Below are 72,089 nucleotides of genomic sequence, written 5' to 3'. Positions count from 1 at the left end.
CAAGATGCAGTATTCCAAAAGCAGCTTCACCAGTGTCCTGTACAGCTACAATGTGACATCTCAACTCCAGTTATGACAATGAAGGCAAGCGTGCCAAACACCTTCTTCACCACCATGTCTCCTTGCAACTCTAGTTACAAGCAACTGTGCACCTGCACCAGTAGGACTCTTTGTTTGGCAACACTCCCTGCAGTCTATCTGGTGTAGGAACATCCACAACTCTTTGGGAGGGAATTTCAACTTTTTGAAGATAATGAAGGATTGATGATTTGGTTCTAAGTCATGGCCTGAGAAATGGGCTGCTATACCCATTAGGGAGGCCTACACTCATTGGCTGAGCAGCCTGTCAATCTGGATGGTCTGTACCCAAAGCAACCAATCTGCTTATTGACAAGATCATCAGCCAATGATTGTTATTAATGTTGTTAACTATCCAGCTAAGGGCATGTTGTATGTGCCACCAGTGCTGACTTCAGTGACTTTCATCGTGAGCATTCGTTATGTGTGGCAAGGCTGTGATGGGGAGTCATCATGATAGCGTTTGGGAAGTCATCTTGCTTCAACATGATGACTGAGACACTTGCAGCAAAGGAATGGCAGGGGAAGAAAGCATCATGACTGGTGCTAGGTAGTGGGCATCCAGCCAACATGATTTGGGTGTGGTCACACACCAATACATGCTGAATGAGTGATAGCCAATTTGATTTCATTACACCTCCCCAGTGATATGTGGGCTTGCAATGTTCTTATCAAGGCTCTCAACACCATGGTGAAGCAACTGCCCTGGCAAAGCCAAAGTTACATGGCTGCCTTATCCTCCCATGTCTGTTTATTTAGACAGAGGACAGTAAATCCCATTTCCTGGTGTACTGGGCCTCTGTGTCCTCTTAAATGGAAGGCAATGAAAGGCAAATTAAAAGATCTTAGCAGCAAAAACAGAAATTGCTGGTGAAACTCAGCAGGACTAGCAGCATCTGTGGGAAAAAGGCAGTGTTCACGTTTTGAGTCCAGCTCGGAAGAAATTGCATTTATGCTGAAGATGAATTTGGGTGGAGGAGCATGGGTGTAGGTGCAATGAGGGGTGAGCCCAGAGACAGAGAATGAGAGGGAGAAATATGAAGGGGATTATCGACAGCAGGCCAGGCTGGACGAGGAGCTGAATAAGTAATAATGAGAGCTGAGAGTGGGAAAGATTAGGGGAGTTGTGCTGAGTGCAATCCATATCATGACAGGACCAAGCAGTGGGGGTGGGTAATGCAAAATGGAAGGATGGAATCAGGCTCTAAAGTTATCGAACTCAAATTTGTGTCTGAGAGGGTGCAGGATCCACAAAGTGGAAAGTGAGATGATGTTCTTCAAGCTTACACTTGCTACAACATTACAGCAAGCCTGAGGCAGAAAGCCTGATGTGACAACATGGTGGTGTGTTGAAGTTGCAGGCAACTGGAAACTCTGGGTCACTTTTGTGGGCAGAGTGCAGGTGTTCTGCAAAATAGTCACCCAGTCTGCATTTTATCTTTCCAATGATGAGGAGACCACATTGTGAGCAGCAAATGCAGTAGACTAGGTTGAGGGAAGAACAGTAAGTCGCTGCTTCACCTCCAAGGTATGTCTGAGGCCTTGGATACAGAGGAGGGAGGAAACAAACGAGTGGGTGTTACACCTTCTGCAATAGCATGGAAAGATGCTGTGGGGATCTGACGGTGGGGAGGTGTTAGGAATGGTGGTGGAGTGGAACAACATTTTCCAGATTGGTAAAGGAGGGAGGAGAATATATGTATGGTCATGGAGTTGGCAGAAATGGTGGCTAATGATTGTTTGGATTTGGAGGCTAGTGGGGTTGTAAGTGAGGACCAGAGCGACCTATTGTATGGGAAGAAAGGGAAGAGGTAAGTGATGAAGTGCAGGGGATGGTTGAGGGCCCAGTAAACAATGGTGCTGGGAATCCTTGGTTGAGGAAAAAGATGGACATTTCTGAGGAGCTCCTTTGGAAGTTGGCATTGTCAAAAAAGGTCAGCCTAGAAAGATCAAATCTGTAGAAATTGAGGGAGATGGTTTCCTTGATGGCTGTTCTCTCACTGCTCTGAAATTGTAAACTGAGGACCTGGTATTGTTCAACCACCAGCTCTGTGGTAAAATGCAGTCACTGCAGACACTGCAGTTGGTTGAGGGGGAGGTAGAAGTTTTTTAGTGAAAATCCTAAGTGGGTAAAATCTCTTGCAGAAAGCTGATCTCCTACTCCTTTCTCTGTGAGCTGTTTGTGTTCCATACCCCTCTTGTCTGTGAGTTAGCGGCAAGAGAAAAAGAAATGAAACTGTTTGAATTACGATTAAAAGCAGGAGAAGAGAAAAAGAACAAAAGGCTCTCGCAGAACAAAAAAGAAAAGGGCAGAATCACTTTGGCAGAACAAAAAGCAAGAAAGAGAGAGAGAGAGAGAAAAGAAAGACAGAAGGAGAAAGAGGAAAGGAAGAAAGTGAGGGAATTTGAACTTCAGAAATTGGCACTTAGACAGGAAGGTCAGTATAAAAGGATGGAGATGAAGGCTGAAGGTAAGCTTAGTGAGGAAGAGAGTGAGGGTAACCAAAGCCATGGCAGCCAAAGGCCTGGTGGGAATCTGTCTAAATATATTCAAGCATTGCCTAAATTTGATGAAAAGGATGTAGAAACATTTTTCATCTCATTTGAAAAAGTGGCCAAACCAATGCAGTGGCCAGTGACCATGTGGTTAGAGCAGAGAGTTAAAACAGCAAAATTGGCAGCTGAAATAGCTGATGATTATGAGTTGGTTCATAAATCAAGGTTTGGCTTTCAAAATCAATTTCAATCCATGAGGAAAAGAAACTGGGGAAAAGAGAAATCCTCATATGGAAAGGGAAAGGTAGGTCTCAGTGAAGATCATAAGGATAACTTACCACAGGGTAAAAAGGAAACCTTTGAAGGGGAAAGAGAAGTTAAAAAAAACTCTAGCGTTTCACTGCAATAAAGTAGGCCACATGACATCACAATGTTGGTGGGTGAGGAAAAGCACTAGGAAGCCAAATATAGGAAAACAGGATAAGTCAGTGAGTTTTGTTGGACTGATAATGGAAAGCACAGTGGGCTAAGAAGCTGCACCAGAATGTACAACCTGGTCAGAGGTTGGTTAAGGAGGAAGTGCCAGATATTCTTAAAGCACATAGAACACAGAACATAGAATGTTACAGCTCAGAACAGGCCCTTCAGCCCTCAATGTTATTCTGACCTGTGAATCCATTCTGAAGCCCATCTAACCTGCATCGTTCCATTATTATCCATATGTATGTTCAATGCCCATTTAAGTGCCCTTAACGTCAGTGAGTCTACCAATGTTGCAGGCAGGCCATTCCATGCCCCTATTACTCTCTGAATAAAGAAACTACCCCGATATCTGTGCTAAATCTATCACTCCTCAATTTAAAATTATGTCCCCTCGTGTAGACTTTACTATCCGAGGAAAAAGGCTCTCACTGTCCACCCTATCTAACTGTCTGATGATCTATTACATCTCGATTAAGTCACCTCTAAATTTGCTTCTCTCCAATGAAAACAGCCTCAGTTCCCTCAGCCTTTCTTCATAAGACCTTCCTTCCATACCAGGCAACATCCTAGTAAATCTCCTCTGAATCCTTTCCAAAGCTTCCACATCCTTCCTATAATGCTGTGACTAGAACTGCACCCAATACTTCAGGTGTGGCCTTACTAGTGCCTTGTCCAGCTGAAGCATGATCTCGTGGCTCTGAAACTCAATCCCCCCACCAATAAATACCAACACACCATATGCCTTCTTAACAACCCTATCAACCTGGGTGGCAACTTTCAGGGATTTATGCACCTGAACACTGACATATCTCTGTTCATCCACACTGCCCAGAATTTTACCATTAGCCCAGTACTCTGCATTCCTGTTATTTCTTCCAAAGTGAACTACCGCCCACGTTTCTACATTAAACTCCATTTGCCACTTCTCAGCCCAGTTCTACATCTTATCTATGTCCCTCTGTAACCCACAACATCCTTTGGCACTGTCTACAACTCTGCCTACCTTAGTGTCTTCTGCAAAGTTACTAACCCATCCTTCTACACTCAGATCTAGATCATCGATAAAAATGACAAACAACAGTGCCCCAAAACAGATCCTTGTGACACACCACTGGTAACTGAGCTCCAGGATGAACATTTCCCACCAACCATAACCCTTGTCTTCTTTCAGCTAGCCAATTTCTGATCCAATTCACTAAATCACCTTCAATCCTGAAACTCCATATTTTGTGCAATAATTTTGTCCACCGTGTGGAACCTTATAAAACACCTTACTGAAGTCCATATACACCACATCAACTGCTTTACCTTCATCCACCTGTTTTGTCACCTTCTCGAAGAACTCAATGAGGTTAGTTAGAAATGGCCTACCCTTCACAAAACCATGTTGACTATCCCTAATCAAATTATTCCTTTCCAGATGAGTATAAATCCTATCGCTTATAACCCTTTCCAACACCTTACCCACAACCAAAGTAAGGCTCACTTACCAGGGTTGTCTCATCTCCCCTTCTTAAACAACATTTGCTATCCTCCGGTCTTCTGGCACTCCTACCTTTTTTTAAAAAGATCAAATCCAAAGGCTGTACAATCTCCTTCCTGGCTTTCCAGTGAATCAGAGGATAAATCCCATCCGGCTCAGGGGTCTTATCTATTTTCAGATCTTTCAAAATTGCTAAAACATCCTCTTTGTCAAACTCAATCCCATCTAATCTAGTAACCTGTATCTCCGTGTTCTCACTAACATTGCCCTTTTCCAATGTGAATGCTGAAATAAGTATTCATTAAGAGCATCCCCTATATTCTCAGATTCCACACACAACTTCCCACTACTATCTTTGATTGGCCCTAATCTTACTCTAGTGATTCTATTATTCCTGATATACCTATAGAAGGCCTTAGGGTTTTCCTTGATCCTATCCACCACCAACTTCTCTTGTTCCCTCCCTGATCATCTTAGCTCATTCTTTAGATCTTTTCCGGCTAACCTATAACTCTCAAGCCCCCTAACTGAGCCTTCATGCCTCATCCTCACATAAACCTTCTTCTTCCTCTTGGCAAGAGCTTCAACATCTTTAGTAAACCATGGCTCCCTCTCTCGACAATTACCTTCCTGTCTAATAGGTATATACACTTATCAAGGACCTGCAGTAACTCTTCCTTCAATAAGCTCCACATAAGCTCCCGCCTCAGGCGACTGACTGTGTGGAGTTTGCACGTTCTCCCCGTGTCTGCGTGGGTTTCCTCCGGGTGCTCTGGTTTCCTCCCACAGTCCAAAGATGTGCAGGTCAGGTGAATTGGCCATGCTAAATTGCCTGTAGTGTTAGGTAAGGGGTAAATGTAGGCGTATGGGTGGGTTGCACTTCGGCGGGTCGGTGTGGACTTGTTGGGCCGAAGGGCCTGTTTCCACACTATAATGTAATCTAATCTAAAATCTAATCTAATTTCAAGAGTGTCCATCCCCTGCAGTTTCCTTCCCTATCCTATGCATCCTAAATCTTGCCTAATCACATCATAATTGCCTTTGCCTCAGTTATACCTCTTTCCCTGTGATATATACCTAACCCTCCCCATTGCTATTGTAAACATAATCGAATTATGGTCACTATCACCAAAGTGCTCACCTACCTCCAAAGCCCTGGCCATGATCATTCCCCAGTACCAAATCCAATATGACATCACCCCTTGTTGGCCTGTCTAGATACTGTGTCAGAAAACCCTCCTGCACACATTGAACAAAAATTGTCTCATCTAAACTACTTGAACTATAGTAGTCCAAGTCAATACTGGGGAAGTTAAAGTCCCTTAGAACAACTACCTTGTTATTTTTGCTCCTATCGAGAATCATCTTTGCTATTCTTTCCCCTACATCCCTGGAACAATTCAGAAGCCTATAGAAAACTCCCAACAGGGTAACCTCTCCTTTCCAGTTTCTAACCTCAGCCCAAGCTACCTCAGTTGTTGAGTCCTCAAATGTTATCTCAGCTATGTAATACTACCCTTGATTCACAAGGCTACACCCCCCTCTTTTACCATCTTCTCTGTTCTTGTTGAACCATCTAAATCCCAGAATCTGCAACAGCCATTCCTGTCCATCCTCTAGCCATGTCTCTGAAATGGCCACATCGAAATCCCAGGTGCAAGTTCACCCACCTTCTTCTGGATGCTCCTGGCATTGAAGCACACACATTTCAAACCAACATCCTGACTGTTGGTGCACTCTTGTGACCTTGCAAATCCATCCCTGACCTCACTACCCTCAACCTCCTGTACACTGGAACTAAAATTCAGGTTTCCATCCCCCTGCTGCATTAGTTTAAACCCCCCTGAAGAGCATTTGCAAATTTACCTCCCAGGATATTGGTACCCCTCTGGTTCAGGTGAAGACCATCCTGTTTGTAGAGGTCCCACCTTCCTCAGAAAGAGCCCCAATTATCCAAGAAGCTAAAACCCTCTCTCCTGCACCATCCCTGTAGCCACGTGTTCTGCTCTGCTCTCTCCCTGTTCCTTGCTTCACTACCATGTGGCACAAACAACAAACCAGTGGTAACAACTTTGCTTGTTCTAGCTCTAAGCTTCCACCCTAGCTCCCTGAATTTCTGCCTTAGATCCCCACCTTTCTTCTGATCTATGTCATTGGTGCCTATGTGGACCCAACAACTTGGGGCTGCTCCCCCTCCCCCTCAAAGATCCCAAAAACACAATCAGAGACATCACGAACCCTGGCACCTGGGAGGCAACACACCAACCGTGAATCTCTCTCGTTTCTGTCCCCCTAACTATGTAGTCCCCAATGATGAAAGCTCTGCTCCTCTTCCCCCTTCCCCTCTGAGCAACAAGGACAGACTGCGCCAGAGACCTGCGACCCATTGCTTATCCCTGATAAATCATCATCTCCTCCCCCAACAGCTTCCAAAACGGCATGCTCGTTGTTGAGGGGAACAACCACAGGAGACCCCTGCACTGCCTGCCTGTTCCCTTTCCTACCCCTGAAGTAACCCATCTACCTTCTTCAAATGGCTGTGGAGTAACTACCTCCTTGTAACCTCTCAATAATTGTGTGGTAACAAGTTCACAAAGTCACCAGTTGAACAGGAGAGATCAAAGAGTACCGATAAGCAAGTTGAAGTGGAATTAGCAGAGACTCTGTTTGATCAAATGGTTGAGACAAAACAGGAGCAGATAGATGACAAAGCAGACATCTTTAGTTCAGAGAAATTAACTGAGTTACAGCTGAAAGATGAGAAACTAAACCAATTATTTCAAAAAGCACACATAGATAGACAATCTAGATGTATCCTGGTATGCTGTTATCTTAAAAATGATGTTTTAATGAGAAAATGGAGACCATCAAATTTTCAGGCAGATGAAAAATGGGCAGAGGTCGAAGAGGTAGAAAGTTGCAAAAGGCATTGCAAGATTTACAATTAAAAATCCAAGCTTCAAAGCCATAAATATTTTCTTCCAATCCATTGTCAAATTGGGGCTAAGCTCCAAAAGCTGGAAGTATCCGAAACTTTAAAAAGGAAAGAAAGAAGTTGGAAGAGGTGAATTAATAAGTGTTATTGAAAGTTTATAAGTACCAACAGGTAAGATCTTTGTTGAAATGCCAACTTGCAACACATAAAAACTATCAACATTGTTATTGGTGCAACATGTTTTAAAAATCTTCATTGAGCTTTTCATTGCCAAAATCGTATTTTACATCTTTGTTATGCAGCTGAATTGCTGGTTACCATAAACCAGCTTTGAACCCTTTGTGTTTGACACCAATAACCCCCACATAAAAAACTGCTGCCCACAAACCAGCAACTATTAGCAAATATATGATTTGCATTCATAAAATATTAACAATAACAAATTGTATTTATACAGGACCTTTAGCATATTAAAACATTTCAGGGCAGCTCATGGGTACATTATAAAGCAAGGATATAACACTGCATTACATAGGAGATATTAGGATAGATAACTAAAATTCTGGTCAGAGAAATACGTTATAGTTTATTATAGCAGGAAAGCATGGTGCAGAGGCAAAGAGGTTTATGGAACAAACTCAATACCCAGGTAACTGAAAACACAGCTGGCAAAACAACTAAAGTCAGCAATGTTAAAGAGATCAGACTGAAAGAATTTCAGATATATTAGATAATTGTGAGGCTGGAGAAGGTTACAGAAATAGGGTGGTGAGGGACCATGGAGGGATTTCAAAGCAAGAAATAGAATTTTACAATCAAAATGTTGTTTGACTGGGAGATCAATAATGTTGTTTAACTGGAAGATCAGTGAGCACAGGGATGATGAATAAAAGGGATTTGGCATCAGTTTGAAAACAAGTAGCAGAAGTTTGGAAATATACTTAAGTTTATGAAGCAGAGAATGAGCGAGGCTGGCCAAGCATGTGAGAATAGTCAAGTCTCGAAGTAAGAAAGACATGAATATGAATTTCAGGAGAAGTTGAGCTGAATCAGGGGTGGAGTCAAAAAGTGTGATGCTGGAAAAGCACAGGCACTCAGGCAGCATCCGAGGAGTAGGAGAGTCGATGTTTCGAGCATAAACTCTTCAACATCTTCACCCCCACATTCCTGATGGTGAGTTTGTGCTTGGAGCATCAACTCTCTTGCTCCTTGGGTGCTACTTGACTGGCTATGTTTTTCCAGGACCACACTTTGGAAGCATGTTGTGAAACCTGAAAGGGTTCAGAAAATATTTAAAAGGATGTTGCCAGGGTTGGAGGTTTTGAGCGATAGAGAAAGGCTGAATAGGCAGAGGCTGTTTTCCATGGAGCGCAGATGCTGAGGTTTACAAAATCATGAGTGGCATGGATAGGATAAATAGACAAGGTCTTTTCCCTGAGGTGGGGGATCCTGAACTAGAGGGCATAGGTTTAGGATGAGAGGGGAAAGATATAAAAGAGACCTAAGGGTCAACTTTTTCACAAAGAGTATCGTGCATGTATGGAATGAGCTGCCAGAGGAAGTGGTGGAGGCTGGTACAAATGCAGCATTTAAAAAGCATCTCGATGGGCAAATGAAGAGGAAGGGTTTAGAGGGATATGGGCCAAGTGCGAGCAAATGGGACTAGATTACATTAGGATATCTGGTCAGCATGGATGAGTTGGAGCGAATAGCCTGTTTCTGAGCTGTACATCTCTCTATGACAATTGTATTGCCAGTGAGTTTTAGAAAGACGGTTGTTGTGGGTAGCGCATGAACTATCAGTAGGAGGTCATTTTTCCTGGAATGTTTCCAGACTGTGTGGTAATGAGGTCACAAAGTCACCAATTAAAACAGGAGAGGTCAAAGCGTGGCAATGAGAAAGTTGAAAGTGGAATTAGCAGAGACCTTGTGTGATCAGATGGTTGACACAAACCAGGAGCAGATAGATGACAAAGCAGAAATCTCTAGCTAAAATGAATTAACTGAGTTATAGCAGAAAGATGAAAATTTAAAGCGATTGTATCAAAAGGCATACATGGAAAAAGTATCCAAATGAATCCCTGAATGCTACCATCTTGAAAATGATGCCCTAATGAGGAAATGAAGACCATCACGCATTCAGGCAGATGAGAAATGGGCAGAAGTTTATCGAGTTGTATTGCCAGTGGGTTATGGAAAGGAGGTGTTGCGGGTGGCAGGTGAGCTATCACTAGGGGGTCACTTAGTAATATGAAAATCTCAAGCTAAAATACATAATCATTTTTACTGACCCGAATAGCACAAGGATATAGTTGAATTTTGCCAGATATGTCAAGTAATTGGAAAACTAGAGTCTTAATTGATTGCGTAGGACCCCTACCTGAAACAAAAAGTGGGTATCAGTACTTGTTAACAATAATGAATATATCCACTGGATTTCCAGAGGCCATTACATTACATAATATCACAGCTAAAAGGATTTTCGAAGAGTTACTCAAATTTTTCACCAGATACGGACTGCCCAAAGACATACAATCAGATCAAAGGTCAAACTTTACATTAAAATTATTCAAGGAAATTATGGATGGCTTAGGAATAAACAATTCAAATCTACCGCAAAACTTACAGAATCGCAAGGAGCACTAGAAAGGTGGCATCAGACAGTAAAGACCATGTCGAGGCCTTATGGTCAAGACTATCCAGATGATTGGGATACCTTTTGCTTCAGAGATGCACCAAATGAATCAACTAAATTCAATTCATTTAAATTAATCTTTGCCTGGATTAGGAGGATTGCTAAGATTGATTAAGGAGAAATTGATAAGTCACAATTTAGAGACCGCATATTTGAACTATGTGTCAAATTTTAGGGAACAGTTAAATAGAGCAGGGCAGTTGGCTAGACTGCATTTAAAAGCCTCACAGCATACAATGAAACAGGAAGCGGACAAAGTGTTAGTGTTACTTCCAGTGATAGGTGAACATTTAAAAGCAAGATTTAGTGGACCTTATCAAGTCAATAGGAAATTGTGTGAGGTGAACTTTTTGATAAGAACTCCACACAGAAAAAAATCTCACAGAGTGTGTCATGTGAATATGCTCTAAAGGTATTTTGATAGGGAAGAAAAGCCAAAGGAGACTATTAGATTAGATTAGATTACTTACAGTGTGGAAACAGGCCCTTCGGCCCAACAAGTCCACAACGACCTGCCGAAGCGCACCCACCCAGACCTAACACCTAACATGGCCAATTCACCTAACCTGCACATTTTTTTGGACTGTGGGAGGAAACCGGAGCACCCGGAGGAAACCCACGCAGACATGGGAAGAATGTGCAAACTCCACACAGTCAGTCGCCTGAGGTGGGAATTGAACCCAGGTTTCTGGCGCTGTGAGGCAGCAGTGCTAACCACTGTGCCACCGTGCCGCCCATGTTATTGGTTGCAACCCAGAGGGAGGAGCCAAGTTCAGAGGATTCTGAATTGGACATTCCTCAAATTAAATTGGACAATGAGGAAGTTGTCAAACATTGCGAAAAGTTACTGAGTTACCTTCCAAAGGAAAATCGAAATGACCTGAAAAAGTTCTTACTATCACATGGGGAGATCATTGGAAATAAGCTGGGAATTACTAACCTAATTATGCATGATGTAGATAAAGGAAATGCTGTTCTGATTAAGTAACATCCTTATAGGCATAACCCTCTAAACTTGGCACAAGTTCAAAAGGAGATTGCATGCTCCAAGATGACATTATTGAAGTGAGTTACAGTGACTCGAACTTATTCATAGTAAAACCAGGCTATGGCAAAGTCAATGCAGTTATAAAGACTGATGCTTTTCCAATTCTGCACTTGGAAGATTTTGTTAAAAAGGTGGGACAAGCAACTTATATTTCTAAATTGGACTGGTTCAGAGGATACTGGCCCTTTGTCAGAAAGAGCAAAGTGAATTTCAGCTTTCATGAAGCCAAATGGACTATATCAGTTTAAAGTCATGCCTTTTGGTGTGAAAAATGCGCCAGGCAGATTACCCAATTGTGTCGGATATATTGATGAGGTGGTAATTTCTAGTCATACATGGAACACTTGCAACGTTTATCAGATTTGTTTAATTAACTTCGGGAGGCAGTTAACCTGGCTAAAAATGAATTTGCCAAAGCCCAAATCACCTTCCTGGGCCATGTTATCCGATATACACAAATGGCCCCACAGAATGCAAAACCAAAGGTAATTGGGGAGTTTCTCATACCATCGACAAAAGGAGCAGCACTATGATTCCTGGGGTTGAGTGTATTTTATCAGAAATTCATACCAATTTTTAGCAGTGTAGCTACTCCACTCACTGAATTGCTAAGGAAAGGCAAAAAGTTTCAATGGCCAACAAACTGTCAGAAAACATTTGACAGCCCGAAAGCTGCGTTAACCACTGCCCCAGTATCAGCCACATTAATTATGCAAAGCCATTCAAGATGGCTATCAATGCAAGTGATGTGGGTGTAGGTGCTGTGCTCTCACAAGAAAACAATAGCAAGATAGAAAGACTTACTGGATATTTCTCCAGGAAATTGAATATTCATCAGCAGAAATATTCAACAGTTGAGAAGGAGACTTTGAGCTTGGTGTTGGTATTGCAGCATTTCAATGTTGATGTTACCAGTAACATTCCTCAGACAATCATATACACTGACCATAACCTGCTGAAGTATGTAGAGAAATTGAAGGACAAAAATGCTAGTCTGTTTAAATAGACCTTGTTGTTACAGTCATTCAATTTGAAAATTGTGCATGTGGCAGGACAAAAATCGTGATTGCCGACAATTGTTGAGATTTGAATGAGAAACAAAGGCATTCGGTGGCAGGAGTAAATGGACTAAAACAAAATGAAGTGGTGCAGTTTGCATGTTATATGCAATGTAGTATATATGTGTGTTGTAGTATACTAACAATGTACAATTAAGGGGTTTGAAGAATGAAGCCATCTTTAGATATTGATGTTTTTTTAAGGGGGAGGTAGGATGATGCTACTTCTTTCCAAGGTTATGTTGTCCTTGTTTTTTTTCAGAGGCGTTATAAAGGGTTTATATACTTGAAGAAGCTTTTAAATGTGTTTTTTTAAAAACACATGTACAATGAAAGGGAGTGGCCCGTTCTCCCAGTTTAGGGTTTGGCTTAGTTTGGTTTGGTTTTAGTGCTGAAAATGTGTTGCTGGAAAAGCGCAGCAGGTCAGGCAGCATCCAAAGAGCAGGAGAATCGACGTTTCGGGCATGACCCTTCTTCAGGAATGAGGAAAGTGTGCCAAGCAGGCTAAGATAAAAGGTAGGGAGGAGGGACTTGGGGGAGGGGCGTTGCTGTGTCTGGCCAAGACACTGGGGTACCTCCTCTAATCTTCCTCAGATGAATGCCATAGAATATAACAGGGCAAAAAAGCACCTCCAACAGTGCAACATTCCCTCAGTAATGCACTAGAATGTCTGCCTGATATTATCTCAAGTTAAAGGTAAACTCTGTGTATCAGGGGATTAGGAGACTGGAACAGGCTCATGGTAATGCCACAGATCTATTTCCTACAAAGTGTAAGTTGCACAGCATGGGGCCGATTCAGGTTGACTGAAGATCAATCGATAGATAAGATGAAATTCAATTAAATTGATAACATGAGACACAGTAGAGATAGACTTTCAACAATCTATCAGTTATATTAAAGCAGATATATCTCAAATTGCCATGTATTTAATATTGATATGCAACAAAACAGAATTCCAAAGAAGCCTTAGCTTAAAAACAGTTCTTGATCCTGCCTTCTCATTGACCAATCTGCCTTCAAACCCAAACATTGAATGTAGCATGAAATTGCACAACAAAAGTGACTCCAAAATCTACGAAGTCCAGAGTATGATTGCTACTAATTGGACTGAAACCTTCACACAACATGCAATTAAGACTAATCCTTTCGCCACTTACATCCTGCTTTCCAGGAGTCAATGAATACTAAGACTAAGGACAATCTTTGGTGGGTTATGATATTGAATCTGTTGTCACAATTGAATCCCACTAGGTCTATTGAATCAAATTGCTTTTTAGTCTTCATGCCTTTGTACCATTTTGAAGATATTGGACCTTGAATGGCCAATTACACAACTGGCATGTGTTCTTGACTGTATTTGAATGAAAAATGAGTGAACAATGAAGACATTGTTCATGATTATCTATTAGATGAAATACAATTACCCATTTATTTAATGTTGTGCAGATCTTTCAACAATTTATTCAAGTGTTCCAATATTCCAGATGAAACATCCAGATGAGAGGTCAATTTTTCTGTGCAAGTCAAACATAACACTTGTACTAGTTAACAACTGAAACTGAAACTCTTGGTCTAACTTGAAGCTTTTGATCGAGTTTTCACTCTTACCACCTTAAGGGAGTAGTCGCCACCTTTGAAAGGGACCCATACCACCCCATTTTCTATTTCATATGGCATGTTGTTACGGGGATCATACAGTCCCCCATTGTAATAAATTCCATTTAGATTAGCCGATTGACAACTGTTGTACCACCAACCTCCTCCATAGAATTCTGCACAGTTCTCCTCCCATTTATCATTATCTCTGTCATAAGTACTAAATTTCATGCTTGCATGGGAGGTATGTTCACTATCCAGAGATATTCCTGATATTAATGCATCCCCAGCATTTCCTCCATAATCGGCAATGTTCAGCCTATAGCTTTCTGATTCAGATCCCACAGTTACAGTGTATTCAGCAAACACCTCATTCCCCGACCAGTCCTCTAGCTCTACACGAAAGATGCTTTCCTTCTGTGTCAGTAAATGGAGGATTTCATTTCCCAGCCAAATATCTCCATGGCCTTGATCATCAATGCTACCAAACCCTTGTTTGTACTCAGCCCAGGATCGGTTAAAGTGAACTGATCCATCCATTCGCTGCTGAACCAATACCCAACCACCCAGTCCAGTGCTCTGATCACAGTAAACTGTCACAACGCCAGCAGAGCCAGTAGGTTTTATCTTGAATAAACCATCTTCATCACCAAATGCATGCTTTTGTATGATGTCATTGCAATCTGAAAACAAATGTTAAAATGCATGTTAAACTGGACATATTGAGAGTAGTTGAACAGCAGTTTGAGTTGGACACAAATAAATAAGCCATTGTTAAACATATATTCCCTGCAATCTGGTTGTCAGCATCACAAAACACACTTTCCAGAAGGCTTTTTAGATATTTTTAAACAAATAAATTCTATACTCAACAGACATTTATATACCTTATACCTTATCAGCTTATGATTTTTTTTTACTGTGTTTGAAAAACAAGTTACAGTCATCAATCAGGAATGCCTATCCACGAACAATGTAGAACACAGTTCATTGATTTGATCTGCATAGTGATCTGTGGGAAAAAAAGCAACAAATTTTAACTTAAGTTATAATTAATCATACCTTTGCCAATGTAGTCTTCAATCTTCTGTACTTTAAAGCTAGGGGCATGCAAATTCAGAAATTCCTCTCCAATTTCATCATCAAAAGATGAGTTTGAGTCCAAAGTAACTTGGGTGGTATTGGAGACTTTTGAAAAATTCTTAGAATCCTTTGTATTGGTGGACTGATGGCCACAGCTACCGTTAACAGATTCAGTATGAGGTGCATTGTCTTTGGAACTTGTCACCTCTTCGGTTGAAGCGCAGGTATGTTTTCTGTTGTTAGTTGTTATAGAATTGTTAAAATGCCCTAAAGTTGAATAATTGTTGAAATCACTAGAACGGTTGGCCTTTTTTTGAGCTAAATTAACAAAAGAGCCCTTACTTCTTTGCTGCAATGATATCTTTTTAAAATTTATTTGTCCTGAATTGAGTAATGACAAATAAGAAAAAGCACCTTGATTGACTGTCTGTATGTCATTGTGTTTGGTGAAAGTTTGATTTATGACAATTTTAGAACCAGATACGGAGTGGTTTGTTTTTGTGGCAGAAGAACTATATGAAGGGGTTGATTTGGCTGAAACATTTGTGAAAAGTGGCTCTTCAATTCTGTTATCAAGGCTACCATGCTTTAAGGATGCATAGGTTTTCTCTGTGCTATTTAGTCCATGGGTTAAGGGCACAATGCTACCCTTCATGCTAGTTGTATGAGTGTCTACACCTTTGATAGTGGATATAATATTTGGAGTCATTGGCGTAGAAGTTAAGAATGAATCTTTGTAAAAGTCAGGATCTAGATGTGAAGTTGCATGTGGTACATCATTCTCTATGGTAATTAACCTAGTGTGGACATCCTCCCAGAACCTAGGATATTCATGATCAATATCAAATTTGAAACTAGTTCCTTTCTTAGATTTCTTCATCAAACTCATTTTCAGCTTATGTATTGGCTTGACATCCACAATCCTGTCCAGTTTTAAGCCTGTCATTGATTGAAGGGATTTCTCCATTTGGGCATTGCTCTCTTTGTTGACTTTGTAAACAACTGATGTTGCACAAGACCCTTTGCAAGATTGTATCTTGATGTCAATGTCAACCTAACAAGAAGAAAGAATATTCAAATCAAGCAACACTAATTATTAATGGGAAGAATGAGAGTTTCTATTTTACTCCTTGCATCCTCAAAGCTTTATAGCCATGGAATTCCCAAAGAGCAACTTGATAGTGAAAGGAATAGTGAAAGAGATAACCTGGGCAGCACGGTGGCTCAGTGGTTAGCACTACTGCCTCGCAGCACCAGAGACCCGGGTTTGATTCCTGCCTCAGGCAACTGTCTATGTGGAGTTTGCACATTCTCCCTGTATCTGTTTGGGCTTCCTCCCACAATCCAAAGAGTTGCAGGTCAGGTGAATTGGCCATGCTAAATTGCCCATAGTGCTAGGTGCATTAGTCAGGGGTAAATCTAGAGTAGGGGAATGGGTCTGGGTGTGTTACTCTTTGGAGGGTTGATGTGGACTTGTTGGGCTGAAAGTCCTGTTTCCATAATCTAATCAAGGATTCCCTTGGATGAATTACATTACTGAGTCATTATTGAAGGCCTACAAAATTCAGCAGCGTATCAATCAGCTGTTTAAAGGAAAACATGGACTGACTCTAAGATTATTGAGTGAAATTATTCTTTGGCAGTAGTACAAAAAAAGTTGGTAGTGAATTGGTCACCCATTTTACACAATGCCCACTGATTTTTCCCATTAACTGGCCTCAAGAATAAAGATACAGTGGATGCAAAATTAATTGTAAGCAGCACGAAACAGACAGCCAAAGGAAGGTCTTTACACGGAGACTTGTGAGACAATGGAATTCACTTCCAAGGTTCGTGATTGAAACGGAAGCATGTTTACATTGGGCGAATGGGGGATGAAGGGAATGTGGACCAAGAGATATTGAGAACAGGGTGGGGAAATGTGATTGACAATTAGATAATTATTATTATAAATTATTGGATCAAATGGCCCATTTTGTCATTTTAATCTTTGGCCCTGATTTTCATAGAACGAGAGTGATTCTGCATAGCAGATAGGACTCAATTCTGGGATTCATATTCCCTTTCCAGAACCCCCAATTTTCACTGGTGATGATTTTAACACCCATTCCGGCCAGCTCCATTGCAAATGATACACCTCTGAGCACTGTGCAGATTTAATGGAATTCGGCCAGATTTACAGGGTTAGATTAGATTAGATTCCCGACTGTATGGAAACAGGCCATTTGGCCCAACAAGTCCACACTGACCCTCCAAAGAGCAACCCACCCAGACCCATTCCCTCACCCTATTTTTACCCCTGACTAATGCTAAATTGTCCATTGTGTTAAGTGCATGACCAATTCACCTGACCTGCACATCTTTTGGACTGTGGGAGGGAATTGGAGCACCCAGAGGAAACCCACTCAGACACGTGGAGAACGTGTAAACTCCACACAGTCAGCCCAAGGCAGGAATCAAACCCGGGTCCTTGGTGCTGTGAGGCAGCAGTGCTAATCACTGAGTCACCATGCCATCCTTATGAGTCATGGTTCAATGTCCCTCAGAGCAGCTATGAACCAGAGTCTAGGTTTGGGAACCTTCTGAAAGTTTATGTCATGTTTCTTACCTTCCACCTTGTAGCTTATGTCAGTTCAATGGCAACTCCTTCCCACCACCCATACCCATGGAACCTTATAGTTCACATGCCAATACTGCAACACATGGCCCACCCACTCCCATGCCCGTAAACAGCATTATGACGCTTGATTGAAAACACAGACTCTTACAATAGGATAATGTGAATAAGTCTGTCGGTACAGGTCCAAAAGAACTGTTGACTTTGACATCTCTGAGGTAATCATTTGTTTTGTCTATAATCTATTTTATCATTGTCTCAATGTCAATTTGCATAAGATTAAGAGGTGTCAGGTGCTTAAAGTTTCTAGATAGATAGATAGATAGAACAGTACAGCACAGAACAGGCCCTTCAGCCCACAGTGTTGTGCCGACCACTGATCCTCATGTATGCACCCTCAAATTTCTGTGACCATATGTATGTCGAGGAGTCTCTTAAATGTCCCCAATGACCCTGCCTCCACAACTGCTGCTGGCAACGCATTCCATGCTCTGTTATTGATACTTCAAAGGTTGTTTTTTTTGACACATTTGTCAATCACTATTGTTGGAAAACCACTTTTTCTCGAGATCGTTACTTTTTTGAAAGTTACTTTCACTCATTCCAGTGTAACTATGATTGATTAATTGACTCTTCATATAATGCACATTGGGGAAGTTAGCAAGGGGAATATAAGGGTGTGTGATGGAAGCATGAATTGACATTGAGTTGGCATGAGTGCATAGAGTGCCTAGTGGATGTGATGGGGCAAGAACTGTAGTGCCTAAGATGTAACCAAACACCTGGCCAAAGTCTCAGAGAACCAAGGCATAATAAAAGGGATAATAACCATGCTACCCCAGTACTCAGCAGCTTTCATTGCTACTTCAGGTCTGTTTCTGGGTGTAGTGGGCCTGCCTCTATCCTGCACCCATGTGGTTGGACTGAAGCAGGGTGCAAAAGAGCCTATATACTAAGATGGCATTTCTACAGAGTCGGGAAATTTCCTTAATCGAGCTACCTGTATTGGCAGTCAACATCTAAACATTTATGCCTTTCTATGTCTTCCTTAACTAAAATGAAATCCTTGAAACCCAGTTCCAAAAACATCTTATGAAAATAAAGATGTATTTCATGGTCCTTGGTCCAAACATATTAATCAAATGATGGGGTATCATCTACGTTCATTGATAACATATATTACACACAGTGAATTATAATCTGTTATATTTTGTGCCATTTACATGTGGGAGAAGTGTAAGATTTGCAAGAAGACCATAGAGGTTTTGAATGTTTAATAATCAGAGCTGATGTTATTGTTTGACAAGTCAGATCTCATACTGAACTCTGACTTGATGGATTTTCTTTTTATTTTGATGAGGTGGTATCTCCTTGAAGGGAGTATACAATGCTGCAGAAAATTGCTATCTTTTATTGCTACCTTTGCTTCTGGAGCCATGACTCACCTTCTCTCAACCTAGTATAAATACCTCCCTATTTCTCCCCATTTTTTAGCTTTGACAAAGGGTCAGTTAGACTCAAAACGTCAGCTCTTTTCTCTCCTTACAGATGCTGCCAGACCTGCTGAGATTTTCCAGCATTTTCTCTTTTGGATACAATGCTGCAGATTTGGATTTAACTATAAAACAGAAGTTTTTTATACAATAGAAATGAAGATAAAATAGAATGAATCAAATTATTTACAATTAACAAACATTTAACATTTTCGAAGCACATGTTAAAGATATAATTCTGTCAATTCCAACAATATACCATAAGAATATACAAACACCAGAGAGAACATCTTCTCTAGTTTTGGCTTGAACTCCTGAGCATGAGAATGATAACAGTCTGTTGTACAATTCACTGTGTAACTGGGATTTGGGTCTTCACATAACTTGTCCAAGGTTTTAACCAAACACTTCCAGTAAACCTACTTTTAACTATTCTAAACTATCATCTCTGTTTCTCAGGAGCAACTGACTTACATATTGAGCTACAGCTAAGAACCCTGCAGAACTGACAACCTGAAACTAAAAGAAAAATATTTCTTCCCCCAAGCAATGAGTGTTTCACCTAAGCCCAATAAACAATTTCAGAATACGAAAGCTCAATGCATTACATAGTTTGCTTGTAAACTCTCCCAATGTAACTGGAAATCCATTATTCCAAAACAACTTCTGTCAAACTGTGTTTTTTAAAGAGAAATCATCATGGCTAAAGGAATGCTTACAAGTTATTTCTAGTATGCCCTGACAAGGTACTATACAGGAGACTGTTAAATAAGAGCCCATGATGTTATGAACAAGGTTCTGGCATGAATAGAATGGTTGGCTGACTGGCAGAAGGCAGAGAGTGGACATAAAGGGGCCTTTTTCAGGATGGCAGCCATTGATTCTTCAGGGGTCCTGGTGGGACCACAAATTTTTGGCTTTTATGTTAAAGTTGTGGACAAAGGAAATGAAGACATTGTTGCTAAGTTTGCAAATTACACAAAGATAGGTGGAGAGACAGATAGTGTTGAGGAGACAGGGATGCTGCAGAAGGACTTGAATAGGATAGGAGAGTGGACAAAGAAGTGGCATCTTATTGTTATAAAGTTGGTGGGGCCAGGTTAAATGAGTCACTCAAAATAGAGCACATGGAATATAATGTGGGGAAGTGATAAGTCATGAAGCTTTGGAAGAAAACATAGAAGCACAGATTATTTTTAAATATTGAGATGGGAAGATGTTTATATTCAGAGGGATCTTGGTATTGTTATACATAAGGCATAGAAAGCTAACACATAGGTACAAAAAATTAAGATAGAAAACAACATTTTCCTTTGTTATCAGAATTATTATTTATTATTCACTTATTACCAGTGATTCAAGGAAAAAATCCCATCGTCACCTTCGTAGGGCAACTATTGGATGATTAGCAATAAATATTGTTCGGTCAGGGTCACTAAATGTTGAGAACCAATTAACAAGTGGCTGCCAGTTTTAAGGAGATTTTCTCCCTGGATGGATTTCAACACTGCCAAAGCAATTCAATGTTCAGAAAAACTGGAACTTTGAACAGAAATTGTGACAAGGATTTTTGAAAATCCCATTCAATCAATTCTGCCAGGTATGATGTTAATGATGAAGAAAGAATCCTCAGTATTAATACTGTAAATATAACCGACAGACTTTAATACCTGCAACTTTCAAAATGAAAAACTTACACTGTCAAAATAAGTAATAAATAGACTGCAGCGGTTCAAGAAAACAGCTCACCACCACCCTCTCAAAGGCAAGTAGGGACGGCCCAGCCAACAATGCCCACACCCCAGAAATGTGTGAAAAAAAAATCCTTACCTCCAGTCTTAAGACAACCTTGAATTGTTCTAATATGTTATTTTTTAGTCGTTTTAACCTGAGATTTTGACTTTTAGTTTTGTTCTGCAAGATGGTAAGTCTGGAATTCAGATAATCCACCAACTGATAATAAGTGTCCCCAAGTCCTAAAAAAATGACAAACAAATTCTTCTAGCTGGATTTTCATAGAGTTCTGCATGTGTATATTTAAAATAAATTAATAGTTTGAACAAAATCCAAATGAACTTTGAAGTTGCATTTCTTGAATCGAAATTGAATGGGGCTGGAATTATGAGGGGAAATCCTCAAAGAATGTACTATTGTGATAATTTGAGTTTGTCAATCAATTTTAATTAATATGGAGATTAAATCTGAAATCTTTAAGAAATATGAGCAGAGGAACCACTCACCACCCATCCTGCTCAGACTCTGTCTGATTCTGTTGACAGCTTCAGTCACAGTAATATAAGTGTTCCTAAATGCTGTGGAATACATGTCTAACATTCGTTGAAGCCCTTGGATCCTGTTATCATTCTGTTGATTCTCAGTCTCGATTAATCCCTGCATTCTGCACCCAGATGGACATTTAGAGCCCTATTGAGTTAAGGCAAAATTGTAACATAATTTAGCTATTTGCGATGTATAATTTCTCAAAAAAAAATAAATGACAACTGTATCACTTACCCAGTCACCATCCGTACAAATCTGCCATTTCTTTTCTGGACACTGTGTAGATTTAAATTGGTCACCACTTTGAGGATCCCGTGGCTCAAAGGAGGACTGGGACTCAATCTTCAATCATAATAAATAAAAAGGGCATTGTTTTCATATTCAACACTGATTTGCAAACATTGACATGGTATGTTCTCTTGAACAATGGGGAGCTTATGTGTGAAAATAAAATGCACTCATTAATAACAGATGCCATTGCTTTACTAAATTTACAATCATGATTAGACAACATTTATGGCTTTGCATAATAAAACGTATGATATTCTTCTAAACATTGGAGATATTTTCATGTTTTCACTGTTCAAAACAAGCATTTAAAAGAACCTATTTAATTACAGACAGAACACATCATTATGGTGGGATATAAATACTTCCATCGGGCAGTTTTACAGAAACAAGGGGAGCTTACATCTTCTTTGACTAGGTGTCAATAGAGTGGAGCATATCACTTGCCTGCTGTTCCTTCAAAAATTTCATAATTTCAAAATATGAGCATTAAATATATATCTCATGATCTCATGTTAGTTTGGAGTGAAGTAGCTTGAAGTTATACTAACCAGCAACCACCTGCCAACTATACTGAGTTAAGAAACCAAGGTGCACGGCACAAGCAAATAGACTCCATGATGAATACTTTATAACATTAGGAAATAGCAGGTGAGAGTGTCCGCTTCCTCCTCTCTGATCTTCTGAAGAAGCTTCAGTCTACCATCTTGGCTTTGTACCAGAGTGGAGTTATAATGCATTTGGAGACAAGTCAGATTGTTACGTGATGACCTTTAGTTTTTGTCCCTCCCTCAGGATACTTGATATTTCTATGGAACCTCGCTTCCATGGTCTACCACAATTTTCACATCAGCGGACACCCCAAACTACTTTGTATGTGTGGAAATAGCTGTATAACTGAAGCCTTAGCAACACATTGGATAATATTTGCATATGTTTTAAGCTCACTTCACTGGAGATGATAATAATGATATAAGATATGACAATAACCTTTAATTAAATATTTTGTTTTCCATGGAGATAATGTCATTACTCTCAAATAACAAGAACATTTTTTCCTTCAAAAGTTGATTCTTACATTTTCCAACATCCTGTTGCAAATCCCAATCACAAGGACCAACCTACAAAGGAATATAGCACCCCATTTCATTTCATTACATTCACCTAATTCAATACAGATTAACAGCGAATATGTTTCTAAAAGAGCAGTACTTCTGAACTGTTGCAGTTCACAACTACTTTCTAAATTTGCTACTAAGGAGTCATTAGGTTGGCCTACATCCAAGATATAAATCAGAGCCCATGGACCTTCATAATGTTTCCTCTGTCTATGACTTATTCATAAGGAAAACTTACCCAATCAACTAACATGAAGCATACAAACAAACCAAAAGCTTGTTCAGCTCTCATCTTTCTAGCTCTGCAGCAAGGCTTTGAGGAAATGTCACTTGTCTCTCCCTTACCAAATTTCAAACCTACAAAATCACAATCAGTCAGTGTTAGTGGGAAGCCTGTTTACCTGAATTGTGGAGAACCTGTTGATCATTTACCACCCAGGCCTTTCTGACATTCTTGGTTTTTACTGATATTTGTTGACACACCAAAGGTCAATAGATGCTAAAGTCTGTGAAACCTTTAAGCAAATACAACATGGAATTTATGTGGCAACGCACAATGCTTTTAATATAGATGCCTCCACAACAAGTGTAGGTAATAGCAGAGTGGTATTGTTTCTGAATGTATAAACCAGACATCAACATAATGTTCTGGGAAATTGGACTTGAAATCCATCATGTGCAATTTTAATTGAGAATAAGTTGTAAGTAAACAAACAAATAATGCCCATGAATTGGTTGAGCAGCAGAAGAAATATACTCCAAAATGATCTATAAACTAAACTTCCAGTACAGCTACAGCACTGGCATCTATCCAACAATGTGGAAAATTACAAATTAAAATTACTCTTGATCATCAGTAAAATGATAGAAGGTGTTATCATCTGTACTATCAAGCAGCACTTGCTGAGCAATAACCTGCTGATTAATGCTCAGATTGGGTCACTCCAGGACCACTCAGCAAAAAGAGCTGAGGTGAGATGAAAATAACAGCCCTTTTACATCAAGGCTAATATTTGACTGAGTTGGGAATCAAGGTGATCCAGCACAGCTGGAGTCAGTGGGAGTCTGTTCAAAAACTCTCCGCTGTTCAGAATCATACCTATCCAAAAAAAGCCAGTTGCTCGAGATCAGTGATCACAGCTCCAAAGACCACTGCAGCAAATCCTCAGGGTAGTATCTTTGACACAAATAATCTTCATTGTTTAATCAATTACCTTTCCTCCATTATAAAGTAATAAATGGAGATAGAGTCAGAGTCATGGAGTCCTACAGCATGGAGACAGGTCCGTTGGCCCAAACTGATCCATGTCGATCAAAATGCCCATCCATGCTCACCCCCATTTCCCCACACTTTGCCCACATCCTTCTAAACATTTCCTATCCATGTATTTGTCCAAATGTTTTTTAAATGTCGTGAATGTACCCATCTCAATCACTTCCACTGGCAGCTCATTCCATCTGCGTTCCGCCCTCTATGTAAAATGTTATCCCTCATGTTCCCTTTTATTGTTTCCACTCTAACCTTAAACTGATGCCCTCTAGCCCTTGATTCCTTAACCCTGGGAAAAGACTGAGTGCATTTACCCTCTCATAATCTTATGCACTCCTGTAAGATTCCCACCTTAGTCTTCTAAGCTCTAAAGAAAAAATCCTAACTCATCCAATTTCTCTCTATAACTCAGACACTTGAGTCCTGGCAACATCCTTGTAAATTTCTTCTGCACTCTTTAAAAGATTGGAGCGACTGGGCTTGTATACACTTGAGTTTAGAAGACTGAGAGGGGATCTGATTGAGACATATAAGATTATTAAAGGATTGGTCACTCTGGAGGCAGGAAACATGTTTCCACTGATGTGTGAGTCCTGAACCAGAGGACACATCTTAAAAATAAGGGGAAGGCCATTTAGGACAGAGATGAGGAGAAACTTCTTCACCCAGAGAGTGTTGGGTGTGTGGAATGCTCTGCCCCAGAGGGCAGTGGAGGCCCAGTCTCTGGATTCATTTAAGAAAGAGTTGAATAGAGCTCTCAAGGATAGTGGAATCAAGCATTATGGAGATAAGGCAGGAACACGATACTGATTGAGGATGATCAGTCATGATCATAATGAATGGTGGTGCAGGCTTGAAGGGCAAAATGGCCTACTCCTACACTAATTGTCTATTGTCTATTCCAGTTTAATAACATGATTCCTATAGCAAGGTGACCAAGACTGAACACAAGACTCCAAGTACAGCCTCACCAAAGTCCTGTACAACTGCAACAAAACTTCCCAACTTCTATACTTAATGACCTGACTAATGAAGGCCAGTGTGCCAAAAGCCTTCTTCACTCCCCTGTCCACCTGTGACTTCACTTTGTTTGCCAGTAATTGCACCATGTCCCATTCATGACTCATCAGATACTGAAGCAGTCATGCCAAAAATGCAAGACCTGGAAAATATTCGGACAAGTGGCTGGTGAGATTTGTGCCACAGAAATGCCAGGCAATGATCATCTCCAGCAAGATGTATTATCACACCTTGATACTAAATGGCATTACTATCACTGAATCCCATCATGGGGATTCCATTTACCAGAAACTGAAACTGGACTAGCCATTATTACTGCAATGGCTAGAAGAGCTGATCAGAAACTAGGATTACTGCAATGAGTAACTCACTTCCTAACTCCTCAAAGCCCATACTCCATCTACAAGGCACAAGTCAGGAGTGTGATGGAATATTCCTCACTTGCCTGGATGGTTGCAGCTCCAAAATCACTCAAGAAGCTCGACATCAACTAGGGCAAAGCAATCCACTTGTTTGGCACCACATCCACAAGCATCCACTCTCTCCACTGCCAACAGTGTGAACTATCAATAAGATGCACTGCAGAAATTTACAAAAGATCTTTAGACAGCACCTTCCAAACCTGCAACCACTACCATCTAGAAGGACAAGTGCAGCAGATAGATGGGAACACCATCACCTTCACATTCCCCTCCAAGCCACTCACCAACCTGACTTGGAAATATATTGCTATTCCATCACTGTCATTTGGATAATATCCTGGAGTTATCTTCCTAAAGGCATTATAGGTCAACCCACATCACCATGGACCACAGCGTTCAAAAGGCAGCTCACCACTACCTTCTCAAGGGCAACAAGGGATGGAAAATCTCTGCTGGCCAGCCAGCGACACCCACACTCTATGAGTTAACTAACATAGAAAGTACAAGATTCAAGGTGCCTAGTGTCAGCCTATTAGTTAGTGCCATCAGGACGAAGCTCTTGAATCTGGCAGCGTATCATAGTCTCCATTCACATTTCAACCCATAACTGCACAGTCCTAGAGGAGAACCTTTGACATACAAGTGTCCATGTTATAGGAGAGGTTTGTTTTATTACTATTAATACGTGGGACATGGACGTTCCTGAATTTTGTCTTGTAGATGCTGGACAGGCTTTGCAGAGTTAGGACGTGAGTTACTCGTTACAGTATTCCTAGCCTCTGACCTACTCTTGTAGCCATTATATTTATGTGGCAAGCCCTGTTGACATTCTATATAATGGTAACCTCCAGGATGTTGATAGTGGGGTTTCAGTGATGGTGACACCATTGAATGTCAAGTGGTGTTATTTTTGGAGAAGATCATAGCCTGGCATTTATGTGGTGTAAATGTTACTTGTCACTCATGAGTCCAAGCCTGGATATTGTCCAAATCTTGCTATCTTTGACCATGCATACTTTAGTATTTGAGGAGTTGTAAATGGTGCTGAACATTGCACAATCATCGGCGATCATCCCCACTTCAGCCCTCATGATGGAGGGACAATAGGTGCCATGCCTACCACCATAAGATCAACATGGGAAGGGTGAGGGCAGTAACAAATTAAAAATACTATATATGAACGCATGAAGCATTAGAAATAAAATGGATGAGCTTGAAGCTCTTTTGGAAATTGGCAGATACGATATTGTGGGGATAACTGAGACGTGGCTTCAAGTGGACAGGGTCTGGGAAATGAATATTCAAGGCTACATGTGCTATCGTAAGGACAGACTGATGGGCAGAGGGGGTGGGGTGGCCATGTTGGTAAGGGATGATATTCAGTCCCTTGCGCTGGGGTACCTAGAATTAGGGGATGTAGAGTCAGTATGGATAGAGCTGAAAAATTCTAAGGGTAAAAAGACCCTCTTGGGAGTCATCTACAGGCCCCCAAACAGTAGTCTGGATGTTCGATGTAAGTTGAATCAGGAGCTGAAATTGGCCTGTCGCAAAGATGTTACTACAGTTGTTATGGGGGATTTCAACATGCACGTAGACTGGGAGAATCAGGATGGTATTGGACCTCAAGAAAGGGACTTTGTGGAGTGCCTCGGAAATGGATTCTTAGAACAGCTTGTGCTGGAGCCGACCAGGGAGAAGGCAATTCTGGAACTGGTATTGTGCAACGAACCAGAATTGATCAGGGACCTCGAAGTGAAGGAGCCATTGGGAAGTAGTGACCATAATACAATAAGCTTCAATCTGCAATTTAAGAGGGAGAGGGTACAATCGGAAGTGACAATATTTCTGTTGAATAAAGGGAACTATGGAGCTATGAGGGGGGAGCTGGCCAAAGTTCAATGGTGCAATACCTTAGCAGGGATGACAGTGGAGGAACAATGGCAGATATTTCTGTGTATAATGCAGAAGATGCAGGATCAGTTCATTCCAAAAAGGCAGAAAGATCCTAGGAGGAGGCATGGGTGGCCGTGGCTGACAAGGGAAGTTAAGAAACATATAAAGTTAAAAGAGAAAAAGTATAACATAGCAAAGATAAGTGGGAAAACGGAGGACTGGGAAGCTTTTAAAGACCAACAGAGGATTACGAAGAAGGAAATACACAGAGAAATAATGAGGTACGAATGTAAACTGGCCAAAAATATAAAGGAGGATAGTAAAAGCTTTTTTAAGTATGTGATAGGCAGAAAAATGGTTAAGACTAAAATTGGGCCCTTGAAGACAGATACAGGGGAATATATTACGGGGAACAAAGAAATGGCAGATGAATTGAATTGGTACTTCAGATCTGTGTTCACTGGGGAAGAGACAAGCAATCTCCCTGAGGTAACAGTGGCTGAAGGACCTGAACTTAAGGGAATTTATATTTGCCAGGAATTGGTGTTGGAGAGACTGTTAGGTCTGAAGGTTGATAAGTCCCCGGGGCCTGATGGTCTACATCCCAGGGTACTGAAGGTGGTGGCTCAAGAAATCGTGTATGCGTTGGTGATTATTTTCCAGAGTTCAATAGATTCGGGATCAGTTCTTGCATATTGGAGGGTGGCTAATGTTCTACCACCTTTTAAGAAAGGTGGGAGAGAGAAAGCAGGAAATTATAGACCAGTTAGTCTGATCTCAGTGGCGGGAAAGATGCTGGAGTCTATTATAAAGGATGAAATTACGACACATCTGGATAGTAGTAACAGGATAGATCAGAGTCAGCATGGATTTATGAAGGGGAAATCATGCATGACTAAACTTCTGGAATTTTTTGAGGATGTAACTCTGAAGATAGATGAGGGAGATCCAGTGGATGTAGTGTACCTGGACTTTCAGAAAGCTTTTGATAAAGTCCCACATAGGAGGTTAGTGAGCAAAATTAGGGCGCATGGTATTGGGGGCAAAGTACTAACTTGGATTGAAAGTTGGTTGGCTGACAGGAAACAAAGAGTAGTGATAAACGGCTCCATTTCGGAATGGCAGGCAGTGACCAGTGGGGTACGGCATGGATTAGTGCTGTGACCACAGCTTTTTACAATATATATTAATGATATAGAAGATGGCATTAGTAATAACATTAGCAAATTTGCTGATGGTACAAAGCTGGGTGGCAGGGTGAAATGTGAGGAGGATGTTAGGAGATTACAGGGTTACCTGGATAGGTTAGGTGAGTGAACAGATGCATGGCAGATGCAGTTTAATGTGGATAAATGTATGGTTATCCACTTTGGTGGCAAGAAAAGGAAGGCAGATTACTACCTAAATGGAATCAATTTAGGTAAAGGGGCAGTACGAAGAGATCTGGGTGTTCTTGTACACCAGTCAATGAAGGTAAACATGCAGGTACAGCAGGTAGTGAAGAAGGCTAATAGCATGCTGGCCTTCATAACAAGAGGGATTGAGTATAGAAGCAAAGAGGTTCTTCTGCAGCTATACAGGACCCTGGTGAGACCACACCTGGAGTATTGTGTGCAGTTCTGGTCTCCAAATTTGAGGAAAAACATTCTGGCTATTGAGGGAGTGCAGCGTAGGTTCACGAGGTCAATTCCTGGAATGGCGGGACTACCTTACGCTGAAAGACTGGAGAGCCTAAGCTTGTATACCCTTGAGTTTAGAAGATTGAGAGGGGATCTGATTGAGACATATAAGATTATTAAAGGATTGGACACTCTGGCAGCAGGAAACATGTTTCCGCTGATGGGTGAGTGTTGAAACAGAGGACACAGCTTAAAAATAAGGGGTAGAACATTTAGGGCAGAGATGAGGAGAAACTTCTTCACCCAGAGAGTGGTGGGTGTGTGGAATGCTCTGCCCAGAGGGCAGTGGAGGACCAGTCTCTGGATTCATTTAAGAAAGAGTTGAATAGAGCTCTCAAGGATTGTGGAATCAAGGGTTATGGAGATAAGGCAGGAACAGGATACTGATTAAGGATGATCAGCCATGATCATATTGAATGGTGGTGCAGGCTCGAAGGGCAGAATAGCCTACTCCTGCACCTATTGTCTATTGTCTATTCAGCTTTAGCCATCGCTTGGAACTCTGTGTGCTTCTGCAGAACCACGTGTCTTGGCAGAGAACAGCAGGCCCTTACAGCTCTCATTCCAAGATCTTTTGTGGTTCACCTCTTGTCTTCAGTGATGGAAATCTCCTGCCATTCCTGGTTGGTCACTGTGGGCAGATTCTGCTGACCACTCAAACATGCTGTCCTCAACCAGGGTCTGAAGGCACCACCCTTTCCGCTGCAATGACACTGGCCTCTTTGTGATATTTGGGCAACACAATGAAGAAAACACAAGGGTATGCAAACGTTCAGGTTTGATTGGTGTCACATATAGTTTCTGTTTGCTTTCATACAGGACCAATGTTCTCTAGTTCAGTGTGGGTGTAAATCTGCTTCACTGTCCACCCACATGGCCACAAAGAACACAAGGAACAATGTCTGCCTAAGCCACAACAGAAACTACCCAGAATGCCTCAGCCTTGACCAAACAGGCTAACTAAGACACCAGGCAGCAGACAGGAGATGACTCAAGTCACTTCCAGACTGGGGAATACACTTCCTGAGACAGCCCGACAATAGACTTTCTCGCCCCTCAGTAAATACAACTGCTCCTGAAGCCCTCAGGGCAACCAGGCTCCTCACACATACTGGAACTCAACAAAGGGTTGCCCAGACTGAGATGCACCAAGGTAACTCACCAGTGACCAAGCTACAATGGAAACCCACCAAGGCCAAGAAGAAAGACATTCGGAATCTCCTGTTTCAATTACGGATTGATTGCTACTCCCTGACAGCTGATTGGTCCCCCATCGGTTCTATTCTTCTCTTGATCAATCTGTAATTCACACCATTGTACTGTATTCCTATAAAAACTACCTGCACTTACTGTTCGGGGAACAGACTGTCAGTTCTGTGTCAGCCTCGTCAATTTCTCTTCCAGCGATATCGCTTGTAATAAACAGCTTGTCAATTTCACCCGATCCACACTTGTGTTGTCTCTGTTCAATTGAGTAATTTCTCCAACATTCAGTAATGCCGATTATTGGGTATTGGAAGGCTATATGAATGCACGGTGCTCTGATGTCTGCTTTGGCCACTTCAACATGGCAAGCGGTACTCCCCAAATATAAATTACTGTGCTGACTCACTCTCTCTAACTCACATACTGGTCTGCGATGACCTTATGCAGCTCTGAGACTTGTGGTCAAGGATCACAAAGCTTAAAGAAGCTCCACACAGTCACCCAAAACTGGAAACAACATGAGCAGTAGTGCTAACTATTGAACCACTGTGCCACCCATCTTTGAAGAACTCTAGTAATTTAGTCAAACATTATTTACCCTTTATATTACCATGCTGACTGTGATAAGTTGCATTTTAACTTTCCAAGCTTCCTACTATTACGTTCCAACAATTTCCCAATTTATCAATAAGTTATACTTAGTTCGGCAATACAGTACAGGCAAAGACTTTTGCTGTCACTAACAGAAATAAATCAAATCCTCAAAATGATGACCAGAGCAGATTTTCATGAATATCCTCATGTTTAAAGAGAGGAGTTTCTTTTGTTTGCCACATGGGATTGAGGAGAAAGTGAGGTCTGCAGATGCTGGAGGTCAGAGCTGAAAATGTGTTGCTGGAAAAGCGCAGCAGGTCAGGCAGCATCCAGGGAACAGGAGAATTGACGTTTCAGGCATAAGCCCTTCTTCAGGAATGAGGAAAGTTTGTCCAGCAGGCTAAGATAAAAGGTAGGGAGGAGGGACTTGGGGGGAGGGGCGTCGGAAATGTGATAGGTGGAAAGAGGTCAAGGTGAGGGTGATAGGTCAGACTGGGGTGGGGGCGGAGAGGTCAGGAAGAAGATTGCAGGTTAGGAAGGCGGTGCTGAATTCGATGGATTTGACTGAGACAAGGTGGGGGGAGGGGAAATGAGGAAACTGGTGAAATCCGAGTTCATCCCTTGTGGTTGGAGGGTTCCTAGGCGGAAGATGAGGCGCTCTTCCTCCACATGGGATTGACCAAGTGAATCTATTGGTTTCATTCCTGTTCAGTTTGTTTATGACTGAACACTTTAATTTGGGCATGAGGTGCTCATATTACTGTCTTTGCAAGATGAGTCACTGAAAGCATGACTCAATGATCCATACAGAGTAGTTAAAAAAGACTGGTAAATTAAATGATTAAATTAACATCCCAGACTGAAATGAAAAGAATTGGCTGTGGCACTACCTTTGAGCCAATTCTGTATCCAAATGGCTAGTCTCCCTGTATTCCATGTGATCTAACCTTGCTAACTAATCTCCCATGGGGAACCTTGTCGAACGCCTTACTGAAATCCATATAGGATCACGTCCACCGCTCTGCCCTCATCAATCCTCTTTGTTACTTCTTTAAAAAGCTCAATCAAGTTTGTGAGACATGATTTCCCATGCACAAAGCTATGTTGACTGCCCCTAATCAGTCCTTGCCTTTCCAAATACATGTACATCCTGTCCCTCGGGATTCCCTCCAACAACTTGCCCACCACCAATGTCAGGCTCACCGGTATATAGTTCTCTGGCTTGGCCTTACCACCCTTCTCAAATATTGGCACCACATCAGCCAATCTCCAGTCTACCGGCACCTCACCTATAACTATCGATGATACAAATATCTCAGCAAAAGGCCCAGCAATCACTTTCCTAGCTTCCCACAGAGTTCTGAAGTACACCTCATCAGGTCCTGGGTATTTATCCACTTTTATGTGTCTCAAGTCATCCAGCACTTCCTCCTCTGTCATATGGACATTTTTCAAGACGTCACCACCTATTTTCCTACAGTCTATATCTTCCATGTCCTTTTCCACAGTAAACACTGATGCAAAATACTCATTTAGTATCTCCCCCATCTCCTGCGGCTCCACACAAAGGCCATCTTTGCTGATCTTTGAGGGGCCCTATTCTCTCCCTAGTTACCCTTTTGTCCTTAATGTATTTGTAAAAAGTCTTTGGATTCTCCTTAACTCTATTTGCCAAAAAGCTGTCTCCTTTTTGCCCTCTTGGTTTCCCTCTTAAATATACTCCTACTCTTCTAAGGATTTGCTCAATCTATCCTGTCTCTACCTGTCATATGCTTCCTTGTTTTTCTTAACCAAACCCTCAAGATTTTTAGTCATCCAGCATTCCCTATACCTACCAGCCTTTCCTTTCACCCCAACAGGAATATATTTTCTCTGGATTCTCGTTATCTCATTTCTGGAGGCTTCCCATTTTCCATCCGTCCCTTTACCTGCGAACATCTGTGCCCAATCAGGTTTTGAAGGTTCTTGCCTAATACCGTCAAAATTAGCCTTCCCCCAACGTAGAACTTCAACTTTTAGATCTGGTCTATCCTTTTCCATCACTATTTTAAAACGAGTAGAATTATGCTCACTGGCCCCAAAGTGGTCCCCCACTGACACCTCTGTCACCTGCCCTGCCTTATTTCCCAAGAGTAGATCAAGTTTTGCACCTTCTCTGTATGTACATCCACATACTGAATCGGAAAATTTTCTTGTACACACTTAACAAATTTCTCTCCATCTAAACCCTTAACACTGTGGCAGTCCCAGTCTACGTTTGGAAAGTTAAAATCCCCTACCATAACCACCCTATTATTCTTACAGATAACTGAGATTTCCTTACAAGTTTGTTTCTCAATTTCCATCTGACTATTTTGGAGGAAGATTATGGGGAGATGCCAGAGGCTGGTTCTTTACAGAGAGAGTGGTAGATGCATCAAACACCTCATCTATTGTGTCCATCGTTTTCACAGTGGTCTCCTCTACATTGGGGAGACAGGATGCCAACCTGCGGAACATTTCTGAGAACATCTCCAGGACACATGCACTAAACAACCCCACCACCTTGTGTCCGAACACTTTAACTCCCCCTCCCACTCCACCAAGGACATGCAAGTCCTGCGTCTCCTCCACCGTCTAATGCTAGCCACCTGACGCCTAGATGAGGAACAGCTCATCTTCTGATTTGAGACCTTCCATCCACACAGAATCACTCTCAATTTCACCACTTTCCTCATCTCTCCTCCTCCCACCTTATTCTAGATCCAACCCTCCAACTCGACACCACTTTCTTGAACTGTCCTACCTATCCATCTTCCTTCCCACCTATCTGCTCCACCCTCTGCTCCAACCTATCACTATCACCCACCCCCCCCACGTTCATCTACCTATCTTCATCTTCCTAGCTACCTCCCCCCCAGATCCACCCCCCAGAACCCATTTATCTCCCAGTCCCCTTGTGTCCCACCCACATTCCTGATGAAGAGCTTATGCTCGAAACATCGACTGTCCTGCTCCTCAGATGCTGCCTGACTTGCTATGCTTTTCCAGTGCCACACTTTTCACTCTTAAACTAATGGTAATCTGTTACCTTACGAGTATGGAATAAGTAATTTCTTGTTACTCATCTCGTTGCTGGTTAATCCTTCACCGTTTAAACCTAGCAAGCCCTACATACTAGTATTGTAAGAAGTGTTGGTGGCAGCATGGCTACCCAAAGAAATTGCTAGCAGAACCAGGAGCCTGCTACAGGCATCTCCCACAACCACCTGCTGCTCATGAGCATTTAAGAATTGGCATAAAATGCTGGTCCAGCCTACAATGCCCATATCTTGTGAATGAAAAGAAAAATTGAAGAAAATTGATGGTGTACCAATGGCCTGGAGGAGGTGGCACGCAGCAGTCAGGTGATTGTGACCTCTGCATCAGTTGTCCACCAGGGGAGGTGACAGCCTACTGGTATGATTACTAAATTATTAATTCCCAGAGAGTGTTCTGGTCTGCTGGGTTCGAATCCGGCCATGGCAGATATTAGAATTTGTCTTCAATGAAGAATCTTTAATTAGAGTCTAACCATGACTCCATTGTCAGAAAAACCATCTGGTTGATTAATGTCCTTTAGGGATGGAAACACCCATCCTTACCTGGTCTGGGCTACATGTGATTCCAGATCCACAACCATGTGGTTAACTCTTAACCACCTCTGGGCAATTAGGGATGGGCATTAAATATTAGCCCGCACAGCAATGCCCTCATGGTTGAGAGTGTGGGGCTGAAAAAGCACAGCAGGTCAGGCTGCATCCGAGGAGCAGGAGAATCGACATTTCAGCCATAAGCCCTTCATCAGGAATGAGGCCAGTGGGTCGGGGTTAAGAGACAAATGGGAGGGGGTAGGTAGCTGGGAAAGCGATAGGTAGATGAAGGTAAGGCAGATGTTCATAGGTCAGAGGGGACAGAGATGTACGGGTCCGGAGGGCGGTACCAAGTTGGAGGATTGGTACTGGGGGAGGGGAAATGAGGAAGCTGTTGAAATCCATATTTATCCCTTTTGGCTGCAGGGTCCCAAGGCAGAATATGAGGCTTTTCCTCCTCCAGGTGTTGGACGGTAACAGTTTGGTGGTGGAGGAGGCCCAGGACCTGCATGGCTTTGATGGAGTTGGAGCCGGAGTTGAAGTGTTCAGTCATGAGGCGGTGGCGTTGCTGGGTGAGGGTGTCCCAAAGATGTTCTCTGAATCCCTTGGGGCCTTGGTTGAGGTGAGGGGAATGGTGTGGGCGCACGTTTTGCACTTCCTCTGGTGGCAGGGAAAGCTGCCGGGAGTGGGGTGTGGGCTGGTGGGGGATGTGCAGCTGACGAGGGAGTTGCGGAGGGTATGGGCTGAGAGAGGTGGGGAGGGAAATATATCTCTAGTGGTGGGGTCTGTTTGGAGGTGGCAGAAGTACCAGAGGATGATGCTTTGTATGTGGAGGTTAGTGGAGTGGAAGGTGAAGGGGTGTCTCTCCTTGTTGCATTGGGAGAGTTGGTGTTCAATGGTGTTGGTGCATGAAGTGGAGGAGGTGCACTGAAGAGCATCATCAGCCACATGGCAAGAGAAGTTGCAATCATGGAAGAAGAAAGCCATCAGGGACTTTCTAAGGTGGAATTGATCATCCTGGGAACAGATGCAGCAGAGGCGGAGGAATTGGGAATAAAGGATGGTGTTTTTGCAGGAGGTAGGGGGGAGGAGGTGTGTTCTAGGTAGCTGTGGGAGTCGGTGGGCTTGTAATATATGTCTATGGTTAGTCGGTCGCCATAGATGGTAATGGAGATGACCAGGAAGGGGAGGGAGGTTGCCAAGATGGTCCAGGTGAATTTGAAGTTGGGGTGGAAGATGTTGGTAAAGTTAATGAACTGTTCAACCTCCTCGTGGGAGCGGCGCTGATACAGTCATCAATACAGCGGAGGGACGGGTGAGGACGGGTGTCGGTGTAACTGCGGAAGCTGGACTGTTCCATGTACCCGACAAACGGGTAAGCATTGCTGGGTTCCATGCAGATGCCCCTGGCTGCCCCTTTGGTTTGGAGGAAGTGGAAGGAGAAGTTGCATTCTAATCTTAACTCTAACCTCCAGCATCTGTAGTCCTCACTTTCGCCGATGGTGAGGACCTGTTCAGCCAGGCGAATGAGGGTGTCAATGGAAGTGTACTGGTTGGGACGGAATGAGATGAAGAAACAGAGGGCTTGGAGAACTTCATCGTGGTGGATTGATGTGTACAGGGACTAGATGCCTATGATGAAGGTGAGGCGTTGGAGACCAGGGAAATGAAAATCTTGGAGGAGGTGAAGGGCATGGGCGGTATAACGAATGTAGGTGGGGAGTTCCTGGACTAAGGGGACAGGAGATGTCAAGGTAAGAAGAGATGAGTTCAGTGGGACAGGCGCAGGCTGAGACAATGGGTCAACTGGGGCAGTCAGGTTTGTGAATCTTAGGAAGGAGGCCGAATTGGGCAGTGCGAGGTTCATGGACCATGAGGTTGGAGGCTGTGAATGGGATTTTCTCCGAAGTTGTGGATGGTCTGGGAGATTATGGCTTGGTGATGGGAGGTATGGTCATGATCAAGGGGGCAGTAGGAGAAGGTGTCTGCGAGTTGGCACCTAGCTTCAGCAGTGTAGAGGTCAGTGCGCAACACTACTACTGCACCCCCTTGAATCTGGCTTTGATGGTGAGGTTGGAGTTGGAGTGAATGGAGGGCTGTGCATTGTGAGGGTGGGAGGTTGTAGTTGGTGAGTGGGTGGACAAGTTGAGGCAGTTGATGTCAAGGTGGCAATTTGAAATGAAGAGGTCAAGGGCAGGTAACACACCGGCATGGGGTGTCCAGGTAGATGGGGTGTGTTAGAGATGGAAGAAGGGGTCCTCGGTGGGTGGGTGGGCAGGTGTCTTGGTTAAAAAAGTGGGCATGGAGGCGGAGGCAGCAGAAGAAATATTCAAGGTCGCAGCGTGTGTCAGACTCATTAAACTGGGAGCATAGAGGGACAAAGGTGAGGCCTTTACTGTGGACTAAACGTTCGTCCTCAGTGAGGGGGAGGTCTGGGGTAATGGTGAAGACACGGCAGGGCTGGGAGCTAGGACCTGGAGTGTGACTCGATTTAAAAGTGGGGGCAGGGGCAGTACTTGAGCAGGGTGGTTATAGGGTCAGTGGTGACATCATCAATGGAAGTGACACTCACAAAGGGGGCAGAAGTAGTGTTTATGGTTATGTTAACAGGGGCAGAAGTGGCGTCATGAGCAGTGAGGGCAATGTTTTGGTTAGGTACTCGGCTGTTGATGTCACTAGTGGCATAAGTGAGTCAACGATACAGCCTTCCAGTGGGGTGGAAGTGATTGCCATGGCAGCAAATGCGGGGGCGGACGTGACGTTCAATGTAGGTATCGCGTCTGTGCTGGTGCCGGTGGATCTCTTTCACAAACAAGGACTCCTTCTCCCACCTCCAAGACCTCCCACCAGCCCACACCCCACTCCTGTCACCTTTCCCTGCCACCACAAGGAATGCAAAACCTGCACCCACACCACTCCCCTCACCTCCGTCCAAGGCTCCAAGGGATCCTTCCACATCTATCAGAAATTTACCTGTACCTCGACCAATGTCATCTACTGCATCCATTGCACCCGATGTGGCCTCCTCTACATTGGGGAGACAGGACGCCTTCTTGCGAATCATTTCAGAGAACATCTCCGGGACACCCACACCCACCAGCCCCACTGCCCCCTGGCTAAACACATCAACTCCCCCTCCCATTCCGTCAAGGACATGCAGGTCCTGGGCCTCCTCCACCGCCAAACCATTACCACTTGACGCCTGGAGGAGGAAAGTCTCATATTCCGCCTTGGGAACCTTTAACCACATGGAATAAATCTGGATTTCAACAGCTTCCTCATTTCCCCTCCCCCATGTTACCCCAGTCGCAAGCCTCCAACTCGGCGCCGCCCTCCTGACCCGTCTATCACTGCCCCCTCTGACTTATCACCTTCTCCCTCACCTTCATCCACTTATCGTTTTCCCAGCTACCTACCCCCAATCCCACCCACTCCTCCCATTTATCTCTCATCCCCGACCCACTGGCTTCATTCCTGATGAAGGGCTTATGCCCAAAACATCGATTCTCTTGCACCTTGGATGCTGCCTGACCTGTTGTGCTTTTCAGCGCCACACTCTTGACCATGAGGGCATTGCTGTGCGGGCTAATATTTAATGCCCATCCCTAATTGCCCAGAGGTGGTTAAGAGTTAACCACATTGGTTGTGGGTCTGGAATCACATGTAGGCCAGACCAGGTAAGGATGGGTGTTTCCATCCTTAAAGGACATTAGTCAACCAGATGGTTTTTCCGGTAATCGACAATGGAGTCATGGTTAGACTCGAATTCAAGATTCTTAATTGAATTCAAATTCTAATATCTGCCATAGAGTCATAGGGAAACATACCCTTCGGTCCAACCCGTCCATGCCCACCAGATATCCCAACCCAATCTAGACCCACCTGCCAGCAGCCGGCCCATATCCCCCCAAACCCTTCCTATTCATATACCCATCCAAATGCCTCTTAAATGTTGCAATTGTACCAGCCTCCACCACTTCCTCTGGCAGCTCATTCCACACACGTACCAGCCTCTGTGTGAAAAAGTTGCCCTGTAGGTCTCTTTTATATCTTTCCCCTCTCACCCTAAACTTAGACCTTCTAGTTCTGGAATCCCCGACCCCAGGGAAAAGACTTTGCCTATTTACCCTATCTGTGCCCCTCATAATTTTGTAAACCTCTATAAGGTCACCCCTCAGCCTCCGACGCCCCAGGGAAAACAGCCCCAGCCTGTTCAGCCTCTCCCTGTAGCTCAAATCCTGCAATCTTGGCAACAGCCTTGTAAATCTTTTCTGAACCTTTTCAAGTTTCACAACATCTTTCCGTTAGGAAGGAGACCAGAATTGCACACTAATATTCCAACAGTGGCCTAACCAAAATGGACAGAGAAGTGGCAGATGGATTTTAATTCAGATAAATGCGAGATGCTGCATTTTGGGAAAGCAATTCTTAGCAGGATGTATACACTGAATGGTAAGGTCCTAGGGAGTGTTGCTGAACAAAACAACCTTGGAGTGTAGGTTCATAGCTCCTTGAAAGTAGAGTTGCAGGTAGATAGGATAGTGAAGAAGGCGTTTGGTATGCTTTCCTTTATTGGTCAGAGTATTGAGTACAGGAGTCGGGCGGTCATGTTGCGGTTGTTACAGAACATTAATTCGGCCACTTTTGGAATATTGTGTGCAATTCTGAACTTCATTTTGTGGAGGTATGTATTTTCAAGCTGCTCCTGAAGATGTACACATCATATATGAATAGCATTGTTAGGTACATTTACATTCAAGCACCTTCTCCCTATCTGCTTCACCTTGAAGTGTGATAGATATAGATACACTTGTCACAGGTGGCTTCTTTACTCCGAGAGTTGTAGGGGCATGGAACACCCTGTCTGCAACAGTAGTAGACTTGCCAACTTTAAGGCAGTTAAATGGTCATTGGATGAACATATGGATAAAAATGGAATAGTGTAGCATAGATAGGCTTCAGATTGGCTCCACAGGTCAGCTCAACATCGAGGGACAAAGGGCCTGTACTACGCTGTAATGTCCAATGTTCTGTGTTCTATATCAGGCTAATGTGATGCCCAGTGAAGTGGGTGTGGTGTTGACTTGGAATGTAGAGGAGCCAGCCGTGGAGGTAGCCAGGCTACCTGTCTGACTGCCTGTTAGTGATATCAGATTGCAACAAAAGTGGTGGTAAAGGAATCTTGGAACAAGATCATAGTGAATGTTTACTGAACACAATGGGGCATTGACATGATAGGGAGTGGGAGGATTGGGTTGTATGATGTGAAGTGTGTGCGCATGGTTAAAAGTAATGGTGTATCTCCGAGTATTCTCGCACAATATGAAGCTGTACCTAAACCATGCGCACTATGGTTTATGTCTTTCACACCAGATCTGCCTCCTCACTAATCTGATCCAGATCATTCCTTGGTTATCAGGAGCAGGAGGGAATATCCAAGGAGGCTAACCCACTCTTTGTCAATTGCCACATGTGACGATGCTGTCACTTTAAAGTATTATTTTATCCGGGGTTTTTTTGAAGAGAGGTTGTAAAGGCAGAAGTACAAATCTAGCAACTGAAGATGACTTAACTAACAGCTTAGGAGGCCTTAGGTTTTTTTAACAGCCTGAGTGGGTGTGGCCAACTCTCACAGATCCAGATTTCTGGGTTTTGTTTGTTTCTCAGCAGCATCAGAAGCTGTTTGGGGCCTCAGAAGAGTTGACAGCTTCAGTGAGTGTCTACTCTTACTCTCTCTGAATTTTCTCTTGACTTTTTTTCCTCCAAATTGGACAACTGCATGTGAGAATCTGTGTCTGAATTTGCTTTTTGGCCAAAGAGTATGTCTATGGGATGTTACTATATTGGAACAGTTAATTAGTGATAGATACTACATCTATTATGCGGTTAAGTCTTCCAATACATAAAATATTCTAAATTCCTCTTGCACTTGTTTGTATTTAACTATAGTGTTTAATAAATTGTGTTTTGCTTAACATTAACTGGAACATGAATTTCACATCTATCTCTAAAATAAGAAAACATTAGGGTCTAGGCTACCTTTTTAAAAGGCCACCATGCCGTGCCCATTTTCCCATTAAGACATCATCATAGTTAAGCTTTTTACAAATAGATACCGTGACAATAACTAATGATTTTCAAAGGGGGTCTGGTCCTGTATATAATAGACACAAGTACATGAATGGGATGTAGCATCCATTCAGAGTTGGTGACATCACCTCAGAGTGATGGAGAAGGTATCTGAGTCACAGGAAGCTGTGAAAAGTCCACCTCAGAGACAGGAGGCAAGTCACAATTGGTCAGGAACATGGAACCTTGGGAGTCACATTTTGTGGCAAAGTACTTGTCCAATCAGGATCAAATGTACTGCCCTCTAGTTGAACTTCTCAAGGTCTATCACTAGCATGAATTCAACATTATCTCCAGGAATGGATAGCATGTCTTTGTTCACGAGAGACTGGTCAATCCCATGGAGAAATACACTCAGAAACATTTAGAGTGGATGTAAGAACAACACCTAGCCAGCAAAGGATGTAATCCTCCCTCAACATCCTGGATCACTATGCTGAGAGTAAGAGTGCTGACAACCAGAAATAAAAATGGAGCTGTGGGCCTTCACAGGGTGGTGGCACGGTTGGCACAAATTTACTGGAATGGATGACTGCTGCTTACCAGCAGCTAATGCCATAAACCCCAGCTGAAGGCCAGCATGGGAATGCGGATATATTATTGAGAATAGTGAAGATGCTAGTGAAGAGAATAGTGAAGAGCTCCTCACCTCCCACCACCTCCCCAGCCCATCTGTCATAGCCTGCATCTACTCTACTTGTCCCAATGACTATAGCTATTTCTGAATAAATATAGAGGTCACAGCTTGAAAACATTTCCAATGGGTCTCTACACAATTAGATTAGATTCCCAACAGTGTGGAAACAGGCCCTTTGGCCCAACAAGTCCACACTGGCCCTCCGAAGAGCAACCCACCCAGAGTCATTTCCCTACATTTCCCCTGACTAATGCACCTAATACTATGGACACTTTAGCATGGCCAACTCACCTAACCTGCACATCGTTTGGAATGTGGGAGGAAATCCCCGCAGACACGGGGAGAATGTGCAAACTCCACACAGTCACCTGAGGCCGAAATCAAACCTGGGTCCCTGGCACTGTGAGGCAGCAGTGCTAACCACTGAGCCACCATGCTGCCCCAATAAGGCCAATCATCATGCTCTTCACCTTCTCCATGACAACATGGGGGATACTTTGGAATAGGTGTCTGATAGTTCTAGATCTCATCTAGAATACTAATGGGTTTACAATAGTTGCAGTTTTAGATGAGATACCCTATAGCATGGGGACAGGCCCTTCAGCCCAATAAGTCCATACCAACTCTCCCAAGAGCAACCCATCGAGACCCATTCTCCTACCCTACATTTACCCCTGACTAATGCAGCTAACACTATGGGCAATTTAGCATGACCAGTTCACCCGACCTGCACACCTTTGGATTGTGGGAGGAAACCAGAGCACCTGAATGAGACCCATGCAGACACGGGGAGAATGTGCAAACACCACACAGACAGTCGCCCGAGGCGGGAATCGAACACAGGTCCCTGGTGCTGTGAGGCAGCAGTGCTAACCACTGAGCCACCATGCCGTGCCCATTTTCCCATTAGACATCATCATAGTTAAGCTTTTTACAAATAGATACCGTGACAATAACTAATGATTTTCAAAGGGTTGGCCCCTTGGCTTTTGTAGAAACATTGCTGAGGCATTTTAAGAGAATTTATTTAAAGGGAAAGATGATTGCCCAAGATCATTGGTGCCTCAGCTGGTTCAGGTGTCAGGCATTTATGGTAACAGTGTCAGTGCATTCAGGTACCAGGCCTCAGGGTGGCTTTGCCGGGGCCTCATAGATATGGGTCATAATTGTAGTGCTTCACAGTTAAAGAGCATCATAAGGGCAGTGCCTCATGAAAGAAGTCCCTTGGAGTACCCCAAGTTGGAGGTGTGACAGCACAGCAGTTCCTCAGGATGGTGGGAGGGCCTGTTACGGGAGGTGCCCAATAGTGGACGTGCATCACAGTGGAGGTGCCTCACAGTGGAGATGCCTCACAATGCAGGTGCCTCATGGTGAGGTGGAGGAGAGGATTGGCAACATGATTCTGGGTAGGAGTAAAAGGAACAGGTGCCTCATGGTGCAGGTGCCTCACGGTGGAGTTGCTTCACAGTACAGGTGTCTTACAGTGGAGATGCCTCACTGTAGAGGTGCCTCAGAATGACTAGGTCAGCAAAGTTTTATCTCTTGATCCTAGCTCTGCCCATTTCATTCCTGTCCTAGGTTTAAACAGGAAGTTTTCTTTTAAAAAGGATGACAAGCATGGCTAAGAAATTGAGAAAAAAATTAACTTTATTGATAAAGGCATTCAAAGAAAGTACAAAGTTGCCAGACATGGGAGAAGTGTAGGTGAATCAGATAATAAAGATAAATCAAAATGATTACAGAATTTGGTCCTTCTCATGTGTGGGATCTCCTCTCTGGAAACAGAATTATCAATTCAGGGAATCTCAATTAAAAGTAACACATGCCTTCATTCACACTAGACAACAGATTTTTGGTAATCAAAAGAGCAAAGATAGGGTTTTACATTGGAATGGGTTCTTTACTGTGGTATCAGTCAGTTTGGGGTTAGCATATGGCAAGTTTACTTTTGCTTTGAACATTTACAGCTTAAAGCTTTCACAACATAATGAACTGGAAGTCAAATTATATGAATGCTTTGGTGATGATTTTATTTGGATGAAGAATCGCCTCTTTGTATGTGAAACTGCTCCTGCTGCCCTGTCCGTTTTAATTGTTCATACTTCTGCAAAGGCATGACTTTCATTGTGGTCTCTTTCAGGGAATACCAGCGATCATGCCATGTTACCCAGATAATGCCATCATCAAAACCAAACTCCTTTGCTGTGTAACGGCCACCTGAAACAAAGGCAAACCAATTTCATTTCATTGCTTTGGGAATGTTGTGTGAACACAGTGAGTCACAAAATATTGCTCAGGTTTTCTTTGCCCCTTTTCTCCTCTGAAAGTGTGAATCATTTATAGAAACAAATTATTAATAATAACAAATCATTTCAAAAAGAATTCAGGTGAAACATCTCTACCTAGCGTGACCGGAATTGAACCATCACATGAAGGAAACTAGCATAGATATGTTTGAGAGATTTTGATACTGAAGTAAAGAGTGGCTGAATCACAGTCGGTCCCTTCCAACTCTCCATCAGGTACCAGGTACATCCCTTCCAACCTCAGGACTACTCACTTCAGTTGTGACACTCAGTGCTGTCCTGGCTGAGGTCAGCCCCCTGACACACATGGGGGACTGAATTGGAAAAATTCCTGTTGTGCAAGGTTGTACAGCTCATGAAGTGTTGACTTAGAGTAACCTGACCTTCAGTGGTGAAGTAAATCTGAATGCATGATGGGATGCCCTGGATTACTGAGAGTGATTTTCAGCTGCTGTCTGTCTGTTCTCGCATTACAAACAGATGGATTGTCTTGAGAATTTAACAGTGCTGCTTTGTTGATCCCATGGTTTGTCAAGACCCGCTTTAAATAATTGAGCAGGTTGTTTACCTCCTGCCACTAGGACACCGTCTAATTCAGCAAATTACTAATAAAGTCCCAGATTACAATTTTAGTGTTATAAATTGACACTATTTATAACTATTTGTTCTATGTACACTCTGGCCATTTGTGCTGCATGTTTAGTTGCCTACCTATCATTGAAGGCTGGTCAGTAAACAGCGGAGGAAACTATTCAAGTGATTTCTGTGAGAGTGTCTGTTGTGGGCACCATTTAAAAAAAATCATCCCACCTTACATCCTTGGATCACTTCTCCTCCCAGGAATGACAAACACATAAATACTTCTCATTCCCATTCCAACCACAACCGCTGAGCAGCAGATAAGTGCCTGCTTGTGTACACTACCATCTCCACAGGGGTTGGGAGGTCATGTTGTGGCTGTACAGGACATTGGTTAGGCCACTATTGGAAGACTGTGTACAATTCTGGTCTTCTTGCTATAGGAAGGATGTGGTGAAATTTGAAAGGGTTCAGAAAAGACTTACAAGGATGTTGCCAGGGTTGGAGGACTTGGTCTATAGGGAGAGGCTGAATAGGCAGGGGCTATTTTACCTGGAGCGTCGGGGGCTGAGGGGTGAACTTATAGATATTTATAAAGCCACAAGGAGCCTGGATAAAATGAATAGTCAAGGTCTTTTCTTGAGGGAAGAGAAGTCCAAAACTAGAAGGCATAAGTTTAAGGTTAGAGGGGAAAGATTTAAAAGAGACTTTTTCACTCAGAGAGTGATGCATGTATGGAATGAACTGCCAGAGGAAGTGGTGAAGGCTGGTACAATTACTACATTTAAAAGGTATCTGGATTGGTATATGAATAGGAAGGGTTAGAGGGATATGGGCCAAAATTAGGGAAATGGGACTGGATACATTTAGGATAGCTGGTCATCATGGATGAGTTGGTCCGAAGGGTCTGTTTCCATGCTGTACATCTCAATGACAGTTGCTATTATCATTCCTTTGCTATTGATTTTACAAATCACCTATTACTATAGGTCTTCCAGTTAATTTTGTTCCTTCAGACTCATGTAGGAATACTATAAGGATTTTCATTTAAGGCTCTGCCTGTGAACCAAATGTGTGCTCAAGCATTCAGTGCAACTCAAGATTAACTTTAACTCGGATTTCAATCAAAGATCTTCAAATGGGGCACCTAGCTGCTGTGTTGCACCAATGCCAGGTTATGAGTGCAATATTTTAATAAGACCTCTGCATGTTACTTTCCCAAATGAAACAGTGGCAATGGCACATTTCAACATTTTAAGGAAAAGTGAGATGTTAACACAGTTCCCCTCTCTGTCAAAACTGCCTGAATAATCCCAGCACTTTCTGTTCCTATTTCAGATTTCCATCATCTGTGGCATTCTGGTTGGCATTTTGTTTCTTTAGCCTCTGAAATGAATTGCTGTTGATCAAATTGATAGGAATTGTCTTTCAGCATCGTTCACAAGATAGCACTGTGGATGAGAAGTTTTACCTTTGTGATATTTGCCATTAAGATTTCCTGCATGACATCTGTTCATCCACCAGCCAGCTTCATCTTGTTTAGCACAGTTTCCAGCATAATTATCATTATCAAAGTCTTCTGTGCTAAACTGTATATAGTTGTGTGCAGTATACATTTTATCACTGGCATCGTCTCCAAAATCATAACCAGCAAAGGCATCTCCAGCATCTCCTTCCAAGAACATTCCATAACGCAGTCGATATTTGTCTTCCTCAGATGCCACTTGAAAACCCGAATATTTAGCATGTCTGGAGGGAAAAAGAAATTAGTCCCTACTGATCCAATGCAGATATGATCCTTTGCCCTTTTACAGGATAAATATGGTAGAATCAAGCTTCACATCCCAGTCACTAAATGTCTATTAAATACTTTGGACAGTGAGGAGCTAAAAGGATATGTGCAGTTTGCAAATATAATCACATGTTTTAATACAAAATTAAAAGGCCTGGAGCCAATATGGCGCTCAGTTAGTTGACTTTTGCATTAAAAAATATTGGATTTCCAAGGAAGAGACGTTCCAGACCAAAAATGTGCAGGTAAGTGGACTGGCTAATGGTAAATGTGCAGATAGGTTGGGGTCGGGATCTGGGTCTGGGTTTGGAAGATCTTGATGGGCTGAATGGCCTCTTTCTGCACTCGAGGGATTCTATGATTCTATGAAAATGGGAACTCACTGTTCAAAGTTTATGGTATTGTTAATACTGCGATACCCTCTCTTGTATTGTGCATGGAGATGGGAAGGGTATTTAATTGGACAATGTGAGATCCATTTGCCTGTCTATGGTCAAACTTCCAGAACAGCCATTGACATTTGAGACCCTTGTATGACCTTTGAGCCAAAAGGCAGGTGAGGCTTTTAACACTCTGGGAAAATGACAAGAAAACCGCTGCTTGAAATATTCCAGAGGTGATAATCCAGTGGTGGTATTCCACAGGTGATGGCAAATGCAGGTGTGGGCTCCTTGTCCAAAGACACTCGGTACTCAGCATCCTCCGGAAGGGAGAAGAGCTGTGGAGAGCTAAACTGTCCCATTATTAGTCACACTGCTCCTCCCTCCCCCAATGTGATTTCTGTCTGGCCTTGGTTGCTCCTTGATCCTGAGGCTCAGGCATCTGCAATAACCCCTGGCCTTTGATTCGCTGTCAGTGGGTGGGATTTCCATCTGTGGGACCTTGTAATCAGAGAAGGTCTGCCAGTCACTAACAAATTGCTGGGATGATAATTAACACCCAAGAGGCACACAAGGAGAGGGCAATATGGGTTGATGGGCAAAAGCAGCTATCCTCTCCCTGTGGGTCAGCTCATTGCTCAGGTCTTTGATGCTATCAAATTGGTAACTGCTCTGCTCATTATTGCACTGCAGCAAAGTGAGGACAGTAAGTCAAAACTGAGGGACATTACATTCAAATGCCTTTTCTTTTATTCATTCAGAGGATGTGGGCATCACTGGCTAGGTAAGCATATTTTACCCATCCCTAATTGCCTAGAGAGCAGTTCACATTGCGATGGGTCTGGAGTCCTGTATAGGCCAGATCAGGTAAGTATTGTACAAAAGTATATTAATAAGCCAGATGAGTTTTTCCTGACAATCAACAACAGTTTAATATGCATCATTAGACTAATAATTCCAGATTTTTTTTAAACTGAATTAAAATTCCATCATCCGTTGCAGCAGGATTTGAACTAGGGCCCCCAGAACATTTCCTGAGTGTCTGGATTAACAGTCCTGCAATAATACCACTCGGCCATCGCCTTCCCTGAGAGGAAGAGGTCGTCAATGGCATTACCATTACTGAATCCTCCATTATCAACACCCTGGGTGTTACCATTGACCAGGCACATAGAGCATGAACAGACGATGTTTCTACTATGAACAACTTACTTCCTGATTCGTCAACATCTGCCCACCATCTACAAGATACAAGTCAGGAGTGTGATGGAATACTCTCCACTTGCCTGGATGAGTGCAGCTACAGCAACACTCTCGAAGCTCAGCATGAACCCAATATAAGCAGCCGACTTGATTAGCTCCACAACCACTAACATCCACTGCCCCCAACACTGCCCCCAATGAGCATTGTCATTAGCGTGTACCGTCCATGAGATGCTTTGCAGCAACTTGCCATGGTTCCTTTGACAACACTTTCCAAATTTGTGACTTCTACCAGGAGAGGGGCAGTTGGTACATGGAAATATTTGTACCTGCAAGTTCCTCACGAAACCACTCACTATCCTGACTTAGAAATATGCTGTTTTTGCTATCGCTGGGTCAAATTTTTGAAGCTCTCTTCCCAACAGGACTATGGGTGTACAAAGGAGAAACTGAGGACTGCAGATGCTGGAGATTAGAGCTGAAAATGTGTTGCTGGAAAAGCGCAGCAGGTCAGGCAGCATCCAAGGGGCAGGAGAATTGACGTTTCAGGCATGAGCCCTTCTTCAGGGTTGGTGTATTTGAGTGGATGATGGCAGAGGGCCGAAAAGAAAGCAAAAGTAGCAGAGATCTCTGTCACACTTGTAATGAGCTGTTAGTGTGCGTAGCATGGTAGTTTTGGAAAAAGCCCAGGAGAGCCACTTTAAAGAATGATAACATGGGGATGGGCCAAAGCGGGAGGAGTTCAGACTGACAGTAAGCTCAACTCAAGCTAGTGAAATGAAATTGTATAGCAGTTTTGATAATATTAAAAAATCCACAAAAAATATTTCACACATCATAAAAGAATGATTTTGTTGAACCACTACTGTTCAGTCAGTTTTTAAAAAAATCCTTATGAATGGCACCAGGTATATTTTATTTCTTGCAAAGATAAATCATTGATTACCTCCGTTGACCTGCCCAATCCATCAGGTCTATTTGAAGTAGATATTGTTTAGAGTTCTGTGTAATTAAATGTATTTTCTCATTCCCAATCCAGAATTCTGTGTTCCCACCAGGGGACAAGTATCCAAACCCCTCCCTATATGGAATCCACCTTCTGTGAAAGTTCACACTGCCATCAAGTCGCTGAAAGAAATTAGAGAAGCATTGCTTGATCATACCTTGTACCAAACTGAGAAAGGTCTGTTTGTCAATAACATAAACATGGTGTGACATACCCTTTGGAACACTGTCCAACCTCTTCCCATATCATCGATCTCGCAATAAACTAGGAACTGCTGCCGAGCTTTCAGTGGTTTGATGTAGTACAGGCCACTTGTTGTAGCACCTTTCTCAGCAATATCTTGACAGTCTGAATAGGATCAGATTACAGTGCTTGTAATTCAATCACATTTAATGTAATGATTTGTCAAACAGCTAAATTTTTCATTGTTGAAACACTCCAAACTTAATATTGTTAACAAAACGATAATACACAACATCAACTTATCATTAACAAGGTTTAACTTTGGGGCTTCAAAGAACCATTATCAGAAAATGTTTAACCCCTAAGCCACGTGTGCAAATTTTAGGTCAAAGAGGTAGTTTAAAGAATATGTTTATAAAGGAAACAAAAAAGTAAGACAGTGAAGGAATTTTAGGGCTTAGGGCCGAGACCACTGAAGGCACAGTGAACAATAGTGTGGCAAAGGAGACTGGGAATGAAAAAGAGGCCAGAAATGGAGGAATGCAGAGTTCTCAGAGTATTACAAGACTGGACAAGATAAGGGATGGTGAGACCATGGTTTGACTTGAACACAAAGATGCAAATTTTAAATTGTAGCCATATGCTGGACCTAGAATGAAGGTCTGTTGATGTGTCAATAGATGGTGACTGAAAGGGGTTTGTTGAAAGTTCCATGACAAAACATTAAACTACACAACTGAAGAGAGTGACTATTGAACAGGTGATGCTAACCTTGCCCTGTGGGGTTTTCATTTATTTGAACAGTGTCAACACATGGCTTGGTGCACTTATCCTGAAGTTGTGAGGTAATTCTCTTTAAATCAGTGATCATTTCATTGTTCAATTTGAAATTATTTTCCAATCTCCTGTAAAAAAATAAAAGAGCACTGCTTGATCATCTCTAGAGAAAGGCAATAATATTAACAAGAGTAACAAGATCTCAACAAATCAAAACAAATGATTGAAATTCAGATAAAAAGAAAAGACAGGTTATCATTTCAGACAGATTTTTGGTTGAACTCCTTCATGCTTTTCTGAATCCTGGAAAAGGAGTTGATTCTCTGAGAGCTTGCAGGGATCACTGGTTGGGAAATTCTTGCTTGGCTTCTAGATTTTTCATCCATCGTAAGCATCAGACCATAAGGTCAAAAGACCATAAGACATAGGATCAGAAATTATGTCATTCAGCCCATCGAGTCCTTTTCTGCCATTCAATCATGGCTGATGATTTTCTCAAGGATCTTAGATCTGGTCCTGCGTAATGAGGCAAGATCTCATAGTTAAGGATCCTCTCAGAAAGAGTGATTACAATATGATCAAATTTTGATACAAATGGAGAGTAAAATAGTATCACCTAAAACCAGGGTGCTATGCTTAAACAAGGGAGACTATAATGGGTGAGGAAGGAGTTGGCTAAATTAGATTGGGAATAGATATTATGTAGTGGAACATTTGTGGAACATTGGAGGACTTCAAAGAGATTTTTCACAATGCTCCAGGCAAGTATGTTCTGGTCAAAAACAAGGATAGCAAGAGTAGGAAGAGCCAGCCTTGGATAACTAAGAAACTAAAGGACAGCATCCAATTAAAAGCTCAGGCTAACAAAGTAGCTAAGAGTAGTGGGAACCAGAAACATTGGGAAAACTTTAAACAGCAACAAAGAACCACAAAGCAAGCAATAAAGAAGGGAAAGATAGATTATGAAAGCAAACCAGCACAGAATATAAAAACAGCTAGGAAATGTTTTTATAAACATAAAAAATGGAAAAGGGTGGCTAAAATGGACATAGCTCCCTTGCAGGTTACATAGAACATAGAAGAATACAGCGCAGTACAGGCCCTTGGGCCCTCGATGTTGCGCCGATCCAAGCCCACCTAAACTACACTAACCCACTATCCTCCATATACCTATCCAATGCCCTCTTAAATGCCCATAAAGAGGGAGAGTCCACCACTGTTACTGGCAGGGCATTCCATGAACTAACAACTCGCTGAGTGAAGAACCTACCCCTAACATCAGTCCTATATCTACCCCCCCTTAATTTAAAGCTATGCCCCCTTGTAATACCCGACTCAATACGCGGGAAAAGGTTCATACTGTCGACCCTATCTAACCCCCTAATCATCTTGTACACCTCAATCAAGTCACCCCTAAACCTTCTTTTCTCTAGTGAAAACAGCCCCAAGTGCCTCAGTCTTTCCTCATACGATTTTCCTTCCATACCAGGCAACATCCTGGTAAACCTCCTCTGCACCCGTTCCAATGCCTCCACATCCTTCCTATAGTATGGCGACCAAAACTGCACACAATATTCCAGATGCGGCCGTACCAGAGTCTTATACAACTGCATCATGACCTCAGGACTCCGGAACTCAATTCCTCTACCAATAAAAGCCAGTACGCCATATGCCTTCCTCACCGCACTATTTACCTGGGTGGCAACTTTCAGAGATCTGTGTACATGGACACCAAGATCCCTCTGCTCATCCACACTACCAAGTATCCGACCATTAGCCCAGTACCCCATCTTTTTGTTATTCTTCCCAAAGTGAATCACCTCGCACTTAGCTACATTGAATTCCATCTGCCACCTTTCTGCCCAGCTCTGCAGCTTCTCTATATCCTGCTGTAACCTGCCACATGCTTCCTCACTGTCAACAACTCCTCCGACTTTCGTATCATCCGCAAACTTGCTCACCCAACCTTCTAACCCCTCTTCCAGGTCATTTATAAAAATGACAAACAGCAATGGTCCCAAAACAGATCCTTGTGGAACACCGCTAGTGACGGCACTCCATGAAGAAACTTTGCCATCAACTACTACCCTCTGTCTTCTTCCATCCAGCCAATTTCTAATCCAAACCTCCAACTCACCCTCAATGCCATATCTCCGTATTTTCTGCAGTAGCCTACCATGGGGAGCCTTACTAAAATCCATATATACCACATCTACCGCTTTCCCCTCATCAACCTCCTTCGTCACCTTTTCAAAGAATTCAATAAGGTTTGTGAGGCACGACTTGCCCTTCACAAAACCATGCTGACTATCCTTGATCACATTATTCCTATCCAGATGTGCATAAATCCTATCCCTTACAATTCTCTCTAAGACTTTGCCCACAACAGAAGTGAGACTCACCGGCCTATAGTTACTAGGGCTATCCCTACTCCCCTTTTTGAACAAGGGAACCACATTTGCTATCCTCCAGTCTTCTGGGACTACTCCTGTAGACAAAGAGGACATAAAAATCAAGGCCAATGGCTCTGCAATCTCCTCCCTTGCTTCCCAGAGAATCCTAGGATAAATGCCATCAGGCCCAGGGGACTTATCTATTTTCACCTTTTCCAGGATTTCCAACACCTCTTCTCTACATACCTCAAAGCCATCCATTCTACTTATTTGTGCCTCAGTATTCTCATCGACAACAATGCCCTGTTCCTGAGTGAATACTGAAGAAAAGTATTCATTCAGTGTCTCCCCAATCTCTTCCGCCTCCACACGCAACTTCCCCCTACTATCCTTGACTGGACCTATTCCTACCCTAGTCATTCTTTTATTCCTAACATACCTATAGAAAGCCTTAGGGTTTTCCCTAATCCTATCTACTAAGGACCTTTCATGTCCCCTCCTTGCTGCTTTTAGCTCTCTCTTCAGGTCCTTCCTGGCTACCCTATAACTCTCAATCGCCCCAATTGAACCTTCACGTCTCATCTTGAGATAGGCCGCCCTCTTCCATTTAACAAGGGATTCCAATTCCTTATTAAACCACGGCTCCCTCGCACGACCCTTTCCTTCCTGCCTGACAGGTACATAATTATCAAGGACACTCAATAGTTGCCCCTTGAACAAGTTCCACATATCATTTACACTCTTGCCTTGGAGTCTACTTTTCCAAGCCACACATCCTAAGTCATGCCTCACCGCATCATAATTTCCCTTACCCCAGCTATAATTCTTGCCCTGTAGTACACACTTATCCCTCTCCATCACGAGTGTAAAAATCACCGAATTATGGTCACTATCCCCAAAGTGCTCACCTACCTCTAATTCTAACACCTGGCCTGGTTCGTTACCCAGAACCAAATCCAGTATGGCCTCACCTCTTGTTGGCCTGTCTACATATTGTGTCAGGAAACTCTCCTGCACACATTGAACAAACACTGACCCATCTAACGAACTTGAGCTATAGCTTTCCCAATCAATATCAGGAAAGTTAAAGTCCCCCATAACAACCACCCTATTACTGTCACTCATCTCCTGAATCACCTTCCCAATCCTTTCTTCAATGATTCTAGGACTATTAGGAGGCCTGTAAAAGACTCCTAACAGGGTGACCTCACCTTTCCTATTCCTAACCTCAGCCCAAACTACCTCAGATGGCAAGTCCTCATCCATCGTCCTTTCCACCGCTGTAATACTATCTTTGACAAGCAATGCCACACCTCCCCCTCTTTTACCCCCACCTCTGACCCTACTAAAACATTTAAATCCCAGAACCTGCAACAGCCAATCCTGTCCCTGTTCTAGCCATGTCTCCGTAATAGCCACAACATCGAAGTCCCAGGTACCAACCAACGCTGCAAGTTCACCTACCTTATTCCGTATACTTCTTGCATTGAAGTATACACACTTCAAGCCACTTCCCTGTTTACAGGCACCCTCCTTGGAAATTGATGCCATGTTCCTCACCTCCCTACACTCCAGGCCCTGCACCCTGAAGCTACAATCTGGGTTCCCATGCCCCTGCAGAGTTAGTTTAAACCCCCCCCAAGAGCACTAGCAAACCTCCCCCCAAGGATACTGGTTCCCCTCAGGTTCAGGTGTAGACCATCCTGTTTATAGAGGTCCCACCGTCCCCAGAAAGAACCCCAGTTATCCAAAAACTGGAACCCCTCCCTCCTGCACCATCCCTGAAGCCACGCATTTAATTGTTCTCTCTCCCTATTCCTCGAATCTCTATCACGTGGCACGGGTAACAAACCAGAGACAACAACTCTGTTTGTTCTAACTCCAAGCTTCCAACCTAGCTCCCTGAAAGCCTGTCTAACATCCTCAGCACTCCTCCTACCTATGTCGTTGGTGCCAATGTGGACCACGACTTCGGGTTGCTCCCCCTCCCCCTCCAGGACCCGGAAAACACGATCAGAGACATCACGTACCCTTGCACCTGGGAGGCAACATACCAAACGTGAGTCTCTCTCGTTCCCACAACGAGGTTGAGAAAGGGGAATGAACATTGGGTACTGGCGAAATAGCCAAGGCCTTGAATAAGTGTTTTGTTTCAGTCTTCACAGTGGAAGATGTGTCTAACATGCCAAAGAATGATATTTAGAATACGATGGGAGCTGAGGACCTCAGTTCATTTGTTATCACTAAAGGGGTAGTGTTGAGAGAATTCGAGGGTCTAAAGATAGATAAATCCCCTGGTCCTGATGGAATGCATCCCAGGGTGCTGAAAGGAAAGATAGAAGTTATAGTAGCAGTATTAGTGGTAATTTACCAAAATTCATTGGACTCCAGGCATGTCCAGGTGGACTGAAAGACAGTAAATGTCACACCACTGTTTTAAAAAAGTGTAGGCAAAATGCAAGTAACTATAGGCCAGATAACTTAACATCTGTAGTAAGGAAAATAATGGAGGCTATCATTAAAGAAGAAATAGTGAGACATCTGGATGGAAATGATTTGATCAGGCAGATGTAGCATTGATTCAGGAAGGGAAGGTCATGCTTGACAAACTTACTGGAGTTTTTTGAGGATGTAACACGCACCATGGATGGAGGGGAACAGGTGGATGTTGTATACTTGGATTTCCAGAAAGCATTCGATAAGGTCCTGCATAAAAGACTCATCCATAAGATAAGAATGCATGGAGTTGCAGGGAATGTACTAGCATGGATGGAGGACTGGTTAACCAATAGAAAGCAGAGAGTTGGGATAAATGGGTGTTTCTCTGGTTGGGGATCAGTGTGAACAGAATGCCACAGGAGTCAGTGTTGGGCCCACAACTGTTCATGATATACATAAATGATCTGAAAGAGGAGACCGAGTTAATGTATCCAAGTTTGTTGACAACTTTAAATTGAGTAGAAAAGCAAACTGTGCAGAGGATGCGGAGGATCTGCAGAGAGATTTAGATAGGTTAAGTGAGTCAGCATGCATCTGACAGATGGAGTACAATGTTAGTAAATGTAAGGTTATCCACTTTGGAAGTAAAAACAGTAGGTCAGAGTATTATTTAAATGGTGAAAGTCTGTAGCATGCTGTTGTGCAGAGGGATTTTGGAGTGCTTGTACATGACTGGCTAAGAGTTGATTTGCTGGTGCAACAGGTAGTCAGGAAGGCAAAAGGAATATTGGCTTTCATTGCGAGAAGGATTGAATTTAAGAGCAGGGAGACTTTGCTGCAATTGTACAAGGTGTCAGTGAGGTCATACCTGGCGTATTAGATTAGATTCCCTACAGTGTGGACGGGAACAAAGCAGAGAACAAGGTAGGACTGATAAATTAAACTGTATTTATTTCAATGTAAGAGGCCTAACAGGCAATGCAGATGAACTCAGGGCATGGTCAGGAACACGGGGCTGGCATATCAAAGCAATTACAGAAACATGGCTCAGGGATGGACAGGACTGGCAGCGTAATGTCCGAGATACAAATACTATAGAAAGGATAGAAGGGGGGTGGCAAGAGAGGAGGGGGACTGGAATTTGTGATTAGGGATAACATTACAGCTATACTTAGGGAGGATATTTCTGGGAATATATCCAGGGAAGTTATTTGGGTGGAACTGAAAAATAAGAGAAGGATGGTCAGTTCATTGGGATCATACTATAGACCCCCTCAATAGTCAGTAGAAAATTCCAAAACAGATTTGTAAGATCTCAATTATCTGTAAGAATAATAGGGTGGTTGCAGATTTTAACTTTCCAAATGTCAACAAGGATTGCCATAATGTTAACGAATTGGATGGAGAGGGATTTGTTAAGTGTGTAGAAGAAAATGTTCTGATTCAGTATGTGGATGTACCTGTGAGAGTAGGTGCAAAACTTGACCTGCTCTTGGGAAATAAGGCAGGGCAGGTGTGGTGAAACGGTTAAAAATTATGTCCCAATACATGTGTGAATCTAACCGGAATGGAGGTGTTGCTTAGTCCCGTGTGAATCTTATTACACACCTCCCCGTGTGAATCTTCTTATCTGTATGTAACCAGAATGGAATGTGTTTTTTAGCCTTGCTCTGCTGTTCACATGAATGTTTATATCTGGAAAAGAGTATATCAGCTGGAAAAGTCTCCAGTTCGGTGAGTCTGCTCCGGGGTTACGTTTAACCGCCGAGCGTGGGTTGTTGGCAACCGCTCTACGAGAACTGACGGCTCCCAGTTCCGGTAACATGTAGAGTGAGTATAAGCCAGACCCGTTGTAAGTATGAGACCTGGTTGTGGCGACGCTGCGGGGAATAAAATGCTCATATTCTAGCAGACTCGCCTCTTGGTCGTTTGTTCTGTGTCAGACTACTCTCCTACGAACCTGACCTTGAGAATTTTTTAAAACAGCAGGTGACTGAGGAATCATTGAGGGAGCTCTTTGAGGCCAGTGACCATAATTCTATTAGCTTGAAAATAGTGATGGAAAAGGATAGACTGGATCTGAAAGTTAATGCTCTAATTTGGAGGAAGGCCAATTTTGACAGTGTTAGGCAAGAACTTTCAAAAGCTGATTGGGGGCAGATGTTTGCAAGTAAAGGAATGGCTGGAAAAAGGGATGCCTCCAAAAATGCGATAATGAGAGTCCAGAGACAGTATGTTCCTGTTTGGGTGAAAGGCAAGGTTGGCATCTGTGGGAAATGCTAGATGACTAAAGAAATTGAGGTTTTGGTTAAGAAAAAGAAGGAAACATGTCAGGTAAAGACAGCAGAGATTGAGTGAAACCTCACAAGAATATAAAGGCAGTAGGAGTACACTTAAAAGGGAAATCAGGAGGCTAAAGGGTTCATGAGATAGCTTTGGCAAGTAGGGTTAAGGAGAATCCAAAGGAGTTCTACAAATACATTTGGGACAAAAGGGTAACAATGGAGAGAATAGGCCCCTCAAAGATCAGCAAGACCACCTAGGTATGGAATCGCATGAGATGGGGTAGATACTTAACAAGTATTTTGCATCAGTGTTTACTGTCGAGAAGGATATGGGACATCGAGAATGTGGGGAAATAAATAGCGACGTCTTGAAAAATGCCCATATTACAGAGGAGGAGGTGTTGAATGTCTTAAAATGCATTAAGGTTGATAAATCCCTGAGACTTGATCTGTTGTATCTTAAAACTCAGTGGGAAGCTAAGGAAGTGACTGTTGGGCCCCATGCTGATCAGATGGGCCAGTGGGCTGATGAGTGGCAGATGGAATTTAATTTAGGTAAATGTGAGGTGCTGTATTTTGGAAAGTCGAATCAGTGCAGGACTAATACACTTAATGGTAAGGTTCTGGGGAGTGTTGCTGAACAAAGAGGTTCATAGTTCCTTGAAAGTGGAGTCACAGGTAGATAAGATAGTGAAGAAGGTGTTTGATATGCTTGCCTATTAGCATATTAGCGCATTTAGTATAGGAGTTGAGAGGTTATGTTGTAGTTGTACAGGATATTGGTTAAGTCACTATTAGAATACTGTGTGCAGTTCTGATCTCCCTCCTTTAGGAAGGATGTTGTGAAACTTGAAAGGGTTCAGGGAAGATTTACAAGGATGTGACCAGAGTTGAAGGGTTTGAGCTATAGGGAGAGGCTGAATAGGTTAGGGCTATTTTCCCTGAAGCATCAGAGGCTGAAGGGTGACCTTATGGAGGTTTATAAAATCATGAAGGGCACGGATATGGGAAAGAGACAAGGTTTTTTCCCTGAAGAGAGGTCATCCAAAACTAGAGGGCATAGGTTTTAGGTGAAAGGGGAAAGATTTAAAAGGCACCTAAGGGCCAACTTCTTCGTACAGAGGGCAGTGTTTGTGTGGAATGAGCTGCTGGTAGAAGTGGTGGACGCTGGTACAATTACAACATTTAAAAGGCATCTGGATGGGTATATGAATCAGAATGATTTAGAGGGATATGAGCCAAGTGCTGGCAAATGGGACTAGATTAGGTTAGGATATCTGGTTTCATGGACGAGTTAGACCGAAGAGTCTGTTTCCGAGCTGTGCATCACTATGACTCTATGACTCTCTGATTACTTGCGTGCCAAACAGGAAGTGATATACAGAAATAAGCATCCCACAAGCAACAGATCAGATCTCAGCTCTCCAGTCCTGCTACATCCAAACATGAATGGTAGTGGCTGATTAAAAAACTCACTGGAGGGGGAAGCTACACAAATATCCCCATCCTCAATGATGGAAGAGACTTGCACATCAGTGCAAAAAGTAAGGCTGAAGCATTTGCAACAATCTTCAGCCAGAAGCGCCCAGTGGATGATTCATCTCAGCCTCCTCCAGTGATGCCTAGTATTACAGATATCAGTCTTCAGCCAATTCTATTTACTCCACATGATATCAAGAAATGGTTGAAGACATTGGATACTGCAAAGACTATGGGCACTGACAACATTCGGGCAATAGTACTGAAGACCTGTGCTCCAGAGTTTGCCGCAGTCCTATCCTTAAGGTATTATCAATAGTACAATTAAGTCACACTTGCTCAGCAATATCCTGCTCAGTGCTGCCCAGTTTGGGTTCTGCTAGGGCCACTCAGTTCCTGACCTCATTATAGCCTTGGTTCAAACATGGACAGAAGAGCTGAATTCCTGAGGTGTGGTGAGAGTGACAGCCCTTGATATCAAGGTGACAACTGACAAGAATGGTGTCAAGAAGCCCAAGCAAAACTGAGTCACTAGGAATCAGGGGATAAACCCTTCTGCTGGCATATAGAAAGATGGTTGTGATTGTTGGAGGCCAGTCATCTCAGTTGCAGGCTACCTCTGCAGGAGTTCCTCAGGGTAGTATCCTAGGCCCAACCTTCTTCAGCTGCTTCATCAATGACTTTTCTTCCAATATAAGATCAGAAGCGGGGATGCTCACTGATGATTGCACAATGTTTAGCATTATTCACGACCCCTCAGATATGGAAACAGTTTGTGCCCATATGTAGCAAGACCTGGACAATATCTAGGCTTGGGCTGACAAGTGGCAAGTATTAGCTGAAAATGTGTTGCTGGAAAAGCGCAGCAGGTCAGGCAGCATCCAAGGAACAGGAGAATCGATGTTTCGGGCATAAGCCCTTCTTCAGGAATGCTGAAAATGTGTTGCTGGAAAAGCGCAGCAGGTCAGGCAGCATCCAAGGAACAGGAAAATCGACGTTTCGGGCATAAGCCCTTCCTGAAGAAGGCAATGGCCATCTCCAATAAGAGACAATCTAATCACTGACCTTTGTATTCAATGGAATTACTAAAGTGAATGATCAATAACAACATCCGTGGTTCACCATTGAACAGACATTAACTGGACTAGCCATATAAATACTACACCTATACCTAAGCACAGGTCAAAGGTAAATAATCCTTTCCTAAATTAACTCACTTTCTGATACCAGGAATATAATGGAATACTCACTTCTTGCCTGGGCGGGTGCCGCTCTAATAATACTCAAGAAGCTTGACATCATCCAGGACAAAGCAGTCTGGTTGATTGGCACCACATCTATAAACACCCATTCCCTTCACCACTGATGCCCAGTAGCAGCAGTGAGTACTATTTACAAGATGCATTGCAGAAATTTATCAAAGTCCTGAAACAGCATCTCCCAAGCCTTCAATCACTACCCCCTTGAGTAAATGAGCACTGTGACCGCTAGGAAAGAATCTGGAGTCTGCAGCCTAATCCAGTTTGTGAACACACACGTGTCTATGCCAACATTACAATAATCATTACCAGTGCTGCCCGGGGTACAGCATTGAAGGATATAAGTTTCCTACAAATGGATTGAAAATATATCTTGACAGTTCTTAGAGGCTGGCACATATCAGATGCCAATGTCTCTGCCCATGGAATGTGCCTTAAGGTGCTGTTTCCTAGTGTCCAATGTGAATTCACTGGGAGCAAGTGGAGAGTTGAATCCAGCAAATGCTTGCTCTGGTTTTCATGTTGAGGTTTCCTAATGTTGAGTCTATTTAGCCAATTTGAAAAATGGGACTGTGCAAATTAATGAGATGAGTAGTAGAGTTAACAGGATATTTAATGAGTGCTAATCCCTATCAATTGTCAATTTGCCGTTGCCCAGTCATAGAGTCATAGAGTCCACTGCATGGAGATAGGCCCTTTGGCCCAAACTGCTCCATGCCGACCAAATGTCCATCCACACTAACCTCATTTCCCTGCACTTGGCCCATGTCCTTCTAAACCTTTCCCATCCATGTATTTGTCCAAATGCCTTTTAAATGGCGTTAATGTACCCACCTCAAACACTTCTGCTGGCAGCTCATTCCAAATGCATACCACCTTTTGTGGAAAAATGTTGCCCCTCAAGTTACCTTTTATTCTTTCCCCTCTAAACTTGAACTAATGCCCTCTAGTCCTTGATTTCCCCAACCCTTGAAAAAACAGAGTGTATTCACCATTTTCATGCCTCTCATGATCTTATATATTTCTGTAAGATCCTCTTTCAATCTCCCATGTTCTAAAGAACAAAGTCTTAGTTTATCCAACCTCTCCCTATAACTGAGACCTTTGAGTCCTGGTAACATCCTTGTAAATTTCCTCTGCACTCTATCCAGTTTAATAACATCCTTCCTATAGCAAGGTGACCAAAACTGAACACAAAATTTTACTTGCGGCCTCACCCACATCCTGTACAACTGCAACATAACGTCCCAACTTCTATACTCAATGCCCTGACTGATGAAGACCAGTGTCCCAAAAGCTTTCTTCACTGTCCTGTCTACCTGTGACTCCACTTTCAGGGAAGTGTGCACCGAACTCCATCTGTTCCACTACATTCCTTAAGGCCCTATCATTCGTCGTAAAACTCCTACCTTGATTTGACTTTCCAAAATGCAACATCTCACATATTAAACTACATTTACCATTTCTCAGCCCATTTCCCCAGATGATTAAGGTCCTGCTGCAATTCCTGATAACCTTCCTCACTATCCATGATACCGCCTATTTTCGGGTCATCTGCAAACTTACTAATCATGCCTTATACTTTCACAACTTGCTCAGAATCTGTCCAATACCAGCCATCTCCCCATCACTGCCTGTACTTGGTTGTGGTAAAATAATTAAAATGTATTAACCAATGTTGCTTTGTTTCCTATTTTTTGAATTTATTTGAAGGGGTCTAGATATGATTATCCTATAATGATCCAATTACACGCCAGATTTGGTGGTTGGCAATGAACACATCTTTGTACACTCCCCATTGACCTTTGTATTGAACATTATTGTCAGTCCAATATTTCAAGATCACAGTGCCCTCTACTGACCACCTAGAGTCATACCGCATGGAAACATATCCTTCTTTCCAACTTGCCCATGCTGACTAGGTTTCTCAAACTAATTCATCCCATTTGTCTGCGCTTGGTCTATATCCCTCTAAACCTTTCCTATTTAGGTATCAGTCCAAACATCTTTCAAAATTTGTTACTGTACTTGCATCACTCACATCTGGCCGTTCATTCCACACACAAACCATCTTCTGTCTGAAAAATTTGTCCTTCAGGTCTCTTTAAAATCTTTCCTCTCTCACCTTAAACCTATGCCCGCTAGTTTTAAAGAGAAAAGTTTCAGCATATCCAGCCTCTCCTTATAACTGAAACCCTCTAGTCCCTGAAACATCCTTGCAAATCTTTTCTTCACATTTTCCAACTTAATAACAGACTTCCAATAGCAGAGTGACCAGAATTGTATACAGTACTCACTAATGTTCTGTACAACCAGAACATGATGTCCCAACCCCGATAGTCAATGATCTGGCTAATAAAGGCAAGTTTGTGCCAAGTGCTTTCTTCACTATCCTGTTTACCTGTGACACCACTTTCAAGAAGCTATGTAATTGTATCCCTAGGTTTCGCTGTTCAACAACACTTTCCATAGCCCTACCATTAACTGTGTAAGTCCTGCCCTTGTTCGTCTTACCAAATTGCAACAGCTTATATTTATCTAAACTGAGACTTGTTTAAATAAAATCTCCAACTATACAGCTCCTGATTTAATTCAGTTGAAGAATTATTCATCAACAGTGCTGCGTCTAAACTAAGAAGTGGCAATTAGAATATTTAATTCAACACCAAATCAAATGCAGCACATAAACTATAATCAGGAAAAGAACAATTAGCCTACAAAGGCAGCAGAAAGACAAAGTTTTTTTCATTTCTCCAGCTTCAACTATAATATTAAGAAATTAGGTTTCACGTTAATAAAAATTATTTTTCAGCACAGACGGGTTGTTAAGCAATATTGTGACTGGAATGGTCAATCCCCAACTTTATCTGGTGATCTTAGTTCATGTAACTCAGGATTTCAGCCTTTTCATGCTATTCAATATTTTTGAATGGGAGGCCAGATGCGATGCTTTCACATTTAGAATTAGAATTAGAATCCCTACAATCTGGAAACAGGCCCTTCGGCCTAACAAGTCCGCATCATATTGCAAAATCTGGTCTGAAATAAATGACCCTCTTTAAAGGCATAAATCAAATCCAAGAAAATAACTTTGCTTCTCTTTTTAAAAATATTGTATTTCATTATATTCTGTATCATTTCAGACCTGCAGCTTTTGTAGTTTACTATTGTTATCAATGAGGACATGGCTATTTACAACATAGAGTCTTCTTTAAGATGTTTATCAAACAAACAAAAAAAATCTGATATCCGGAACACTTCATTTCAAAAACTTTGTAATTTTATCCTTACTTTAGTTCCAGATTTCTGTTGTTCATGAAACGTTCGAACTCAGCAATTGCTGCTTCTATGTTTTGAAATGTTTTATTGAATGTACCTTCAAAACATAAGAATACAGGTAAAAGTCAATTTAGCAGGTGAGTCAGTCAGATTGTTTTTAAATATGTAGCTTGCTATTTTAGCTGATACAATTAAATTACCATGGAAATATTACCTGAAAAGTTAATCCAAACGGCATGATTGAACTCTTCAATGGTCTTCATCTTATTTTTTGTCAGAGTACTTTTGTGTTGAATTTCATTCAACTCCTTTTCAATTTTCCAAAGTCTGTCACCAACCCTTGTTTGATACTTTTGAAAATAATCATCAACTCCACATGTTGTGGGGCAGAATTCTCCCTAAATTGCCATAGTCAAGAGAAATTGGGATAATGTTATACTTCCAGCTAGAAAGCCACATTTCTAATGATTGCAAGGGACTTAGTACGACAAATTTTTACTTACAAAATTGGGATCTAAGATGCAGCAAGGTGCATCTGAAGTAAACTGTAAAAAAGGAAAAACAGAACTTTATCACATGTTCACAATAATAAAACTAAACATTCATTAATGACTTCCCGTAAATTTACTTACAGCTTTAGCAGATGAAAATGCAAGTAGCAGAACCTGCAGGAAAGGTAAGAATTTTCCCTTTACCCCTGACATGGTATGATAGAAAATAGAGGTTCCAATTCACTGTGCACGATGAATGAACTGACTACTGGAGAGCAGCTTTATCTTATTGACTCCCTGAACTGAGGTAAGAGTTCACAATGATTGCTAAAGAGATAGAGACCCAGAACACACAGTCGATCAGGTCATAATCTCTGACTCACACATTCTGAAGTGTGTAATAAAGTGGATCACTGGCTAAATTTTGATTTTCTGTTTTGCTATATATAGACTTGAATTGAATAACATATTCAAATTGCCAGCTAAATTAAGATGATTCACAATTTTAGAGCAAAACTCCATACCTTACCGCCAAAAGAAATTTAATGTTAAGATTAGATTAGATTAGATTACTTACAGTGTGGAAACAGGCCCTTCGGCCCAACAAGTCCACACCGACCCGCCGAAGCGTAACCCACCCAGACCCATTCTCCTACATTTACCCCTTCACCTAACACTACAGGCAATTTAGCATGGTCAATTCACCTAACCTGCACATTTTTGGATTGTGGGAGGAAACCGGAGCACCTGGAGGAAACCCACGCAGACACGGGGAGAATGTGCAAACTCCACACAGCGAGTCACCTGAGGCGGGAATTGAACCCAGGTCTCTGGCGCTGTGAGGCAGCAGTGCTGTTCAGTGGCAGTTCCTAATGTTGGAAGGCACACTGGACCAAAAAGTGGGAATAGGTGAACAGGTTGAACAAACTGAGTCTGAAGAGGGATCAGAAATGATGGTGTCTGGACTGATGGTACAGTAGCAGCAAAGGGGAACGATGGAACTGGGGAGTGCTGAGGACCAGGAAATGGCAACAATGAAGGGGAGAGATGATAGAGAGTGACTGGACTGGGGAATGACGGGAAGAGGGGGATGGAAGGGGGGTAATGGGGTGGTTGGGGGTTGGGATTTTGGGGTGAGGGGGTAATGGGAAGTGGGAGGATAGGAGATGGAGTGATGGGAATGTGGGTGACAGGGAGCAGAGGTGATGGGGAGTAGGGGTGGTGAAGAGAGGGTGTGAAGGGAAATAGGGTGATGAGGGAGGGGTGATGGGTGAGGGAGGGGTATGGATAGAATGGAGAGTGGGAGAGATGGGTGGACAGGGAGTCAGGGTGATGAGGAGTGGGGGCCGTGAGAAAAAGTGGGGGCCGTGAGAAGAGGCAATGGGGTGAGGGAGTGAAGGAGTGCGGCAGGAATGGTGAATGTAGGGATGGGAAATGGTAGGGATGAAGAGAGATGGTGGTGGAAAGTGACGGGGACAAGAGGTGGTTGTGATGGAGACTGGCCATTAATTGCTTGGTAGTCTAGGTAAACATTACAAAGTGACATAAATTCAAAGCTTTTCAATTATGATTGATTGGACCGTGAAGATACATCAAGAACTGTTCACTGCCAATCTCAGTGAGCTGTTGAACCTCAGTCCAAGCTGGTAGACACACATTAACACACTTCTTCTGCTTGCACATAATAGGGTCCCATGTGTAAATATGTACTGCTTTTAGCACAAACAAATGAAACACACCAAACTGATTAATTTAAATTTCTTAGCACAGTCAGAGGTTTTTTGTAGTAAATTCTGTTCAATCGCACAACCACATCTAATGTTAGTAACTGGTTGAGCATAATCGGCACACTACCTCCTGTGCACAGCCCAAGGAACATATTGTTTGATTCAATCTTCTAGTCACTCAGATGTACAGCCTACTTATCTGGCAATGTATCACCACTGAAGTTCAAATGCTACATTATTAACTTGTCATTCAGGCAGATCATCTTTTGGCTTCCTGATACTGGAGAATATTGCTTTAGATTTCCTGCAATGCAATAGCATGAGGCAACAGGTTTTGCTTGTTACTCAAATTTCTGAGATACCTTTTCTTCTCGGGATAATCTGAGGTAGGCAGAGCACTTTTCTGGGCCAAAATCGATGGCCATCAGACACTTTTTGAGTCTGTGCAATATACAGTGAATAAAGATTTGATCATGGTCATCATTATCATACGGGATAGCCCTTACCTCAACATCGAACTTGTAGAAGGAGCAGTTGGCTAGGACCCTGTTCACAAAATTACCAAAAACAGTAGATATTGCAGTGTCTGGAACTGTAGGAATCAAAGCACGTGTGTTGATAAGTGAATGTGGGCTAGCAGGAGACGGTAATAGAGAACCTGCTGGCAGATTTCACAACTAACATGTCAACCAATGGTGTGGTATTCCACAAGGCTCAGTGTTGGGACCACAATTTTTCACTTTATACATTAACGATCTAGATGAAGGAACTGAGGGCATTCTGGTTAAGTTTGCAGATGATACAAAGATAGGTAGAGGGACAGGTAGCACTGAGGAGGTGGGAGTCTGCCGAAGGATTTGGACAGATTAGGAGCGTGGGCAAAGAAGTGGCAGATGGAATACATTGTGGGAAGGTGTGAAGTCATGCACTTAGGTAGAAAGAATAGAGGCATGGAGTATTTTCTAAATGGGGAGAAAATTCAGAAGTCTGAAGTGCAAAGAGTCTTGAGAGTTCTAGTCCAGGATTCTCTCAAGGTAAGCTTGCAGGTTGAGTCAGCAGTTAGGAAGGCAAATGCAATGATGGCATTTATTTTGAGAGGACTTGAATATTAAAGTAAGGATTTACTTCTGAGGCTCTATAAAGCCCTGGTGAGACCATATTTGGAGTATTGTGCATAGTTTTGGACCATATCTAAGGAAGGATGCACTGGCCTGGGAGCATATACAGAGGAGGTTCATGAGAATAGTCCCAGGAATGAAAAGCTTAACACATGAGGAATGTTTGATGACTTTGGGTCTGTACTTGATGGAGTTTAGAAGGATGAGGGGGGGATCTAATTAAAACGTATTGAGTACTGAAAGGCTAGACAGAATAAATATTAGGAAGATGTTTCCACTGGTAGGAGAGACAAGGACCTGAAGGCACAGCCTTAGAGTAGAGAGAAGATCTTTTAAAACGGAGATAAGGAGAAACTTCTTCAGCCAGTGAGTGGTGAATCGATGGAATTCATTGCCACAAAAGGCTGTGGAGGCCAGGTCATTGGGTATGTTTAAGAAGGAGATAAGTAGGTTATTGATTGTCAAGGGGATCAAGGGTTATGGGGAGAAAGCGGGTTTAAGAAACTTATCAGCCATGATTGAATAGCAGATAAGAGTCAATGGCCTGAATGAATGGCCCAATTTCTGCTCCTACGTCTTATGGTCTTATGCCTTCATCTGATCAGTCAACTTCAATCTAAACCTGAGCACAGGATAGAGCATATCAACATGTGTTAAGAATTTCTGTGACGCAGATGTAGGTTCAAATATGACAAATATGCCGTCTGCACATCAGAAATGTGCAAGGAGCTGGAATTTAATGGTCATTCCATTGAAGATGTACTTCCATGATGATGTCAGCAAGAGCTGGCCTGAGAGGGAATCCCATGGCAACGTTGTGTATTTGAGCATTTGAAACTGAACTCAAATGTGCAAGCTGCTGAGCTCATGAATTCAATGAAACTTGACTGCACTCTATCGCTTTAGTCTCAGCGGGAGAATCCTCATCCATCCTTCATTTCAAGATAGCAGTACAGTAGCAGCATAGCGTGTAGCCTTCTGCCCAGAGCTCATCTGCTCTGTATGCTTTCACTTCTTTCAAAGCTTTTTTCTTTACTTTAATCTACTTACCTTCTGGTGGTTGAGGGCATTGACTTTGGTACAGTGCACTGGAGATCGAGCCCAGCGCTGGAGAAGACTGAGAGATCACGTGGAAGAGCAAGTCCAGTGCAGTGGACAGGGAGAGACTGTGGGGGAGAGTGAGCTCAAGGTCTCCAGCATGTATAGCAGCTTTGAGTGTGGAGATCGAGCCCTTGTAGGGAATATGAGCTTAGCATGAAGAGACTGTCATGATGAACTTTTAACTTTATTTCTTATTTTTACTTTATACTAATAAGGATGTGAATGTTGCAAATAGGAAATTCTATTTCCTTATTTTTCCAATTTGTACTTACGTTTTTGTACCTAGGTACCTTTGTGTCTAAGATGGTACAAAGATATGTCCTTGAAATTCCTCGCCCTGTGGAAAAGACTCCTGCCATTCACCTTATCTAGTCCCCTCATGATTTTATAAATCTCTATAACCTCTCAACAACCTACGCTCCAGTGAAAAAAATTCCCAGTCTATCTCCTTATAACTCAAACCCTCCATTCCCTGAAACATCCTGTTAAATCTCTTCTGAACCCTCTCCAGCTTAATAATATCACAGAACATAGAACATAGAACAGTACAACACAGTATAAAAACCTCATACCGACCTTTTATCCTACTCTAAGATCAGACTAACCTACATACCTTTCATTTTACTATCTTCCATGTGCCTATCCAAGAGTCTCTTAAATGTTATACCCGCTGGCAGTGCATTCCACACCACCACATCTCCCCTAAACCTTCCTCCCATCACCTTAGAATTATGCCCCCTCGTGATAGCCATTTCTGCCTTGGGGAAAAGTCTCTATTTATGTCTCTCATCATCTTGTACACCTCTATCAAGTCACCTCTCATCCTTTTTCACTCGAATGAGAAAAGCCCAAGCTCCCTCAACCTTCCTTCATAAGACATGCCCTCCAGTCCAGGCAGCATCCTGGTAAATCTCCTCTCTCTGAAGCCTCCACATCCTTCCTACAATGAGGCAACCAGAATCGAATGCAATATTACAATATTCCACGTGTGGTCTATCTGGGGCTTTGTGGAGCTGCAGAATAACCTTGCGGCTCTTAAACGTAATCACCCTGCTAATGAAAGTCAACGCACCATATGCTTTATTAACAACCCTATCAGCTTAGGTGGCAACTTTGAGGGATCTACGGACATGGACTTCAAGATCCCTCTGTTCCTCCACACAGCCAAGAATCCTGCCTTTAATCCTGTATTCTGCATTCAAATTCAACCTTCCAAAATGAATCACTTCATACATTTCCGGGTTGAACTCCATCTGCCACTTATCAGCCCAGTTCTGCATCGTGTTTAATGTCCCGTTGCAACCTACAACAGCCCTCCACATGATCCACAACTCCACTAACCTTCATGTCATCAGCAAACGTACTAACTCACCCTTCCACTTCCTCTTCCAAATCTTTTATATAAATCACAAAGAGGTCCCAGAACTGGTTACCAAGCTCCAGGCTGAATACATTTCATCTACTACCACCTTCTGTCTTCTATCGGTCAGCCAATTTTGTATCCACACAGCCAAATTTCCCTGCATACTATGCCTCCTTACTTTCCGAATGAGCCTACCATGGGAACTCTATCGAACGCCTTACTAAAATCCATGTACACTACATGCACTGCTCTACTTTCATCAATGTGTTTTGCCATATCCTCAAAGAATTAATAAGGTTTGTGAGGCATGACCTGTCACTCACAAAGCCATGCCAGTTATCTCTTATCAAGCTATAGTTTTCCAAGTAATCATGAATCATGTCTCTCAAAATTCTCTCCAATAATTTGCCCACCACAAACATAAAACTGACTGGTCTGTAATTCTGAGGATTATCCCTATTCCCTTTCCTGAACAAGGGAATAATATTTGCCACATTTATTGCACATTCCACATTGCACATCCTCCTTCTTAACATCAACCTGTTTGAGCATATCAATCTGTTCCACGCGGTCCTCACAAACGACAAGGTCCCTCTCAGTAGTGAATACTGAAGCAAAGTATTCATTAAGGATCTCTCCTAACTCCTCCAACTCCAGACACAAGTTCCCTCCACATTCCCTAATCGGACCCACCCTTACTCTGGCCATCCTCTTATCCCTCACGTAAGTGTAGAATGCCTAGGAGTTTCCTTAATCCTACCCACAAAAGATTGCTCATTTCTCCTTTAGCTCTTCTGAGTCCATTCTTCAGTTCCTTCCTGGCTACCTTGGAACCATATAGAGCCCTGTCTGATCCTTGCCTCCTCAACCTTACATAAGCTTCCTTCTTCCTCTTGACTAGATGCTCCACATCCCTTGTCACCCGTGGTTCTTTAAACCTACCATCCCTTCCTTGCCTCAGTGGGACAAAGCTGTCCAGCACTATCAGCAAGCGCTTCTTAAACCTCCACATTTCCGTCATGCATTTCCCTGAGAACATCTGTTCCCAATTTGGGTGCCCCATTTCCTATCTAAAAACATTATAATTCCCACTCCCCCAATTACATACTTCCCCATACCGTCTGTTCCTATCCCTCTCCATGAGTTAAGTAAAGGTCAGGGAGTTTTTATTACTATCACTGAAATGCTCTCCCACCAAGAGATCTGACAGCTGACCTCGCTCGTTACCAAGCACCAAATCCAATATGGCCTCCCCTCTAGTTGGCCTATCTACACATTGAGTCAGGAGTACTTCCTGGACACACCTGACAAAAACTGCTCCATCTAAACTGTTTGAACTAAGGAGGTTCCAATCAATATTAGGGAAATTAAAATCACCCATGACAACAACCCTATTACTTCTGCACCTTTCCAAAATTTGCCTCCCAATCTGCTCCTCTGTGTCCCTGTTGCTATTGGGGGAGGGGGGGGGGTCTGTAGAAAACTCCCAATAAAGTGACTGCTCCTTTTCTGTTTCTGACTTCCATCCATACTGACTCTGTACAGAAACCCTCCTCAACAACTTCCCTTTCTGTAGCTGTGATACTATCCCTGATTAGCAATGCCACTCTCCCACCTCTTTTTTTCTCCCTTTTGAAACATCTAAACCCTGGAACATTCAACAACCATTCCTGCCTCTATGGTATCCAAGTCTCCGTAATGGCCACAACATCATAATTCCAAGTACTGATCCATGCTCTGCGTTCATCACCATTATTCCTAATACTTCTTGTGTTAAAATAGACACACTTCAACCCATCACACTGACTGCACCTTTGCCCTATCAAGTACCTATCCCTCCTCACAGGCTCCCTGCGCACTATATCTAGCTGTTCACTACCTACTCCATCATCTGATCCGTAGCTCCTACAAATCTTGCAGCAACCTACAAATCTGACGCCCTCCTCCTACACCAGCCCTGCAGCCACATGTTCATCTGCACTCACTCACTGTTCCTAGCCACACTAGTATGTAGAACTGGTGGCAATCTTGAGATTACTATTCTGCTCATTCTGCCTTCTGGCTTCCAGCCTGACTCCCTATATTGTCTTTTCAGGCCCTCCTCCCTTTCCCTACCTATGTTATCGGTACCAATGTGTGCCATGACCTCTGGCTGCTCTCCCTCCCCCTTATGAATCCTGCAGACTAAATCTGAGACATCCTTGACTCTGGCATCTGGGGCAGAACACACCATCTTGGTGTCTTGTTCATGACCATAGAATCACTGGCCTTTTCCTCTCACTATTAAATCTCCTCCCTTCCCTTCTGTGCCACAGAGCCAGGGTCAGTGCCAGAAACCTGGCCACTGTGGCTTTCCCCTGGTAGGTCGACCACACCAACATTATCCAAAATGATATACTTATTATTGAGGGAAGCAGCCACATGGTGTCCCTACACTGTCTGCTTTTTCTCTTTCCCTCTCCCAATGGTCATCCAGCTACTTTTATCACATAGCTTAGGTGTGACTATCTCCCTATAACTCCTCTCTCTCACCCCTTCAGCCTCCCGAATGATCCGTAGTTCATCCAGCTCCAGCTCCAGTTCCCTAATGTAGTCTGTGAGGAGCTGGAGTTGGGTGCACTTCTTGCAGGTGAAGTCAGCAGGGACACCAGTGGTGACCCTTACATCCCACATCCTGCAAGAGGAACATGCAACCACCCTAGCCTCCATCCCCTCTCCTCTAAATTGCCAAGAGAGGTTGAATGAATGAGAAAAAAAGCCTTACTTTACCAACCTTTCACACACGGTCTTTTTATTTGGTTAGAGGAGGAGGACGGGTGTGAAACACTACATGTGTAGTGTCTCAGGTTTAGCCATAACCTGAATATATGAGTTCATGAGCCCAGCTATCCCTGTGTCCATATCCACTCCTGTTGAGCCTTAGCTTCACCTATTCATGAGGTAAGTCTTTATGAAGGAAATTTACCTTCCCAGCAGCTTCCTGGTTCATGCTCTCACCACTCTCACTGATGTAAATGGAGACCGCTGATTCATGAGGTAAGTCTTTAAGAGCTTGGCCCTTCAGGATATTTTTAACAATTAATTTTTATACTATATTATTTTTATTTTTTATACTATTTGTGCTCTGACTTCCTGCAGATTCACCACAGCAACAATGGTTACCAGAAGAGGAGGGTGATTGCGAAAAAGAGGATGAGATCCAAGAAACACACCCGTTAAGGCTATGTGAACTTGTTGTGTCACAACAGCATAGTATCACTGTAGATCTGGCTACATCAATGCTTCCATCTAAGCACCAACCCCAACTGCCCCATTCTATTCTCTCACTCACATTCCTGTGCAGTGCTGCTAATCTTACCAAACACAACCACGCCTTCAATACTGACTCTCTGCCAGTAGATTAGCTCTCATGACTGAAAGTTACAGTTTAAATTCCAAAATTCCCAGCCTTAAGCAAGATTTTAACAATGCCTCCATTGGACAACCGGTTAGAGCTTAATTAATCAAAGAAGTAGTTCACGCCAGTTCCTCTGTAAGTGGGACAGCTAGACCTTTTGTGATCAGAGCATATAAATGTGACTCACAAACCCTGTACTCAAGATCAGAGGGACCTTAATGCACATATTCACAAATTCCTGAAGGTAGTATCACAGGTTAATAATGCATTTGGGACACTTTCCTTTTATAGACAAGGTATAGGAGAGAAAAGGTTA

The 72,089-nt window shown here is 42.7% G+C and overlaps 2 protein-coding genes across 2 annotated transcripts; both read right to left on the bottom strand.

Annotated features, from left to right (window-relative positions):
- Positions 1 to 13,057: 13,057 nt before the first annotated feature.
- On the bottom strand, positions 13,058 to 23,136 carry LOC122553703 (fibrinogen alpha chain). Its single transcript, XM_043697907.2, has 6 exons — positions 22,994 to 23,136; positions 21,584 to 21,691; positions 21,310 to 21,493; positions 20,900 to 21,045; positions 14,939 to 16,013; positions 13,058 to 14,559 (listed from the first exon to the last, which is right to left on the bottom strand). The coding sequence occupies exons 1-6, from the start codon at positions 23,045 to 23,047 to the stop codon at positions 13,853 to 13,855; spliced, it is 2,274 nt and encodes a 757-aa protein (XP_043553842.1). The 5' UTR covers positions 23,048 to 23,136; the 3' UTR covers positions 13,058 to 13,852.
- Positions 23,137 to 43,122: 19,986 nt separating this feature from the next.
- fgg (fibrinogen gamma chain) lies at positions 43,123 to 63,344 on the bottom strand. Its single transcript, XM_043697922.2, has 9 exons — positions 63,209 to 63,344; positions 63,080 to 63,121; positions 62,791 to 62,974; positions 62,589 to 62,673; positions 49,437 to 49,570; positions 48,697 to 48,830; positions 48,423 to 48,604; positions 45,573 to 45,850; positions 43,123 to 43,433 (listed from the first exon to the last, which is right to left on the bottom strand). The coding sequence occupies exons 1-9, from the start codon at positions 63,278 to 63,280 to the stop codon at positions 43,246 to 43,248; spliced, it is 1,299 nt and encodes a 432-aa protein (XP_043553857.1). The 5' UTR covers positions 63,281 to 63,344; the 3' UTR covers positions 43,123 to 43,245.
- Positions 63,345 to 72,089: the final 8,745 nt, after the last annotated feature.

The sequence above is a fragment of the Chiloscyllium plagiosum genome, unplaced genomic scaffold (assembly GCF_037043375.1).
Source record: "Chiloscyllium plagiosum isolate Xiang-an unplaced genomic scaffold, Cpla_swu_hap1 HiC_scaffold_1, whole genome shotgun sequence".
Taxonomy (NCBI): Eukaryota; Metazoa; Chordata; class Chondrichthyes; order Orectolobiformes; family Hemiscylliidae; genus Chiloscyllium; species Chiloscyllium plagiosum.
The sequence above is the reverse complement of the archived record's forward strand: the minus strand, read 5'-3'. Positions and strand labels throughout refer to the sequence as shown.

Excerpts from the sequence above, each read along its gene's own strand:
- LOC122553703 (XM_043697907.2), bottom strand. The coding sequence starts at position 23,047 with ATGAGAGCTGAACAAGCTTTTGGTTTGTTTGTATGCTTCATGTTAGTT. Across the intron at positions 21,692-22,993 it reads GCTTCATGTTAGTTGATTGG|ATTGAGTCCCAGTCCTCCTT; the intron begins GTAAGTTTTCCT and ends TTATGATTGAAG. Across the intron at positions 21,494-21,583 it reads TTTGTACGGATGGTGACTGG|GGCTCTAAATGTCCATCTGG; the intron begins GTAAGTGATACA and ends TTAACTCAATAG.
- fgg (XM_043697922.2), bottom strand. The coding sequence starts at position 63,280 with ATGTCAGGGGTAAAGGGAAAATTCTTACCTTTCCTGCAGGTTCTGCTA. Across the intron at positions 48,605-48,696 it reads GTTGGACAGTGTTCCAAAGG|CGACTTGATGGCAGTGTGAA; the intron begins GTATGTCACACC and ends AATTTCTTTCAG. Across the intron at positions 45,851-48,422 it reads GATTGGGCAGGTCAACGGAG|ACATGCTAAATATTCGGGTT; the intron begins GTAATCAATGAT and ends TTTTCCCTCCAG.